Source organism: Pygocentrus nattereri, chromosome 30, assembly GCF_015220715.1.
Source record: "Pygocentrus nattereri isolate fPygNat1 chromosome 30, fPygNat1.pri, whole genome shotgun sequence".
NCBI classification, from domain to species: domain Eukaryota; kingdom Metazoa; phylum Chordata; class Actinopteri; order Characiformes; family Serrasalmidae; genus Pygocentrus; species Pygocentrus nattereri.
The window spans coordinates 8,598,372-8,670,460 of NC_051240.1; the positions used below are offsets into that span (position 1 = coordinate 8,598,372).

Here is a 72,089-nt window from a genome sequence, read left to right on the forward strand (position 1 = left end):
TTAATAATAAAACTCCAATATTGCAATAATTCCCCTGTTCCCTAATGAACAGCATATGGTCTCTGTATGTGTTGTTTTTCAGATAACAGTGCTGATTATGTAAACTGCTATAGTGTGTCGTCAAGGTGACTCAGCAAGGACGTCTCTAATTACCTGGTGTAGGAATGTGCCTTACCGAGCAGCCCAAAAAGAGCTCCGTCACTGAGGTAGACTAGCACAGCACTGAACAGGAACAGTTTTGTCATGGGGTTTAAAGCTTGGAGGACATCAACACAATGGGGTTTTTGTTGGCCGTGTCTGCTTTAAAGCCACAAGTCCAGGCTACCTGTTGCATCCTGTAACAAAATCTTCAGCGGCATTTATCCAGATTCCTCTTGGTTGCAGCCCCTTTTTAACCATTACCTTGTCAAATCCATGTCAGTTTTAAGGTTTTATGGTTGTATTTTTAGTTTTAATACACTAAAATTTGTAATATTTTAGTTTTGAGATTTTTGCATAAAAATGTACATCTGTATAACAACATTAGCTGCAGTTTGTAAGCCTGCATGGGTAATTTGAGGCCTGTCTATGGGATTAGGAATGAAAGGCCTCACAACACTAGAGGGCACCAGCCTAAAAAGCTAGATATTACAGCAGTTGCATCACAAACATAAGTTTCAACATGTTCTGCTAAGCACAGTTTCAGTTCCAGATACTATGGAAAAATAGGTCTGATAGCCGAGTCTCACGTGGGGATGACATTAAAAAATAAAGGGAGTGACCAGAGATTTACGTCACCACATGTATTTCAGTGAAGCCTTCACTTCCTCCTGTGTCATTTTCTGCTACAGTAATTGTTTTGTCATTTACTGTACAAAGTTCAAATTGTATATATATATATGTGATTGTTTTATGTGCATGACCACCGGCAAGCATTTTAAGCTGATATATCCTCAAGGGTTGCATATTAACTACCACTCCCAAGACCTGGGTAGGGACTTAAAGTGATAGAGATTAGGAATTAATCACTGAAGAGCTACAATACAGCACAATATGATCTAACAGCATGTTGCGGTCATACTCCTACAATTGTAAAAGGTTTGGGCAGCTAAATCACACACTTCGTTGATTTTCTGAGTCAGAATAAGAAAACATGTCATCTGCAGAGAACACACTTCTAATTCATTTTAATGCACAATCTCTGTTTATTTGCTGACTTTAACATACTGAGAAACAAATAATACCTATGCAAAAGTTAGGGCACATTTCAGATTATATTTTCCTAATATGTATGCACTAACATTTGCTGACAAATGCCATATTTGTGTTCTTTAAGAAAACATGTTAACTTATTATCACTTTTAACAACCAACAAAATCTGTAATCTGAACAGGGGTGTCCAAACATTTATATACGGCTGTAAACACTGACTGACCACTTCATTAATTATACCTCACTCTTTGTAAATATTATCAACTCCTTTTATCATATAAGAGCACTTTGTAATTCTACTATTACAGATTGTAGTTTATCTGTTTCTCTGCATACTTTGTTACCCTTTTCTTTAATTATCGGGAGCCCCACAGGACCACCACGCAAGTATTATTTGGGGGTGGATCATTCTCAGCACAGCAGTGACACTGACGTGGGGGTGGCCTGTTAGTGTGTGTTGCACTTGTTGTACGAGTGGACCAGACACAAAGTTTTTAAACCCCTCAGTGTGACTGCTGGACTGAGAATAGTCCACCAACCAAAAACATATAGCCAACAGTGTCCTGTGACCATTGATGAAGGACTACAGAGTGACCAAATTTTTGCTCATGTTTTTTTGTCTAAAGACAATGTTGTGATGATATTGTAAACCATTGCAAAAGGTTACATAATCCTGCTATTACACTTTTCTCCCTAATTTTGATTGTGATATTTGTTGAAATATTTTAAAACACAGCGGTGAACCCGATGTGATGTGGTCAACAGTTCTCCTGCATTATTGTAGGTCAGCATGATTTGCGTTAGCTTGATTTACTTTGATGAATTCATCTAAATGTCTGTGACTGGCTAAGATGCTCCCAGCACACAACTAAACATTCCGTGATTGGTTGGAGGCACATGTGCTCTTCTGTAATATCAACAGTAGGTTCAGAATCATTGCATTAGCTATTAACCTACAATATAATGCGCAGCCACACTAACGGAAATTTCCATTACTCGAATCCCTGCCCCCACTGAGCCCGAGCAGGTGAGGTGGGCCTGAGGAGAGATGTGTTGGAACAGGATTGAGTCATGCATTTCTCTCGTTTTTGATGCAATCAAGAATCAAGGCATAACTGCACACAGTGCTGCCAACTATTGCAGATTCCTCCTAACTTTAATCTAATTTGCACTACTGGATCACTTGTGACCATAAGCCTGAGGTTTGTGACAATATGCCAATGAATTTGTGTGAAGATTTCAAGGCACTGAACAGTAACAGATGTGCTAATGTTTAGTTAAATGCTTACTTCAGTAATGAACTCTGTGTAACACGTGGGAAGGTTGGACTATAGGCCTACTGGGCATAGTTATACTACAGTAAAACAAGTAATACCTGTTACTTTTTTGTTCCTCCTTTTTCACAGGCTGCATGCCAAACCACATTCCACTATGGGGTGGATTAATTACAATTACAAGAGGTTGAACTTTGTATCTTTAGCATATTCTTGTGAAGGCACAGATGCTGATCAGTGAAGGGAAATATAAGCTGTGTGTGAACTGCCACATCATTTGGTTCCACAACTGTAATACAAGCATAAATATGCAAATAAAGCAGCAGATCTTTAGTTTCATCTGTGCAGTAATATCTTGCATCATCTGTGAACACCCACATGATCTCTACTGTTCCAGCAAAAATGGGAAAAACTCCTCAAGCCAGCCAGTGACCCAACTAAACAAGTTTGACCACCCACTGCTCAGCAGGAGAAAAGCTAAAGATGTGATTGAAAATGCTTCCAACAATTCAGAGTCATACATTGAAAGGCATATCAGGCATAAAAACACAATGATAATACATCCTTTATTGCAAGAAAGGTAAAAAAGTTTCAAAATCTAAGGCACTTAATGCAATAATTAAAATGAATATCATTTAATACTGATGATTTCTCATCTCAAAGGAGTATCTAAAAGCTTGTGCTCAAGTCAGGGCTGGCTGCAATGAGCAAAAAATGCAATCACAGAGGAAAATAAATAATAATAATGCTAATACTTTTTCCACATTCAATTAAGCCATTTTCACACATAAAATTAACTTTGCAAGTAATTAGCCCAAATCAAGGATAATTGTCCCTCCTCCAATTATGCTTTTGCATTCAATCAACTCAAGGTGAGCTACATTCATCAGGTTGGTGAGTTTCTACTACAACAAATATGAATCAGATCATCTTTCATTCATTCTGCGTTTGATCTCAGAAGGCAACAAATCAAGAAGGCTGTCCTCCACAAGCAGCCCGGACAACTTCAGCAGGCTGCAGTCAGCTATTTCCACGGGTAAAGACTCCAACCTGTTTCCTTTTAGCTCCAAACAAATCAGATGAGCCAAGTTCCCAACTCTCGGGGACAGAAATGCAATACTGTTATTTCCCAGTGCCAAAGTCCTCAGCCTTTTACAGGAGAACAGCTCATCTGGTAGCGCTTCCAGGGAGTTGTAGGCTGCAGAAAAGTGCCAAAGACTCTGTAAGATCCCGATTTCTGGGGGCAGAAACTTTAGCTGATTGTGAGAGAGGTCAAGGTGCTGGAGTTTGGTGCAGTAGCAAAGCCTTGGAGGCAGTTTCCAGATTTTGTTCCAGCTCAGGTTGAGTGTCTCCAGTGAGCGCAGTTTGCTGATATGTTCGGGGATAGAAGTGATAGAGTTGTGCCACAGTTTGAGCGTGTTCAGTCGCCGGCAGTGCTGCAGGCTCAGGATTTCCTCCACCATGGTCAGCCTGTTCTCTCTCAGGTCTAGCTCCTGCAGACTGGCCAGGCTGAAGACAGCACTGGGCAGACGTTCCAGCTCGCATGCTGTCAGTTCCAGGGTGGCTAGGTTTACCAACTTCTTCAGGCTGCTAAAGGCTTGCAGCCGGATGCCCTCATTGTGCACACATAGTCTCAGCAGCTCGCCGGCCACGTCCCCCACTGCAGAAGGGATTTTGGTCAGTTTGCTACGCAAAGTCAACACTCTTAGCTTCTTGAGCTCACGCAAGGTGTCCAAGTTGCTGCTGCGGGACAGCTCGTTGGACAGTGGACCACTTATATGGAGTTCTTCCAAATTTTGTAAGGTGTACATCCACATGGGTACTTGCTCTAGGCTGTCAAAGTTGAGGTGGAGGACTTTCAAGTTTTCCCGCAAGTAAGCGAGGCCCGGTAGGTGAAGTTTGGCAGGACAATGAATGAGGGAGAGTTCCTGCAAGGCTGTAAGTTGGGTTACTGTTCCAGAGATCGTCATATTGCTTATCATTTCCAGTTTCAGAGATTCTACTTCTGGTAGTTCAAACACAGTGTCCGGTAGCCCCGACAGCATGAACAAGTGCAGCTCCAAGCGGTTACTTGCATTGCGGGTAAGTCGTGTGCGAAGTTTCTTGATGGGCCACTCGTGGTTAAGGTTTACCTGACCCAATCTGCTCTCGCTCACCTCAGAAAGAAACACAGCAAAACGTTTAGCATAGAGGGGGTCGTACTGATCGCTAAGGTGAAACAGAAAGGCAAAGTCATTTTTGACGTCTGGGATGTCGTTGATCCCTGTCTCCAGACGCACTTGCTCGAAGGAATATTTTTTTAATGGCCGATGGAACAACCAGTAAAGGGAATAGATGCATAGAAGTCCATACACGCCAACAAAGCAGATGTAACAGTAAGCCAGTTTACAGAAGAGGTGTGCTTTGTTATGATTGCAACAGAACAAGTTAAACCCAGTCAGGTCTGGCGGAACTACACAGGTGACCACAATCTCGATGTTTGGCACCAAGGCAACACTGTACATGGTAATAATGGCAAATTTTAAGACTTTTAGTGACGTTTGCAGAACATACATGAGGTACAGGAGGTCTGCCTCTTCTACATGTGTCCGAAACTTCCTTACCTTCTCAAATAGAGCCTTGGCTTGCTCACCTTCCTTCTTGTCCAGAACAGATGTGGCAGGCTCTGTCTCATCATTCTCTGAGTTGGACACGACTGATGTGGACCGCATAAAAACAGTTGCTTCGCTTTCCCCATCAGGACTTTCCACTGCTGATGGTTTCACAGCATTCTTTTTCCACATAACTGCCCGCTCACCTTCTCTCTCTTCAGACACCTCACTAATTGCTCGTGTAGTCCAGGGTGAGTCAAAACACTTGGCCAGGATTGCCACAAACAGCTCAATCTTGGATGACGTCCCAGGAAACTTGAACCAGAAGTTGCTGGCCACCATGAAGATCATGGTATGTATGACCACCAGATAGGGGAAATACTTGGCATACCAGTGCACAGCCCGTTCGTAGCAGAAGCTGTTGATGTAGATGTACTGGTGGATGTCCAGATCATTCTTGCGGCCAAAAATCTCCATGATGTTGGGGGCTATTTGCTTAGTAATGACATGCTCCCAGAAGCTCTTGTTTTCTCTGGGCTGTTGGAGATGGTTACAGTCCATGTCTACATCTGAGGTCTCGCTAATACGATCAGGGAGACAGGAGATCTTTTCTTGAGTCAGCTATAAGACGTGGAAGGCACAGAACAACTATAAATTTTGGGACACACTACTACTTGTTTTGTTATGTACTTCATTGGTCCTACAAGGGAAATTTGTCAGCTTGCTGCCCAACCATGCCCAATCTGGGAGCAGCACATCAGCACCGCCTCAGGCAGTGGGGGGCCAAGTGCGCTGCCTTAGGTATACCTGGTCAGTCATGGGATTCGAACCAGCAGCCTTCCGGTTGATAGCTTACCTCTATAAATAATCAGTAATATACTGTAATTACCAATTTATAGTAATTCTTATCAAGCCGTAAGATCTGAGCTTCACCAGCTTCTCAGTCATCTAAGTCATCCTTTTTTTAAAAGCATTCTACTTATTATTTGAGCATATGAATTTATACAGTATTGACATCATTTCATACATGTATCAGGGTTGAAATTAGTTCTATATTATTGAAAATGTTCATCTAAAAACTGCTAAATACTAGTGTACAACAATTACAGGTGTTACAACCATTTGTGTAATACCTTATGACTAGTCGACCACTATTTTCTGATCAGTTACCAATGACAAATACCATGTGCTGACTAGCAGAACTATATCCAACACTTGTCACACTAACCAGCGATCTCCACATGGAGGAATGATTGGAAATAATGAGTTTGTCGCACTCAATCATTCATTCTGTGGCAGAGCTCTGGAGTGCTTCAGCAGGAGCAAACTTGTAATGTCTGACATAAGATGATATGAATGTAATACTAAGCCCTGGAGAGTTACTAATCCAATTCTATTTGAATCTGGGTCAGGACAGTGCAAAAACAGGCAGGATTGTGTGCCTTTCTCACACTTGAAGGTCAGCCTCACTGATAAGATCCCATGAATAACGCATTTAAACTGAAGGAGTAGAGCTCAACCCACACAACACAATGTATTGTCTCATTTACTCTACTGAATATTCTGAATGTTGATGACAGCGGTGATCTTAGATTCTTACCAAATATTTAAATCAATTCTTCACAACTGGTTAGTCTGGTTACACCAGTGTTTAGAACACCAGTATGACATGTTCCTGCCAAAAGCAGCAGGAAAGCTCTACTCATTCAATATATGTAATATATGTAAGTTTATGTGCAGTTATATGTCTTGGTACTGTAACACTGTCATTTCCCTTCAGGATCAATGAAATGCTATGTTTGTATTGTATGAAATGCTATGTATGTATGTATGCTATGTATCTATTTGTCTATCTAGATTGCAATTATAAAATTATTTTCCACTCATATAATCGTCATGTATTAATTTCTATCACTCCTAAGGTCTAAAATGACTTGAAAGCTTTTAATCTCAGAATTAGTACTGATGATAAGAAAGTGTACACAACAGAGCAGGAAAAACTATTTCCTGTATACAGTGAAAATAGGCAGACTCTAATCTCTGAATGCTTTTTGGTGAATAAACAAAGTGCTGGTCACGCGCTTCTGTCCTCTATCAGTATTTAAACATGTGACCAGTGTGGGGGAGGATGGCTGACAGTGAAAGGTGGCATACCTGCAAGGTGCACCCGAACACGCCGATCATTAGCATAGCTATGCACAGGTACTCAGAGAAGACGTCCCACCAAGGCTTTAAAATTCGGAACCGGGGGTTGGGTTCTGAGGCAATATTCCGGAACTCGTTAACTGGAATCATCTTGGAACCTGCCAAAGTTAGAGCGGACAATTGACTTAACCATGCTCTGCTTAAAAATATGGTCCTTTATGGAACTGTCGTGAGGTTGGAAAAGTTGTGTGGAATGTGTCAGAATTCTTATTGCGTTTTAATGAAAGACTGAAGTGATTGAAGTTTTTTTATAGTATTCTACAAAATAAGACTATGTTGTCATAGAACAATGAACAAGATGGGAAAGGACTGAATTGCCACCATGCAACAAAGCCAGTCCAACCTAGCAACAATTACTATGAAAGAATGCCTTTGTGGAAAAAGCATGAGCAGGTCAATAAGTCAATTAATTACAGAATTACATGAAAATGTAACAGAAATCTGATATTTTTAATCAATATGATCAAGTACTCACAACTGAAATGTTGTGACTCTGTGTTGAGCTGCTAGTGAGCAACGATGGACTAATGGGAGGGGATGAAATCCACTCATATCTTTCCACGAAGGCTGAGGTGATACGGACAACTGCAGCTTTCTTTAATCAATCATGTACAACTGCCACTTTAAGAAACAACATTTGAACACAATAAAAATGCCCTTCATCACCTTTTTGCTCAAATATATTCAGTTGCTGAGTAGCAAAAATGAATATTTCAATTGAGGGGCCTGCAGAACTGGTGGATCTTGCAAGGTGAAAGTTGGTGTGAAAAGGGTTACACAAATTACCTTATTATATGGGAATTACGGATGATGCTCCTATTCATCACTGAGATATAGACCGAACTGAATGTTTAAATCATTTTGACATGTCCTTGTTTTCATATTTCTTTTTTGAATAGGTCAGAATAAAAAAAAAAACAGACCACAATGCTGCAGCAGGAAGAGTGGATGTCTTACCTAACATAAAAATGGAACTTTTGCTTATTTCTTTTGTTTTGGATGTGTTTAGGCAAGGCCTCTGAAATTATTTGGCTAATGAACCTTTCTTTTCCATGGAACCTTTCTTTTTAATGAAGTTTTCTTTTCCGGATGTGAATATTCTGGATGGAGAGGAGCCTCAACCTCATTGCCCAGGTACTGAGGCAGGAGGACTGTAAGTCTCCTTCTATTGATGTTTCAGACACACTAAAACATAGTGGGGGGTGATGATAAACAGTCAGTACAAACCCAAGACACAATGTGCGATAGTGATGTATATACTTGGCTCCATCTAGGACAACTTTTAAACTATATTTGTGTACATGTGGAGGCTGTTAAAGAAAACATTCACTGATTTTTTTATTACTTGTTTTTAGGGTCGTTCAGAAGATGTAGAATAGGATAGTGAACACTATTATAATGAAAGTGCAGTAGGCAAAGCAGCAGCTTATATTTTGGGCCAGTTTATGTCCTTCATAAGGCAAAAGAAAAGATTCTACAGAAGAAAAGCTTCAAATGTCCTTGATTTACAGCAATCATGTGGATAATGTTCTGATGACCACTACCACACCAGCTTCCAGATTCATCTCAAGAGAGAATACACAAATTTAGCTCCAACTGAATGACAGGTTAAGAAGGCGTTCCTGTAATTTTGAAAAATTATCCAACAGAATAGGGTCTTTGTTGATAACCTCGCCAGCTGCAATGATTTCTAAATGAAAGAGTATACAAATAAACAGATACCACAATTCTGTAACAATACTACACTCTTAAAACGGTGGTTCTTCAAGGGTTCTGTAGTAAAGAAAATGGTTCTACATAGAACCATGAATACTTTGCATGATGAAAGAGTTCTTTGCGCTTTGAAAGACTTGTGAAAATGTGCATGAATGTACTGTAGATTGTGTTTCTGAAAAGGGTTCTCTATAGCACCCAAAAGGGTTGGTCTAATGGCACTGTAACAATGGAAGAACTGTAATAATGGAAGGAGTCTTTTGGATGCTATTTAAGTGATAAGTGATACTTTTTTGATCCCACAACCGGGGAAATTCCACCTCCGCATTTAACCCATCCGTGAAGTGAAACACCACATACACACTAGTGAACACACACACTACCTCAGTCATGGACTGTCAGCCTTGGGGATTGAACCGGCAACCTTCTGGTCACAGGGCCAGATCCCTAACCTCCAGCCCACGACTGCCCCCTAATTCTTTCACCACGCAAAGAACCCTAAAGGGGTCTTTGAGTGTTCATCGTCTTTTAAGAGTGTATAAGAACCCGAATGTACCACATTTGTGGATTTTAAACGGTGGTGTGGTGGACAGCCCTATCCACGGCGCCCGGGGAGCAGTTGGGGGTTAGGTGTCTTGCTCAAAGATACCTCAGTCATGGACTGTCAGCCTTGGGGATTGAACCGGCAACCTTCTGGTCACAGGGCCAGATCCCTAACCTCCAGCCCACGACTGCCCCCTAATTCTTTCACCACGCAAAGAACCCTAAAGGGGTCTTTGAGTGTTCATCGTCTTTTAAGAGTGTATAAGAACCCGAATGTACCACATTTGTGGATTTTAAACGGTTCTTTTAAAGCATCTAGTAAATGAAAGACACTGCAATTAACTGTCTGGTTCCAAATACAATGATTAAAGTCAACAAAATAATAAAAAAAAGAGATGTCTGCTATTTATATATTTATCAAACAAATCAATAAAGTTAAGAGTTGCCTTAAAAGCAACATCATGGTATGTCTGTATCAATCTATTGGTACAAATGATGCATGGTCCAACCCTATGCTGTATAATACATCCATAACAATCTATATTTACACCTTTGTTTAATTTTCCTGTAGTATTTCTGTAAGTGACTAGAATAAATTGGGTACTAGCCTGTTGTAAACTGTAACTGCATGAATTTACTGTAAGTAACACTGTAAAGAAAAAGTTCAGGTATTATTACTATAGTTCTTTTTCAGAAAGAGTTCTTACAGAAATTAGGCACAAAATGTTCTAAATGTCTGCATAAATAAATGATTGAGGTACAAACAAAGCCTTTCAGAGTAGTTTGGTGTCAAATGCTCTGTTCTAGATAAACTTGCCAAGTCATAACTGTTCACAGTGGTGTTGGTAGGAACCAGACGTCCACCTCTAGAAGCTCCCTCACAGAAGGACACTACATGACGTCTGAGACACTGGTTTACAATAGTTCTGTGATAAAGTTTTGGCCTAAATCCCACTTTAATAAATGTATTTTAATCTATTCATGGCGGAGGGATACGTGTAGGTTGTTACGATGCAAAACAGTCCCCAAAGGAAACTTATAGACTATTTCATCATCAGCAGAATTACATATAACAACTCAGGAGGTTCACTGCTGGTTTTGTATAGTAAATAAAATGGCTATGTTTGCGTTGTAGACACCGTGCCCCCTGGTTCCTATCACCACCACTGTAAAGAAATCTGAGTCAGTCAGTTTCCCTACAACAACCCATTTCACATCAAACCGCTCCGAATGATTTTGTTTGCATCTCAACCATCGACTTATACAGAAATGTTGAAAAGCCGGTGGAATTCCCCTTTAAATAAGTGCTGTCTTATTAAGTGATTATAATATCCAGGTCAGGGTCTTTGAGAACTACTTCAGCGCTAGGAAGGGAAGCGGAGGCTGATGTGCGGTAATGGATCTGTGGCGCTAATCCACCGGAGGGCTAATGTTAACGGTTATGCTAGCACTGTTTTTCCCTGTAATTCTGCTGAGTTTGAGGTTTTGGTCTGAGATTCCTGATTGAAAGAAACCTCTCATAAAGTGAAAATACAAACGAAAACCTCACCTCTTCTCTTGCCTCCTTCTCAGAAGTGAACGCGTAACGGCTGCTCCATGCGTTTGCCGGTAGCTCTTCCCACACGAGTGAACCGGATCACTGGTTTCGTTACCTGCCAGGCTGCGAGACGTTCAGTGACGGTTGACTGATTCTTTTTGAACGATTCTTTTAAACGACTCGTGCGAATCGAATCGAAAGATTTTTTTCTTCGCTCATCACGTCAAGGACCACTTTGACGAGCTGCCGTTGAGGCTCTGTGTGCACATATACCCAGACGAAATGCATCAGCTGGACGCTTGACCCAGCAGTGACTCCCCAGACCCGCCTGCGAGCCCTCACGCAACAGGAGCAACGTGCAGCAAGTGGCAAGTGGTGTTGACTGAGGTCTCTGCTCCTCATTTTCATAGGGTTTTATTATCTGATATACAACTTCTCATTCTCTTACAGTGAATAAGCCTTATAACTATCTGTATAGTGATTTCACACCACGCCCCTGCGCTCCAGCCTCTAAGGGTTTGAAGGCGGAATCATACCAGAAAATGGGTCGTAATGCAAATAATAATGCAGATCCAGTTTTAACTTAAACTTGTAAATAAGATTTACCCATGCCATTTTAATATATGGCGAGTTTACAGGGCCTATCCATATTATTTTAAGAAACTACATAAAAGTTGGCATGTATTCATGGAAATGGTTTGGGTGGCTATTGACTTCCATTGATTGTTAGCTGCTAAGCCAAGCGGCTCGAGTTCTCGCTGTCTTGGCTGATCAACTGTCTTTGGAATGAATCAACTGTCTTTGGAATGAATCAACTGTCTTTGGAATGAATCAACTGTCTTTGGGATAAATCATGTAAAAAGCTGTCCACTCATGACGTACCAGTGGTGAAACATTCATAACTGAGAATGCAGAGATTCATTTCAATTTCATTGGTTCCGTTTTGTTCCAGTTTTGTGTCTATTAGGCTCTGTGCTTTATACCACTTACACAAAATAAGCATTGCTCTGAAAGGGGTGATCCAACCTTCTCAATTTAGAATGTTAAAATCAATTCTAATACTGTTCATTAAAGTACAGTGGACAAATCTGAAATTCTGTGATGCAGCAAAGATTTCTTAGTAAAGATGGGTAGTCTTACTGGGAGTTTGAGTGTCTGTTCAAATGTAGATACTTTTTGGCTTTCAAGTGCCTTAGTCTACGCCATGATGCAAGGCCTGTAAGGTGCACAAGCAGATGCTTGTACTGAGCATATTGACATAACAAATGTGGAGACTGGTAAAAGCTGCAGTGGAATGTTGCCATTTTCCATAATAATCACAAAAAAATAGCACGTAAAGTTTACATTTTTTGTCATATTTGTTGGGCAAAACTACGCTACAATGCACTGAATTGACAATCATTGTGGTGCTTGATTTTTTGTATGGTTAATACTCGAGCGACTATTTTACACTGTGATGTTTGAGTGAAGCCCCATTACGGCCTACCACAAGCACCGCCACTGTATAACAAAGCATGGAATATTCACGTAAATTCACGAAAGATTATATTTTGTGACGCACCAGTCGCAGTTTTCTTTATTCATTATATTGTTTATAATGTAGCAGCTTTTTCTATCAAGTCTTCAGATTATATACCACTGCTCCAACAAAGCTAATGTCTAGTAGTGCCTCTATGTTATGTGCTATGTGTTAGAATAAATATAGTCTCACAAGCCAGTTGTCTGCCTATCATAAAGAGGGTCCAGTGCATTGCTTTCACTGTCGAGGGCCATCTGACTGACATGCAAAATAACCAATGAAGATAGTAGTTTTTGAATGATTTTAAAAATGGGGAAAGAAGTGGTAATGCGCCCACAAACACATGAGGATATCTCACTTGCTAGCTTCTAAATACTTGTAAGAAGTTGTACCTTGCTACCTCTGTGGGAGCATGACATGCATACATCATACTTTACTTTGTATGTTGCAGTTTCTAAACTTAAAGCTTGACTCTGAACATTATTGGAGGAGCCTGTTATCCCAGTTAGTCTGTTTGTTGACTTGGTTGTTATAAAAAACTTCTTCTAAAAACATGTACACAGATAGATCCCAGAGGGAGCTTGAGCCCCTGCTGTATTGCCCTCAGGGTGTACAAGTGCATGTATTAATTTCAGCTTTAATGGTTTGAATGAAATGCATCACTGTAGAGCAGTGCTCCCAGCCCTGGTCCTGGAGGATGCCCTGCCCTGCATATTTTGGCATTTTCCCAGCTTCCTGCCACACCCGATCCAACTAATCAGTTGATTAGCAAGTCTCTCGTGAGTTGAAGTGGGTTGAGCAGGAAAACCCAAAGATGTGCAGGGAAAGGGGCCTCCAGGACGAGGGCTGGAAACCACTGCTCAGATTTCAGTGGTGGGGATAGGAACCAGGGGTCACAATGTATACAAAACACATGTAGACACTGTTGTCTGAGGGTTTATATGAAAATTTGATTGTTATAATGTGATAATTAAACCACTCTGGATGACTTTGCTTACATTTTACTGAACTAGAAATGCATACGTTTTGGAGCATTGGTGGAATTCCCCTTTAATTTATGCTGTCAAAGTGTCTTTGGGAAATATTCTTAACCCCACATTTAATTGTTGAGATGTAAACAAGGTTAAAGTGGTTTAATGAGAAAAACTTAACTGCAGAGAAACTTAGTGATTCAGGTTTCTTTACAGTGGTGGTGATGGGAAGCAGTGGTTGTATTATATTTAGCATTGAGTGAACTGACATGCGTATGTTTTCTATGCAATGTCAATAATGGAACAACAGTAGTAAACCTGGAAAAAAATAGGCTCTTATTTTGCCTTTTAACATCCTACTGAGCCCCGTATGTGCCATTGTGAAAAAAAAACATTGCAATGACATTGTGTTCCCTCACAAACTTTTGATTGCCTTGCAAAATCCATTGTATGTGCAAGGAAATGTGTCATTACCTTTTTTTTAAAAAAACAAACAAACAAACAAAAAAAACACAGCTACTTAGAATCTCCATAACCTCTTCATGAACATTTCCACCATTTATGATTTTTTAAATGTTAGGCCTAAGTTTTACGGCACGAACTGATACTATTTTAAAACAATGTCTCAGGCATTACATTCATTTCATGTTACAGCTTTAGGCTTGGAGTCTTTAGACTCATCAGACGTCTGGTTCCTATCACCATCACTGTGAACATTTCTGACATGCTCTTTTTCTTTAGAATTGAGCTCTGAATGACTTTGTTCACATCTTAACCACTTCAACTTTTAAAAACAGGTGGAATTTCCCTTTAGGTATACCACAAATGCACTAAAAAAAAAGACAAAACTGTGCAAGATATATTTAGTGGAACATGTTAATGCCAATCACTAGTTATTTGGTTATAAACTGTAAAGGAGGAAAAGACAAACGAAAATTAATCATACGTTCGATTCACTAAAATGAACAGCAAAAGAATCGGTTCACTAAACGGAACGGATCTATTTTCCCTGCTTAGCGCCGTACGGAATTTGGTAGCACTCTGTGACATATTACATGAAGTAACGAACCAAGCTTTCGGATTACATCAACCACAAGTACGAGAATAACAGTGATTCATTCGCATCTCTCGTGTTTAATGCTTGATGAAGTTCCTGATACTGGACTCGTTTCAAATCAAATACAACTACTGTGACGCGAATTGCGCGCTGACGGCATCGCGTGGCTGAATGAGCGAAGTGCACCACGCATGTCACCCCTGTGTTTGTGCTCACAAGAGTTTTCATTTGTTTACCTTTTCACCGTTTTATCCATTAAAACGGAAAAACGTACGGACTTGAATCGGTCGATTCTAACTGTAACTGTAACTCATATGTTTATATAATTAAATTAAAATAATATGAATGTAAAGTAAAAGGAATTTCTAGGAAAATGACAACTGTAAACTTCCAGAGGGTGAAAGGAAGACTTTACATTTTTAACAATGGATTTAATGTAACGCTGACAGAAGGGGGATGGACTGAGGTCTATGTAAAGTGACAGGTGTGGACACACAAACCATAGATGGATAAAAGCAGCTTAAAACACCACCCAAACAAAGTACCTGAACTGAACTGAAAGCAACTACCACTAAACAAGGAAAAAAAAAAAAGAAAAAAAAAGTAAAAACACCAAAGTACTGAGGTTCTCTACAGAGCTACAGCAGAACGTCCAGAGAAATCCAGCACTTTCAGCACTGGAACTGGATTCTTCTGCAACCATCAGAACAGAATGAACTAAAACCCATAAAGGAGTTAGGAACCAAATGTGAAAAGTAAATGTGTATGTATGCATGTGTTATGTGTGTGTGTGTGTGTGTGTGTATATATATATATATATATATATATATATATATATATATATATATATATATATATATATATATATATATATATATACATACATACATACATACATACATACATACACACACACACATACATACATACATACATACACACACACACACACACACACACACACACACACACACACATATATATATATACACACACAACAAAATTGTACTTGACACTAGTTCACTAGTTATTACACCTCTTCAATTATCTAAGCAAACATGTTTTGGGGCTCTGTTTGCACGTGCACTGTTAGTAAACTAAATCCCTTCAGAAATTAAACCAACAACAAAGGCTTGCCAAAACCTTAGTCTTAGCTTATACCTGAACAGACGAGCATCAGAGACACAGATGTTATTACAATAAACATAGGCATTTAATATACAAGGTGTTGTACAATGCATTCACTGCTGTAAAATTTACAAAGCAATCTTTAAATAATCATTGTTAATAAACTGTTAAAGGAAAACATTTCCCTTTTAAACAGATCTAGAAAAAAAGAGCAGTCATCATTTTTCCATCAAATTTCAAATACGGCGCATGCTCGACAAGCCACACACACAGTCTGGCTTCTCCCAGAGTAGAACTCCGCATCCAAGCACAAAAAAGGGACAAAAGTCAGTCCAAAATAAATAAGAGGAAACACTCAAACTCTGTACAATGTACAAAAATTCCTGGAAAAAATGTAGCTTAAAACGCTGTTACAAATACATTTATTATTCAGGCTTTTTTGTCTGTCTGTCAAAAAAAGGTGTCTGTTTATTGCAGAGAATGATGTTGGCCTTGATTGGCTAAAGCCATTTGGTGAATTCTGCAAACATTCTTCAGGTAATGCTACTTCCAGCATCAACTGACATTCCTGACCTAAATGGGCCCTTCAGAAAAGCCTCCCCGTCTGCTCATATTCCCGGTCATGCAGTTGTGTAAATGTATGTTTCTGGTGCCACTTTGCTCAGGTCCAGATTTGGTCTTAGACTAACATTTTTGAATCAGATATTGCATTGGCAACTCTTGTGTAGTCTAGACCAGTGTTTCTCAGTGCTGGTTCTGCAGTGTCCCGTCTTAACACACTCATGTTAAACTCACAAAGTCCTGGTCATCGCAGCCTAGCCTTCGTAATGAATGTCTGGGGACAACCGTGAGACACTGTGATAAATATTGGCGGGAATGTAGACTTAGCAAATTGAGTTTTAAATTTCTAAATAAATGAATCGTGTGGTGGTGGGGGGGCAGTCAATCACGGAAATAAAAATAAAATAAAAAACTAAATTTTGCAAAAAAAAAAGAAAAAAAAAAGTAAAAACCCTCTTCCATTAGCAATAGCATTTCGCTAGTTTGTTTTACTGGTGTTATCAATGGTACTCCGGACATTAAAGGAGCATAAACTAGCAGAGTCCAGGGGCAGATTTTAGAGGGGTACCCTTGTTGGTGCCACAAGCCAGCACCAAAAGTTTAACATATTGTCCCCAGACATGTGTTCGCACTATTGTTACTGTTTTGCAATTGTAAGTCTAAGCCTAGATTAATAAGTATTTTCAATACTTGGTAATGGAATTTAGTCCAGGACTAAATAAAGGTATAATTTATGATCTGAAACTTTATGAAAAATGGCACAGTTCCAGGTCCAGATTAAGGTTTATCTGCACTGAATTGCACAGGTCAGTGATTCTTAGACTGGTCCTCAGGGACCCCAGATGGTCCATATTTTTGCTCTCTCCCTATGTGGTGGAACAGTCTTTCTAATCATAGGAACTACAACCAATTATCTTAGCAGCTAATTAGTTAACCAATGGTCATGCAATTGGCTACTTGGATCATTATCTTAGCAACCACTGAGTTAGCCAATTAATTCAGTAATTAGACAATAATTTGAAACAGGTGTTTGGAAGCCTCAGAACTATTCATGATACAGGTATCCCCAATACTGGCCCTGTGTATTTTGGTAACTTCCCTGCTCTACCCTACCAGATCCAACTAATCAGCTAATTGAAGTGGGTGTGTTAGACCAAAGCAAACACTAAAATAACAACAGAAGTACTCCAGGACCAGGATTGGGAATAACTTAGTCAGTGATTCTTTAAATCCTAAGTACTTGGACATTTTTGTGTTTAAGTTTCTCCGATACACAAGACACAACAGAAAGTCTTGGTAATCACCTGATGACTGAGGTGGGGAAAGAAACATAAAAACATGCTCCAAGTTTTAGAACCAGCTTCTTTAAGAATACCAGTCCAGACTGTCATTGGTACTTTGACATGTAATTCTTGTGCGTTCAGGCCTTTATGCCCACTACAGCAGCTTAAAGGCTGGGATACTGAAGTGGTGGTGAAGAGGATAATGGCACTTTTGCATTCATAGAGGGAAAAAAAAAATGCCAAAACCTTCATGGTACGAGCTTCAGGAAAGAGGTAGCCATGTACATCTAATATGACCACTGCAGATTTGTATTTCATGTACTGGTCAGTAATACAACAGGAGACACGGACTCATTAGTGAGCCCACTGTCTGCGGTCTGGTCATGAAACACGTAAACCTGCCAATTTAATTTAGCACGTCCTGCCTGGAAGTACTCTGGGACAACCAGGCCTCATCTAAACTTTATCAACCCTGTGGCTCAAATCTATGGTCCTGTGGTGCTAAGCATGTGGTCTCTCTCGCTTAGGGCTGTTACAGAATTGGTCTGTTCTGAACTCAAGCAAAAGGGCTAATGTGCAATGATAAGCCTGGCTGAAAAAAGGAGGGATGGAAAGAATGAAAGAACAGAAAGATGGAAGGAGCCAGGGAAAGGCGGTGAGAGGAGGCACTAGAGCTTCTGACAATCCTTTTGGCACGGCTCCATGGTGACCGCCACACCGACCCCACTCCGCCCAGAGGTCATCTTTGTGACCTCGGCCCAGGTGTCTGTTTCGGGGTCATAGCACTCCACGCTGTCCAAGAAGGTGTTTCCATCATATCCACCTGGAGAAGATAAAGAGCATGACGAGTGGAGAGAAAAGAGCAAAGAAGAGTAAAATCAGTTCAGTCACAAAGTCACCAACTAAATGTTAGATAATCTATAGTAATGCACAAGCAAGCTGTGAACACCTTGGAAACCAAAACAGTCTGACCGCTATACTACATGTAGGCTGTGTACAACACTACACAACCACAAACACATACTATGGCCAACTCTGCACACTACTATTAGCTGAAACCCTATAGTTGCAAATAACCAGTACAACACTCAGGGCTGTCATTTTCCAGCCACCAGAGGGCAGACATGACCAGGTAGAGATGCACCTTTCATCTGCAACAAAGAATTTAGACTACAATTTCTGTCAGGAAAAATTATGCTCCATAAAGCCTACTAGGATCAGTCATCACCTCCACGCTAGGGCTGCCCAGACTTTGCTACTGTAGCCCTTAGTGTTTTTCAGCCATGTACACTCAGCCCATCAAAAACTTCATACTTTTGCTCTAACCTAGTTCCCCATGGACCTGTACCAATTATTCAGTGATCTTAATGGCTTTGTTTTGTTGTGGAGCTGGGTTAGAGCTAAAATGTAGACTACGTTGTGTGCCCTGAGCACTGGGTCGACAAACACCCTATTAGAACCAGGCATGCTAAAGCCGGAGTCACACTGGAAAATTGCAGCTTGTGTCATCTCTTGTATAATAGGCATAAACAAGGCAGGAGTCATTGACAATTCCCACACTTTTGCTGCCCACTGGTCCCAGCTGGTTGCTAGCATGAACAAATCCCCAACCACAAACAGTAAAAACACAAGAGCACACTGCCATCTCTTATGTATTAATTTGTTGCTGGGTGAAGAAGAATTATATTAAATGCCTAGATGCTGCTAAAATTAGTGCTTCTTCATTGTTGCATCTTCTGTGCCAATTAAGGATTTATAGGAATACTGCAATCATATCAGTATAGGCAGATGATTGTCAACATGGGGAAGATTTTAAGATTTGACCAGTATTTCAAACTAATATTTGACGAATTACTCATTGTACTCCAGAAGAGCCAAATATTTAACATTCGCTGGACTGCTGTACTAAAATATCTGTATTTTATTTATTTACAGCAATTGTAACCCTATACAAATACACGTGACATTTCTCAGTCATGCTAACCCAGGCAGATTTAGTCCTAATTTCCACATCACCAGATATGTATAAGAAAAATCTTAGATAATTCCCCAAAATACTCATGTTTGTGACAGAGCTGATAAAGCAGTCATGCTATTGGTCAACAGTGCAAATTGTGTCAAAGTTCATCAAAGCAATGTTTGCACCTATGACATAATTATTACTGGACCTCTGTAACATGAAATCCCATGAACATGCAGATTCACACTGAACGTAATGTAGCTGGCCTAAAAAAGTATGCTTAGAACTAAACTCTGCAAAATAGCAAATCTCCAGCAGCAATATGGGACACCACTGGTTTACACCACAGCAGCAAAGCATGGGATTCCTACCCAGTGCGTAGATGCGGCCATGGTGTGTGGTGACCCCCAGTGCACTTCGTCGGTGTCTCATGGATGAAATGAAAGTCCAACTGTCAGTCTCCACATCGTAGCGCTCCACTGTGTTCAGCTGGTTGGTGCCGTCATAGCCACCCATCACAAAGATATGGTTTCCCAATGCACACACGCCTAGAGAACACATACATCAACGAGTCATCTCTCAGGTTACAGTGAACTAGCACAGGGTTTTATCTGGAATTTTCCTTCAACTGGTAAGGAAATAATGAAAGGGTCAATGAACAGCCTTGTTTGTTCTGTCTTAAAGTGAATTGGTTTATCTAGAACTTATGACATTGTCAGTGGACTTGCAATTGAATCATGACAGTGCAGAAAGAAGTTCTTAATGATTCAACTAGAATGTTTACGGGTCAGTAAAAAAAAAAACAAACGAACTAGGACTACATTAGTGTGCAGGGATTCTAGCACACCATGTCCTTGTGCTTACATACAACAAACATAGGCCGTTTCAAATGTTAAGACAGCTACTAACTCTAGAACTATGACTGAATAGAGCAAAAGCAGATCTAATACTCCTAAACTGGTGGTTGCCTGTTTGGACAGCCCTGATTTCACTCACTATTGAAATCTTAGAGCTTGGCACTTAGCAGATCTGCTGCGAGTTGAATCATGATTTGTTAAATTATCCCAATAATCCAGCCTTCCCTGAGCCCCTCAGTAAAGCTGAGCATGCACCTCACGATTTTCGGAAACTATTTTTGCATGACGTGTTTGATTTTTATGACTAAAAATAAGTCATCAAGAGCCACCGAGTGATTCATGCAACAGCCAGTGAGAAGGCTGGGAGAGAGAAAAGGAAAACTAGGAGACGTGTCAGCACATTTGTTGCAGAGTGCAGAGACAGAGCTGCTTGCTGAATTGCCTTTGTACTGTTGATAATGTATGGAGGAGAACTTTCCAAGTCAGCTTGCCAGTTAGTTGTAAAATGCTTTTCCGGCTCTCGTTGCAGAGTAGAATGATATCCGTGCTTCTCAACCACATTTATAGCTCGCTTTTTCCTACACTTCAATCTGGTCCAGTTTCAGCTTTGTGTGACTTGTGATTACAGTGAGATTTGGGATTTTGGGGGCTTTTTGGTAGACAAAAAGACAAGACATTCTGTAAGACTGTCGTTTATGGTGTGATGCTCTGTTTTGGGAATCTGGTAGAATTCTATAAAGTTAGGTAGTGTACGCCTGGCTTAAAGGGGAATTCCACCAATTTTTCAAAATGTCTGCATATTTCAGGTGTTAAGATGTTAACAGTCATTCAAAATGGTTTGACATGAAATGATTAATTGTAGAGAAATTTACTGACTCAGACGTCTTTACAGTGGTGGTGATGGAAATCAGGGGTTGTGATGTCTAAAACACCATACTAACAATAAACTAATATGGCCATTTTATTTACTAGGCAAAACCACCAATGAACCTACATGTGTCTTGAGTTTTTATGTAAATGCTAATCATGGAAAGATCATGAAATTTTGAAAAACACCTACAGACATTTGAAAATTTGAGCAGGATTAAAATGAAAACTTATGGGTAATCACTTAAATTGCAGCACCTCTTCAGGTACATCTAATCTAAATCAACAAACTGGGCTGAAGTCTCTTAAGTCTTTCTGACCACTAACGTGCATCTAAATCAGTGATTCATGAGTAAACACATTATCTAATTATCAAGCCTTTCATTTGGACTAGGCGTGTGGAAATTTCTTGTATCGGTCAGGACCTGACTTCAGGAACCTCTGTTCTTAACTAAAAATTCTCAATTAATAATCTGAGGTATTTCATCTATTTAGTAACCTCACCGGCTCCACTGCGGACAGTGTTCATGGCTGCGGTGCTTCTCCACTCGTCTTTCTCAGGGTTGTAGCACTCCACTGAGCTCAGCCGGTGTGTGCCATCAAATCCACCCACTGCGTAGAGGAGGCGGTTAATAACTGCCACACCCACCCCAATACGCCGCATCAGCATTGGGGCCACAAGCTGCCACAAGTCCTTTTCTGGGTCATACCTGTATGGGCGACACACATACACACCTTCAGCAGAGTGTCAACTGATGTCTGGACCACAAAAACACGGCAATTGGTCATACCTTCAAAGCGAAACTCCACTTTGATGGGTGGTTTTTAAATAGTTATATGCAACTGAAATCCTATACAAGCTGATTTTGCACTTTAGAAACCATGATCCTCTGGTTCCCATCACCACTGTCAGAAATTTTCTCTAATTCACCATTTCACATTAAATCACTCTGAACTACTCTTTTGTTTCACAATGACGCACTGGTAGAATTCCTTTTTAACTAAAAGGCCCTCTCTGTTCATTTTAGATTTTACCACTAAAACAGAAGTGGTGTGATAGGTAAGCAAGTAGATCTGCAAGCAAAGTTTCTTCATTCAGACTACTGAATTCTTTTAAGCTTCTAGATAGAAAAAAATAGGAAAAATAGTATCCTTGAGTGTCTGTGGAAAGGTGTGGGGGTGGCAGAGGGAAGGTAAATTGCTATTAATAGAAATGCTTTCTGTTCCTCCTTTCCTTGGATTCAGCGTTGCTCTGTTTCTTTATCCGATGCCTGACAGCAGTGATCTAAAAACACTTCCTCTTCTCTTTTCGTCATGGTAAAAAGCCATATTGAGTCTCAAACTAAAGAATGGTAGGGAGTGTGTGAGAGAGGGGATTTTGGAGACTGATTTTGAATACTGTGTGATGCTGAAAAATCCTAAGAATATCCAACAAGCTTTATAAATAATTACCGTGTCAGTACTTCTTTATTACAAAGAAGCTACGTTTTAAAAAGAAAAGGAAAAACACCCAAAAAATACATTTCTCCAGGCTAATATGACCATGTCCTTGATTATAGCCCAATGTGCCTCAACCACAATCAGATTACTCTGTAAAAAACACTGTAACCATCTTCAAACAAGATACACCTCAGAACAGTCAGGGTAGGCGTAAAAATATCTCAACCAGAGCCTAGGCCTCTCACTTCTAAGTCCTCTGATGGCCAACATTTGCCAACAAAATGCCAACATTTACTAACATTAACTAACTAACTAACAACACAGACTAAATTTTTTTCCAACTGCAACATGTAAACAGAGCATCACCCTGCTTACATGTTTCTGCAGGCCTTGGCTGAATGTTGTTATATGGAAGGCTATCTAGCTACCTAGCCAGCTAGTGAACTAGTTAAGCAGTAAAGCTGACCATAGCAGTAGTAGGTGGGCAGCTTTTACACTAAACAGACAGTTAAATGCTTGGCCACTAATCACATGTTTGAAAGTCTCTCTGGTTAAGGAAGTGACAACAAAGTATGTTAGTTGGTGGCTGTCATCCTACAGCGATCTGTCTTTGACACAATGCTTCTAAGCTAGCCCCCCCCCCCACACGTTGTTGACTCAAAACTATTATATATTCACAAATCGTAACATGGTCATCTTAATTCTGTGTTATTACAGATTACAGATAACACTGAATCAATTGCTGAATCCCAAACTCCCAAAAAACACATGCCCTTCAGCCAGTTCAAAATAACCTCCAGGCACTTCACTTCTGCACCCATGAGAACTGAGGAGTTATACAACAACGAGTTGCAAAACCCCAAATGCTTCTAGGCTGGTTCTGGACACTGAACACACCTATTGAATGTCGAAATTAAGATTTCGGCTTGTGAACATTTTCCGAAAAATCTCATTAATTTGATACAGACTAGAATGGAAATGACCATCCCTGATCCTTACCTTTCTACACTGTTGTGGTGGATGCAGCCATGGGACCCCCCCACCGCGTAGATCATTCCGTCGATCACTCCAACCCCGATCCTGTTCCGGGGGACGCTCATGGGAGCGCAGGGGAGCCAGCAGTTGTTCATTGGGTTGTAGCAGTCCAGTGCATTGGAGTCCATGTTGCCGTCTGGGGCGTTGTTGCGGCCGCCCACGGCATAGAAGAGTCCGCTGATGACGCAGGCCGCCAGCCCACTGCGGGGCACCTGCAGGTCGGCCAGGCGCAGCCAGGACCCCGTGCAGGGGTTAAAGGCCTCCAGGTAGCAGAGTGACTGGCGGAAATAGCCTCCGGCCGTGTAGATGAGCTGGGGCACTTTGGGGGTGCGGCAGGAGATGACCTTGGTGGGCTTGTGTAGCGTGAGGTCCTGGAAGATCTGGGACAAGTAGTCCTTGCTCTGTGCATCCCACTCAAAGTGCTCCAGTTGGCGCTGCAGGAAGTGAGGTGTGAGCGAGTGACAGCGCACAGCCTGTAGCAGGGCCTGAACATACGGCCGGCGGTTGTCGCGGTCATACTGCACCCAGGCTACACACGCGTGGAACACCTCAGACTCGCAGCGCACGTTCAGCTCGTCACGGCTGATCAGTGTCACCAGCTGGCAGTGGGACAGGTTGAAGAACTCCTCCTGCGTCGCCACCTTTTGGAACAGACGGAGGACAGGATCGCAGATTTCACTACATATTTTTTTTCTTTTTTTCATTGAACAAAATACATATTGATCGATGTTGGCAATTCTTGTGAAAGGACTGACAGATCAGAAGAACCAGTATAACTTCTCAACAATAGCACAGACATGGCACACTGACACTGATATTTGGGTTTTGCTGGAATTTAGCTAGGCGTGCCCTGGGCAAAACCAACTGCTGATGGATGTTTAACTGGTAGGTAAGCAGAGGAATGTAAGATTACCAGGCACATTACTGTGGATATATGAACACAACTAAGAGAGAACAGAAAGTAAAACCTTCCTCTTTTCTCCAGTCCAGTGAAACTCCTTTCTTTACAGTCCTTTACAAACAACAGTAATGTATGACTTTTGTCATGACTGTGGGTCATGACACTCACTCTCTTGAAGTCAGAGCTTTCATATTCTTGTATGTTTCACAACTTATGGTACTGTGTGTCAGCAGCTTTTCTAGAAGTTACCATGGACAGAGTCATTCAGGGAAACACCTTACCTTCTCAGGTACACACAACCTTTACAAGCACACATGCCATAAAGCAGTCAGACAGGTTTGCCTGTCCTCCCCACACCCACATACATACCTCCCAACCACACTTGTGTTCTCAGTCATTAACTATGCCAATTCATGCAAAGTCAAGTCAGGGAGGATGCAACGTCATTTACAAGGAAACATCAAATTTAAAACAGCCAGTTTCCTTTAGATGAACGCAGTGTTTCCTTATAAAGAAAGATGCCTCCTCCCTGGCATGACTTTGCATGAATTGACAACATACACAATTATCATGATAAATTATGTCACAACACAATATGCTTTTCTGAACATGTTGTAAATAGTGTCAGCACTTGTAGAACAATGACCAACAGCATGTTTTATTATAAAGAGAGCAAAATTATTCCCACTTAACTTGAATGTCAAATATATTATATAGGTGCACTTTACAGTTCTACAATTACAGACTTTAGTATTACTTTGCATACTTTGTTAGCCCCATTTTACCCTGTTCTTCGGTGGTCAGTGTGTGTTGCGCTGGTCTGAGTGGATCAGACACAGCGGTGCTGCTGGAGTTTTAAACACTGTGTCCACTTACTATCCACTCTATCAGACACTTCTTTCTTGTCAGTCCACCTTGTAGATGTGAAATCAGAGACGACAGCTCATCTGTTGCTAAAATCGTAAGAGAATTCAAAATGGTACCACAACCTTGAATGACCACTGTGTCTAACCCTTTATGACCGAACAGATGTTATGAGGGTCTAACCTGGCTGAAGTTCATGTAGATGTACTCGCGGGCCTTCTGGTGCAGCTCGGTGCAGCCGATCTGCTCAGCGAAGTTGGCGATGCCGATGGCATTGCTGGGGTCCAGCTGCTGCACCAGGAAGTCACAGCAGGCCTTCACCACGCTATCAATCTGATACATCACGGCACCATTCATCACATGGATCACACACTTCTCCCCGACGGAAATACTTGCCGTGTACGCAAACTCTATCAGGCGGCCCATGACCTGTTGGACAGCACAGAGCAAACAGACAAGACATTTAGCAGGCTGACCAATAATCCATGAGCAGGCAAGACTTAATTGCTTACCGGCTATTGCGTCTAGAGAGACTAACTGTTGACACTGTGAGATTAAATTATATTGCTGCCTTACAATACATCTTTTGGTTTTATGTGGCAATAAAAATTTTGCACTCTCATTCCAGGTTGGGAAATACTCAGCGTGACATGGCAAATGAGAAAACTGCCAGAATCATAAGGAAATAAACGATAATGTCCTTATTGACACCTTGTAATCATTAGTCAGAGTACAGAGTATATCAGCTTAGGACATGAATCCCTCTGTCTCACCACCTAAGCAGTCCTGACCAAAAATAATCTTCAGAGCAAACACAGCTGGCAAACCGCACTGGCTAAATCAAAGGCCAGCGTGATAAACCCACCACTGTAGGTGTGTATGAATGTCTGAGTGTGTAAAATTGATGAGTGGATTCAGTAGATCCTGATAATGACTGGGTGTGAGAGTGGTGGAGTTTCAGCTCGATATAGAGCATCATCTCTGCTCAAAGAGCCTGTAGGAATAGCTTGTTCAAAAGCTTTTCATTATCTTTAGCGTCTGTAGAGCAATAGAACCGACTAAAATCAGTGTTACAGGGATGGTTTAGTAAAATTTACACCACAAATTAGGCCTTCAAATATTTGTGTGAGCCTGACTGCTAACATCGATTTAGTTGGGTTTGGACATTATTTTCCAAACATAAGCTGGGCTCGAGTTTGGTTCAAATTTCACGTTCGGGTTCTCGCAGCCCTCCTCCCTTTTTAAACAGAGTTAACCTTAATTTATCTTGGCTTTATTTTATTCTTTTTAATTTCACTACAGTGATACTCTAAACTGTCCTTAAGATGGCATGCTAGAAGCACTCACTCAGCACCAACGTCCATAAGATCCATTATTTTTTATTTTACTTATCTGCACTCGCAACGGCTATTATTGTCACTAAATGGTAACCAGCGCTGTCCTGTCACATTAGCACTTTGGTTTGGCTAGTTCGGGACAGTTTAGCACAGAATTTTGTTGTACTTGCATCAGTCTCGGACTTAACATTTGATATGGGTCAGGTCAGATTTAGACAGGACTTTGCCTGGTTCTCAATCAAGTTTGGACTCAAAATGTGATGCTGTTTCTCAGGTTGGGAAGGTCTATATAGTTAAAGTTCATAAATACCCATACTTTCATACTTTTAAGCATGTTTGTTATTGCTTGTATGCCATATGTTGCTATAGAAGCCAACAACGAATACAGCTACTACAAATATGCTAAAGGTGCAATTAAATCTTTTGTTTAACACCATCATGGCTTTAGTTTGTTGTTTTTGTTTACTTTATTAAGTTACTTTATGTAGCTAAAGCCCTATTTTTTTAAATTGAGGAAAGACCAGCTAAAGACAGTTGAAAGAAGGATTTAAGAGCTTTTGGAGTTACAAGCCCACCTAAAACAAGGAGGACTACACTGAAGGCAAGTACTCTGCTTAGCTCATGCAGTCTGTCCTCTTGGACCTGGTACCAAGCTCAGGGGACACATTGCAAATCAGTGAAACTGTGATCACTTAGTCTGCAGAATGTGGCTCTCGGCCAAAAGGGTCGCCAAATAGGGTGAAGTGAAACCCACGTCAGACTCTTGTGCCTAGAAGTGACCACGACCCCGAGGGCATTAATGTTCCCCCCTCATCCACTGCTAGAATACAACAAACAGGTTTAAGGTTCTGTGCTCTCTGGTTTTAGTGGTGCCCTCGTCAGAGACTAGTGGTACTTAAATATCACTATACTTACACATTTGAGATGAGATTTGAGATCTTATCATACATTTTGAGCATTTCTTTTAACATAAAAGGCACCCAGATGTGATTTCTCAGGAATTTTTCCTGTTTTAGTTTCAATGCCTACATGTAAAGTGGTGCACTTTGTGCTCTGAGGTGAAGTGATATGGATTCCTGGCATGAATTTATCATGAAATCAACTAAGCCAGCTACAGCTTGTTTATTTTCTTTTTCCACATATTAACTCTAACTGTTTTGTTTAAAGGCCTTAGCTGATGAAAACTGACAAAGCTTTCAAACAACTTATAAAGTTTCAAATACCAAAGTAACAAACAAATACTCATAATTAAAGTTCAATATTTGCTTCTTTAGTTTTGCACTGGATCAATACAAGAATACAGTACAATACAAGACTAAAGCAGCTAACTAACGGAAGCTTATATTATAGCAAAAGAACTTCTGAGAAGTTCATTGTGTCCTGTGCACAGCTGTGTGGATAGGTTTTAACACCCTTCGTCAAGTGACATTTTCTTGATTATTTCAAGCAAAAATATGTTACACCCTCTACAGAGAACATACTTACATATGATCATTTCTGGAAATTTTAACACAATTTTTTTTGTTGATCTTAACATATTGGAACAAAATAAAACAGAATGTGCCCCCCCATGTTTAATTCTGCAAATAAACAGTAATTGTGCATTAAAGTGTACAGAACTGTGTTCTCTGTAGAGGATGTGTTCACTCATTTTCACTTAGAAAACCAATTAAATGTAGTTTAACCAAAGGGAACCCAAATGTTTGCATATGACTGTAGATCTGGGGTTGGAGCTTAATTCTTGACTGCCCAGTATTTTCACAGAAGAAGCAAACACTGTATCTGGCACACTGACATGCTAGGTTTTCTAGCTGCCTCCCTTATAGACCGAGTTCATTTACCACATTCAAGAATTCATAATGATCATGATCCACTAGTGATGCACTAAAATGAAAATTCACAGGACAAGCCTTACAAAGTTTCTCACAGCTCATTATTTTTTCTAGCAAACACACAAGTCAACGAGGTAACCCCCCTGCCCAGCTCCATGCCCGCTCACTTACCCGAGGGTGGATCCCCTCGATGGGCACTACTTCCATGCCACACTCCTTCAACCCGTTGGTGAACATAGCCCTGAAAACAGGCGAGGAGGACGCCAGCACCACCTTGTGCGCCACAAAGTCCACGGCCTCCAGGTCATTGTATTTGACGCGTAGCGTCACGTCGCACAGCTGCCGCTCGAGCCGCAGCTCGTTCATGATGGCGAAAGCAGCGGCCGTGTGGCTCTCCAGTGTGTAGCTGAAGACTCGGTGGCCATTGCTTGTGGACGGTGTCACCTCCGCCTTGCACTCCGTCATTCCTGACGCTGCGTACATCTTCACCGGCGACTGCCGCCCGGCGCTTGCATCCTTGCTCGCCAGCTCAAAGAGCAGACAGGGAGAACGGTGTACGGATGAACGAGGGATGAAAGTTTGCTCCTTTTTTTGCCCACTGCCCCAAAAGAGCTGAGAGGTGACAAGCGTCCCCTCCTTTAGCCGTTTACGAGCTGCTAAGAGATAAAAGCCAGTGTTTTCCTGGCAAGTGATTGCTCAAATCAAATTTTTATGCCGTGCCATTCGCACAACCTGCAGCAAGCTTGAGTCCATGAGTCGCCTCCATGTCAACCTGTAATTTGCAGTCCATTTCAAGATCTCAAAGAAACAGGAAAATACATCTTTTTAAGAAAGCCTGCTTACATTCTTCTTCGAAATGTAAACATTCCCCTGGTACATGAGGATTAAGCAGGACAAACAGCGAACAGAGTCTTATAGCCTCAGGTGAATGGGCTTCAGGAGGAAGGAATCTGATTTCTGGTGCAGCAAACACATTTGTGGTGGCAACAGCAGAAACTTCGAAAGCAGGAAAGACCAGCAAGCAGAGGCACTAAGCTGAACGCACAAGTGGCACTTGTAACCTCCCAACATAAGTAGCCCTTTCGGCTGGAAAGAGTCTGCCTCAGCATTTAAAGTCTATATCTACCATGTAACAATTAAACATGTGAGAATCAGGTTAGTAAAGATCTCCTAACAAGGCTTTTTTAACACTGGAGAAAACTCATTCAAAAAAAAAAGATCATTTCCTTTTCAGGTAGCAAAAGGGGTTTTTCTACGTTGAAGGCTCCAGTTTCACTGGGTGTAAAACTGAGCCTCGTTGACAGACTGAATGATTACAGATATTCAGGTCAGCAAGTGTGCAAAAGGTGCCAGAGGTTGTTTAGTCTGTGCTGACAACCTCCTCCAGGAAAGCAAGTGCTTTACACAGCTGATCCCTCCAGGACTGAAGGACTTAGAAAGGGCAGTACCCTGGAATCTGTTTTTGTCGACTGGTTGCTCAAAGACCTACAAGAAAAAGAGAGAGAGAGAGAGAGAGAGAGAGAGAGAGAGAGAGACTTAGAACAAGGATCAGCAGGCAGAAATAACGGACATTCTGTCCTGACACAAACAAGTACATTCCTATGCTTGAATGACACCATTAGCACACTGTGTTCACACATTCAGTCAGGTAAAGTAACCTTAGTATCACTGATCAAGCAAATGTGACAAAGCTAGAGACAAATACTTTACAATACATATTAGTAGTTCAGCAAACGGGCCTGGAACCAACAACTTATCAAGATCCACGGATATCTCTGTCACAAGCAAGCCAAACACTCAGCTGGCTCTGGTGTTGTGGTACAGAAACGAAGAGTGAAAGAAACCGAGACGATGCTGTTATTTAAGACCAGTGACGCACACACGGGAGGTGGTTTCAATCAGGTCCGACCTGCACTCGTCACCGTGACCACATTTTTTTCCCCTCAAGTCACATGATCTTGTTGACATCTGCACGGCAAACTTTTAAAGGACTTACAACACGTAAATAAAACATAATAATGTATAATTTCTTTGATAAAAAGAGTTAGATGTAGCATACAAACACTGCTGAAGTTTCACAAAATGGTCCATACATGCCACATAAGCAAATTAAGCTGCAAGTGCTGAATTTATTATTTTTTTGTGATATGACCAAAGCAAACGTAGTTATGTTTCCATAGATATTGGCATATTTAGTCTACAGCCCATTCATGTTAAAGCTATAAAGAGCATTTCAGCCAGGACTGCTTTCTGACTGAGAGACAACACGACGTGGCCAATAAGTGCCAAGGAAATATACATATATCTCAGGACAGGCTGTTTGATTCTAAGTGTGTAGAGGTGAAGGGTTACACTTAATTTTTTCAAATTTCTGCATAATTCAGTCGTTGAAATGTAAAAATAGTCATTCAGAGTTTGATGAGAAATGGTGCATTGTAGAGCCAATTACAATCAGATTTCTTCACAGTGGTGGTGATAGGAACCAGGATTCACGGTGTCTACAACGCAGTAATATACACTCAAAACAACCAGCGAAACTACATATCTTCTGACTTTACAGATATACTGCTGATAATGGCAAAACAACCGTAAACGTTAAAATAAATTATTAAACAAACAATAAAAAAAGTTTTGTATACATGACTTACAATGCCCTGCTTTTGCTTCCCTACCATGAACACATTTAAAAAAATATTTAATGCGTAATGATTTTCTCAAAACAATGTTTCGGTCATCAGGCAGCATATTTATAACCACTGTGTCTAAAATCCTTTTGTGAAATAGCATTAAAATCTTCGGGTGTCTGGTTCCCATCACCAATACTAAACAACTCTGACATGGAAAATCTCTCTAAAACGGAGCATTTCACATCAAAACAATCTGAATGGCTTTTTTTTTACACCTTAGCGATTAAATTATGCAGAAATTCTTAAGAGATGATTTACAAATGAATTAAATGGTCATGTAAATATGAATGATTTTTACATCAAATTTTTGGTCGATTTTTGGCACAAAAAAACACACATAACGGACCTCAAGAGAGAAAAACAAGAAAACGTACACCTTGTTTTACGCAGTATAAGGCGTATTGTCCAGCTGATTAATCATGGGTTGGACTTTTATCGAGGCTACTTTAACCTGGGTCAGAATAATAACAGTGTAAGTAACACACAGCCCGCCAGCTCAGAGACACAGAGCCTAGCTTAGCCTTCAGCGCTAAAACGAGTCTTTCATCCACTCGTCTGCTTTGACACACAACAAGCTAAAACACCACATTTTCAACCTTCAAACTTCACGTGACCAGTAAGGTTCGCATGACCTTTTCCGTTTTCCTGTTTATTTAATCGACACGACAAAAGGAAAAAAAGACAAAAGCATAAGATTAAAAGTCGGACGCCACGTAGGCCTCAAATCCCCGGACTCGAATTAGAGCAGCTGCGGGGAAAAGTAGAGCAGCAGCCGCGCGGAGTTTCTCCTGAAGAGCGGCTGATTGGTAAACAAGCTCTTTCTCCAACCAGTCCTTCGGTTTTGAACATTTCATCGTTTTCGTCCACTGAGCCTTCCAGGAGCGCTTTCCAGAGACTGGCTACCGTTACAGGTCTATTGTGTGAAACTTTCCCACGCGTTAATAATTCAACTAAAGCGACAGGGACTCACAACAACAAAAACATGCACCTTGTTTGTTTTGTCGTCGGCTGGCTGGCTGGCTTGGTCCTCCTGTCAGGTAAACGCTGTTATGACTAAGCGATCGTTTAAAAAATCCTCTTCATATCTCACATCCTAGGTCGTGAATAGAGGTATTAAGGGAGTCAAAAAGCGTGTCATCAGCTGGCTAAGGAAAGGAAACTTTAGACGATCGTGTTTCACTTGTTAACCCTGTGATCCCCGCATAGATTATTCAGTGGGTCGAAAGAAAGTGGGTTGTGTTGATGGAACTAGCAGATGTCACATTTAAACACAAAGAGGGGGTTAAAATGGTTTTGGCAGAGCGCCTTCGGCGGTGACTCATCGTACCGTGTTAACGTTACAGCACTCCGTGTACCAAACGCATGAACAAGAAGTGCCGAGAGACGAAGCTGAAGTTGGCTTCTTATCCGACTTTATCGTTCCACCTTAAATGGTGCAGAGGTTACACGTATCTGCTGCATTTAAGGTGGAACGGAGAGTTTGCGAAGGAAGAAACCCACTTCAGCTTCGTGAATCGCAGCGTAATCCTTATGTAAATCCTGCACAAGAAAAGTCAAGAAAGAAAGTGCACCACCTTAAACTTGGGCACTGCTGGACCACCCATGCAAAAAAGCCAATGCAATCTCATAATCTCGCTGCATTACTCGTTTACTTTACTTTGCATCAAGGCTGCTACCAGTGCATGCAAGTGCTTAATCAATCAATCTGCAATGCAAGCCTACATATTAATAAACAGAGCTGCTCCAGCAAGATCTACATGTGCAGCCGTGGGACGAAAACATTGTGATAAACTGTGCACGCTGCTAAATCGGAGGAGAAAGATGGATCGCATCTCACCGCAACCTCAGTAGAAGGGAAAGTGGATAACAACGAAAGGCTCGTTTTTTCCGCCAATGTAAACGTTTTAATGCAACTGTACTTACGCGTCCTGTGAGGTTGAAGCCTCGCAGTGCTGACTAAAGGCCAGATGAGCGAGCGAGCGAGCGAGAGACGGAGAGGGGAGGGGGGAGAGAGCGCGAAAGCAGTAAGTCACCATGACTAAGCACTGCGACCGACTGACTAGTGGTGGTCGATTCGCGAACGAATTGTTCTTTTGAACGACTCTTTCAAGTGATTCGAGCGAATCGATTCTTAAGCACGAATGGATCGACTTTCGTTCTACGCGCAGATGCTGTTATGGAAGTGCAGAGAAGCCATGTCGTTATGATTTGTGGACTGTTATCTTGGGATCTCAGCTTATTTGTCTTGTGATCTCGAGAAAGCAACTTTCATCTTGACATCACAAGACAAGTAAGTCACTGTCTTTACATTACAAAACAAATAGGATCTGAACTTCATTTCTTAAAGGGGGAATTCCATCATTTTTTCTGCATGTTACTCAGCCTGCAACTGTTTTATTTGATTATAGTTAGCTGTTAATACGATTTTGAAATGTAAACAAAGTCGTTCAGAGTGTTTTGTGTAAAATGCTCAATTTTTAGAGCGAATTACAGAATGGATCACAGTGGTGGTGACAGGAACCAGACATCTGAAAAGAAATCTATCCATGGTTGAGAGGCACATGCAGGGCATTCTAAGGCAAAAAAAACAAAACAAAAACTTTTTTTTTTGTTGGTGGAATAATGGTGTGTTTTACCATTTAACCTCTGTATTACCATTATCAACATTACATATAAAAACCCAGAAGACGCATGTAGACTCACTGGTTATTTTGAATAGTAAATAAAATGACTATTGACATTTTGACCCCTGGTTCCTATCAACACCATTGTAAAGAAATCTGAGTTGGTAAGTTTCTCTACAACAAATAATTTCACATCAAACCACTCTGAATGACTTTGATTACATCTCAATGATGAAATTACACAGAAAAAAAAAATTCTGTTTTTTTAATCTTCTCAGTGAAGTTAAGATGAAGTTAAGAATAACACATTTTAGAAGATTTTCCTTTAATGTTCTGCTCAACCGTTTGGTAGAGCACATTTTGAGCCACTAAATTCATTTAGGAAAACAGACACTAGGGTTTTGGATCTATGATGGTTCTTACTTCTCAGATAAGAGACATGATCTTTAAACTCTGTTACTCAATCTTAGTGACTGAATTACACAGAAATATTTCAAATTCAACAACATTCAACTTTAAATTGAAATCCCCTTTAACAGACGTCACGACTCCAGGGACTGAATTAGTTTTAAGAAACAATTAGTCAAAAAAAAAAAAACAAGCTTAAGAGAATACTTAAGGCATTTATTTCTAAGAATAACTTCTTAATAAAGATTAATTTCCTAAATCTCTTTTATGATTCAGGCCTCTGGTCCCTATCAGCACCGCTGTAAATAAATCTCAGTCTGTAAGTTTCTCTACAATTAACCTTTTTACATCAAACCACTCTGAACGACTCTGTTTTACATTTGAACGATTAAATGCAAAAATTTGAAAATCGGTGAAATTTCCCTTAAAACAGAACAGTTAGCTTTTTTTGAAATGACACTTTGAGTCGGAGATTCCATTCAATACAACGAACAGTTCGAAAGAATCGATTCGGCGGACTGAATCGAAATTCCCATCAGGACAGCTGACCTCACGGCCACACAGAGCTGTGTCTTTTATAACTGGCAGTCTTCCAGTCTTAGGCTGTCAATCACTCCAGCACAACGGCTTTCACAGCACAAGAGCGTGCAAAATGACCAGGCTGACATGACAGATAAACAGCCCATTTATGTCAGTGTCAGAATTCAAAGTAACTAAAAGCTTAGTAAATCATTGTCAGGACATTTTGTTAAAGTGTTGTCAAGGAGAGTGACGGTTCTGTAGACTGCACACAGACCTCCTCTGCATTGGCTACATCTGTACAGTTATATAACCAAAGGAAAAAAGTTTAATTTGCAAATGCATTACGTCATCGTCAAACTCGTAAACGCATTACGTCATTTTAAAAGTAGGCTGTACATCCTCTTCATCCTTGGTTGCAGTAAATTACACTAACGCGGCACTGGGCACGCAGTCGTAGCTTGGATGCACACGTTACCAGAAAACAGAGCCGAAGACGCTGCTGCTTTCCTTCTAAACGTGCTGCACAAAATGTCAGCCGTGGTGCAATGTAGTGAGGATGACCGCGTATTTCATACGGCACATGATAACTGTGTGTAACGCAGTTTCTCCACTAGATGTCACTGTAGACCGGGTCTTTAAGCGCGTGATCATGAATTACAGTCAGTGGCTGTTTTGGAAGGCGCACCTGTGTCCCCTCTAAACTCGTCCAAATGTCAAGTTTTCCACCACTCAGAAGTGAGTATGTCACCTCTTGGCCTCTTGGTTCATGATTGACTTCACTGTGATCAAACCTCAGCTGTTGGCTGGATGTTTTTATTACGAATTACTAAATGCATTGTGGGCAAACCTTTGCATTATAGCTTGTATAACGATAACATTAACCCTTCACCTTTTTAGGCCCTGTATGTGACTCACAGTTCAGTTCCTCACCATGGTTAGCAAATTATAGTATCAAACAAAAAACTTTGTTTGTAACAAAGAATAAGCCAAAATAACAAGGTTCAGAGAGTTCAGGTAGACTCTTTCCATAAATAAATAAATATATGTGTGTGTGTGTGTGTGTGTGTGTGTATGCATATATATATATATATATATATATATATATATATATATATATATATATATATATATATATATATACATATATATATATATATATATATTTTTTTTTTTTCTTTTTTCTGGGGGCACCCTTTTTGCATACATCTGTGTGTATGCAATCATATATAAATCCTTTCTACGTGTATTTTGAACCAGTATTAGTATTAGGCATTATATAAATATTATATTCTATGCATTGCCTCATGTGCTTTCAGTTCATGAATACCTTGTAAATGTTACTTATATATGTTTTCATATATCTATATATGTATTACAGATGCATACACAAAATAAACAGCATCTGAGCTTTATGAGCAGGCCATTCAGACAATAGGCTTCTATATGTTACAGTTATGCACAATTACTATCAGCCAGTGGTACCAAAACATTTGTAGGTTACAGCTTAAATGGACTGTATGTTAGTTACACATTACTGTTGCAGGATGTATTGAAAATTCAGTACAATTTAACATTTCATCGGTTCTTTATTCTGCGCTGCATTCTGTTATGTGAATCAAATCGCACGTGCTAGTTTGAATCAGGGCAGATATGTCCACTAGCATATCTCTAACATACAGGAGTTTATTCAGTAATGTTTGATTTTGTGCTCTGAGCAACAGTGTAAGCTATAACCCATTTTAAAAATGTGTGATATAGTTTTTTTAATGTTCTAGTTAGAGATTAGAGATGTTAATTAAACTGAAACACACTGAATATCCAGTTGCAAAACTCATAATATTAGTTGTTTGAGTGATAAGAGATGATTTTAATTTGCTACTGTCTTGCACTGGTATTGGGCATTGTGATAACAGACTTGTTATTGATGTTAGGGGAAAATTCTGGTGTCATAAAAAAAAACCCTAATCAGCACATTTATCATTCTAAGATCAGCTTTCTGTTTAAACAACAACATTGTGAAATAAAGTTGATGATAGATCATTGTTCTTGCATATGTCTGGTGCATGTAACCTCAGCACGTGCTTTTTTTTATCGGAGTTCTGACTCAACAAGCATATGATTAAATCACTTCTGAAACTGTTGTGCAGCTGTTATCTCTTTGTGCTTCATGTCAGATTGAGCTTTGATGCTGGGTGTCCTCCAGGCCAGCACCTGTGTCTTCGTTTGCTCTCTGCACGGTAAATTCTTACAGTAATTACAAATGACTAAATACAAATTCAACAAGCAGGCACATGCATGTTGGGCACAGCATGAGTAAAGCTAAAAAAGTGAAGTCATTTCAATCTTCATGGTGTGTTTTATGTGTTGCTAAAGTTAATACATTATACTGTCAATGTACTGTCAATACATGACAGCTAACTAGAGCTTAGCTAGAATGAGCATTTGACATAAACTGTCATGACACCAAGCATTATGGCATCTGTTATAACAATGAAGCTAATGTAGCTAGTCATGTTAGCCACTAGTGTAGCATTGCCTAAATCACACATTTGCCTCAAAACTTGTTGATTTTATGGTGACACTGTATTATTTCTGACAACTCATCCGCAATGACTTGTCTATTCAAATGTTCAAATTCGTGTTAACTGCATGCTCAAGTCATTGAATATTTGCCTCATTGTTGCCGAGTCGTAAAGTTATTGGAACATTGTCCTGAACGAAATCTGCGATGACGGGTATTCAAATACAGTGTTGCCCAAGTCTGTATAAGGTATCAAAGGGGGAAAACCTACAAAAGACATCAAGTTTTGCTTCCTCAATCAACATATACTAAAACACATCTGTCACTACAGCGGTGTAATAAGGCTTAAAATGTGTGAAATCGATCCTTCTGAAGGCTGATGGCGCCAGGTTTTGAGACTGGCTTGTTTCTGTAGTTTCTGCTGCTGTACTAATTTCAGTGCAAATGTTCAAAGTATGTAGCATCAGTTAAAAAGACGCAGCCATCCTGAAGCCTGAATGTTTGTACATCTGCCCATTTTCGTAGATAACGGTATCATCAAACTTGACAAAGTTTGAGGTAAAATGATTGCATGCACAGTCAACACAGTGTGAAACAGCTTGTAGAGGCTTCAAGTTAACATTCATTCTAGCTATATTATCTCCAGCACTAGACTACAGAAGTCAGTTTTGGATGTATGGAGCAGAAGTGAAGTTTCCTAAAGTTTGCACTGGAGCTGCAAAGCTATTGTTGCTAGTCATGTTAACCATCGTGTTAACTGCATGCTCAAGTCATTGAACATTTGCCTCATTGTTGCCAAGTCGTAAAGTTATGGGAACATTGTCCTGAACGAAATCTGCGATGACGGGTATTCAAATACAGTGTTGCCCAAGTCTGTATAAGGTATCAAAGGGGAAAAACCTACAAAAGACATCGAGGTTTTGTTTCCTCAGTCTACACGTATTAAAGTCCATCTTCATGTGTAAAACCGATATAAGGCTGCTGTCACTAGCTTTTGAAACGGACTTGTTTATGTAGTTTCTGCTACTGTACTATTTTCTATAGAAACGTACAAAAGTATGTAACATTAGTTAAGCAGCTGCTATCTTTAAGCCTGAGTTTGAGGTAAGATGGTTGCGTGCACAGTTACCACAGTGCTTATAGCTAGTATGTGGCTATAAGTTAACAGTATTATTAGCTACATTAGCCTCGTAGCTCCAGCACAAGACTATAGAAGTAAACTGTGTATGTCCGAAGCAAAACTACTTTTTTTTGTTTACTACAGTTTGCACTTGAGCTGCAAGGCTAATATGGCAAGTCAAGTTAGCCGCTAGTTTAGCATTGTGTTAACTGCCCCTCCAAATCGTCACACATTTGTCCCAAACCTGTTGTAAAATAATCTCATACAGACTTGTTTCTGACACTGTGGCGTACAATCTTTTACAATGGACCGAAGGACAGACAAAAGCCCACTATTTTGAGCTAATTCTGGTCCATTTTTTACTGTGAACAGTATGTAATACAGTGTCAGAACCCTGCTAGAAATGCCAGCATAGACCAGCCTAGGTTGTGTTTTGAATGCTGGTATGATCAACCAGCATGATTATGTTGGGTGTCCAGCTAAACCAGCACCAGACCAGCATAAACTAGGATAAACCAGCATGGAATGCATGCTGGACTGTGCTGAAAAGCATTTGGCTCCACGTATTACTTAACAGTTTGATTCGAGTGGAGGATAATTTAGGCGCACAATGTTGAGCTCTTTGCTGTAAGTTAACATTATTGTTAGCTATCTTAGCTCTTGCACCAGTGCCTCCATGATTCATACTTACCCTTAATAACCCTTTGGAAGATGTGGTTTTGATTATCATGTACATATTGAGACAATGGGAGAGTGAGGGAGTGCTGTAAAAGGACTTTCAGTGCTGCGAAATCTAAACTAACTTTCAACCACTTGTGCTACTGTTTTGATTGTGCGTTTCGTATAGGGTGGCAGCGCGTATGATGTGTGTGTGTGTGTAGGCTGGTGAACACGTGTTTCCCACGCTTCGGTCTCATGCCTGTGGTTGTTTCAGTGCAGGGGCTTTGGTTTGGTATGTGCCTACTTCTGAGAAGCGTACGTGGTCACTGTGTCTGTGTTTTTGGGTGTGTGTTTGCATATGCATTTACGGGTAAACAGGGGAAAAACTGAGCTGAAATGAGGTTTGCAATAAGGGGAAGCTTGTCTTAACCCTCTGATTCTTAGCTATTCTTTTAATCGTCGTGGAGAAGCACAACCTACATGTAGACGTGCTTGGTATTAAGTGTGGTTATGCTGAAAAAAAGCCACTTGACCTGAACTGAGTAATATTTCATTGAATAAATGGGCTAAATGGCGTTTTTTATGTTGTTGTTGGTAGCCTTAAAACCTCTGAGATAATTCAGTGAAATACTGACACAAGTAGAAATTAGTAGCTTAGCAAAACAACTTGTACTGAGTACTGAGCCCAGGGGAACATCTTGCATTCAGCATCTGTCAGCAACTGTATTCTTCTCTTAGAAACTCAAAACGAACGGAGAAAATGGAACAGATGACAAAGTAAACCTACAATTATACTTGAGTAGAAGGATTAAAAGTGCAGCTCCTGTTCTGTGTGCTTTACTTTCATAAAACAACGCGTCAGGCAGCTGTGACAGAAACCATTTATATGCAGTAAATGCTTAGGATGTCTGGTTCCTGTCACCACCACTGTGCAAATTCTGACTCAGCAAGTTTATCTACAGCAGAGCATTTTAAATCAAACCACTTGGGATGACTTTGTTGACAATCCAACCATTACATTTTGCAGAGATTTCAAAAAATCAAAAGAATTACATTTGACATTTTTTACATTTACAGCATTTAGCAGATGCTCTTATCCAGAGTGACTTACAAGAAGTGCTTTGTCTGTCTAGAGAAAGTATCTTTGCTAGTTACCAATAGGTTAGTCACTGTAGATACCCAGAAAAAAGGAACACAGTTGAACACAGAACTCAATTCAATGCAATGCAATACAATACATTGCAATACATACAATTACCTTTTAAACCTGCCCATACAAAAATGCACCGTATTATAAATATATATTGACAGCATTTAGCATAATAGTGGTGCTTGTTTAGTGAGATTGCAGGTTGATTGAGCCTCTGTTGAAGCATTTTTGTTTTGTCTACTTTCAGAGTAGACATGTACACTATGATTCACAGCCAAATATTGTAGGTGACGCCCTTGAGCCACTTTAATCCAGTTTAATCTTTTTTAATCTTTCATCTTTGAGGACAAAATCAAGCTGCTTCAGATTCTGTCCATCCTTCCCCTGTGAGAAGATGACTCAGTTCTATGAGTCTGAAAGGATGTGTAGCTGTTCAAGAAGCACTCACTGAGAAAAGACTCTAAGACTGAACTTTGGAGGTATGGAAAAATATCCCCGCAGGTTTCTTTGAGAAACTTAAAGTGCGCCTCTTAAAAAGAATGAAAAACTTATACTTAATGCCCAGTTTACTAGAAATGAAATAAATGAAGCGGGGTCTCTAACGTTTGCACAATCCTGAATGCGAGAAGGTAACCATGCAGTCTTCCAAAACAGCAGAAATAACGAAAAACATTGTTTTGACCCTTAATTTGACTTGTTGTGTGAAATACAGATGTGTTGACAACCTTTGTTGTGTCATCTACAGGTCGCACATCTCTGCAGCATAGCAGACAGTTGCACTGTTTTTCAGTCTCTGCAGCTTGCAGACGCTGCGGTATGTAGGGCAATGCCATTACCAGATGTACAGATGAGGGGGCCACGGTTCAGCTATAACACTTTTCACACACAAATGTAAACACAAACAGATGTATGTGAGGAAACAAATGGCTGACATTTTGCTATATGTCAGAGTAGATATGCAAATGTACATTTTCAAAGTAGCAAACGCATAACTGGCCTTTAATAATAATAATAATAATAATAATAATAATAATAATAATAATAATAATAGTAATAAAAAAATTTCATGTTTTACACACACACAAACGCATATATATATAATATATAATGTGTGTGTGTAAAACATGAAATTATTTATTAATTAATTTATTTATTATTATAAATGTTTTATTTCTTTATTATTTATTCATTTATTTGTGTTTTTGTATGCACTCTGTGTTTAACCATGACATGTTTTTGAGTCTTATAATTATATAGTTAGAATATACTTATATAATATATACATATATAATATAGTTATGTAATAATATAAACTATAATATAGTTATATATATATATATATATATATATATATATATATATATATATAGCTATATTATATAGTATATATTTATATTTTTGTATTTATATTTTAACTATATTATATAGTTATAATTGTGTATGCAAGACTGACTGAGATTTTGTAACTAAAATGAATAGAGCAATAGAAATAAAAGTATTAATAATAATAATAATAGTAATATCATTATTATTATTATTCCTTATAAAATCACAATAAATCAGATGCAAAAGCTTCATTAAAAATTAATTGTTAAAAATGATAAAAAACATAAAATGCTAAAAATATATTAAAAACATAAAATACTAAATAAGCAATAACTTTTGCATAGACCACATTTCTCCAATATGTTAAATTTAGCAAATACCCAGTAAATGTGCATTAAAATGTGCAGAAGTGTGTTCTCTTAGAAAAGATAGAAACTTAATCATCATTACATGTTCTATTCCCTGGTTTACCCAAACCTTTAGTTGCATATGACAGAAACAAATTAAAAATTAGTTTTAAAAAATTTATTTGAGGTGGTCAAATGGTTTGAGGTGCACATAATTTCTCAGGGATTAGCGTGTCTGGTCATTTTGCATTTATTTGCTCAAAAAGCACCAATATTATAATAAATACAAATAACATTAATAATAAGTAGTGATTTTATGTATGCAAATATATTTATTTACCCATTTCTAAAGTTCTCCTTGAGGAAGTCTAGTATTATTTGTAGTTAGCATCCAAAACCTGGTTTGGTTAATCTGCATTTCATTAAATTACACTTGAAGTGCTAGTTGTGGATTTGAATAGTTTCAATGCTAAGAGTGTGGAGGGGTCCAGATTAAAGTATTTGTTCTTCTAACAAGCTCTCAAGATACTGTTTTAAAAACAAGAAATTCTTTTTTTACTTTTTACTGTAGTCTGTATTGTTATGTTTTATTACTATATAATTATGAAATATTAATATAATAACAAATATAATGTTTTCTAACAAACATAATCAGACTTCTTGCCCAGATATTTTGCCTGGGTGCCTAAAACATTTGCATAGTATTGTATGTGTAATAATATAATACTACATAAAAGCATTGAAGTAAGAAAACAAGCAGTTCTGGTCACATCAGAATGTTTATTAATATAATAATAATTATTCATTTTAAGGTACTAGGAGTAATGCAAAAAGGCACATAATTTAAGTTCAGTTCAACATTAAAAAAATATGTTTACAAAATATTTGAAAATATTTTACACATATAAAAACAAAGAATGTAATGCAGAGTTGTGGTAACAGATGCAAACTGGATAAAGAAACTGGCAAACAACTGTACACAGTGCTACATACATCCAGATATGATGTACATTCAGCAAAACAAAGTTGTATGTTTGATGGTTGTCAGTGGTAAGAGGAGTATTTACAGTGCAATGAATCATCCTTGGAAGTACACTTTGAGAACACTTCTGGTTCTGTTTAAATGTTGAAATGCCTGGGTGGTCATCTCATTGTGAAGGCTCTTTTAGCACATTCTGGCTTGCAAGACATAAACATCTACAGCTACTGAAATGAGGACCTTGCACAAAAACTTAGGACATTGCAAGCTATGTAAGTTAATTTCAAAGTGCTTGCAAAATAAGGCTTCCCTTCAGAAACTGCCAAGGGATTATTCAATTAAGGCTTCATTTACCACTGGCATTGTGTTCTGTTAACTGCTTTAGTATTTTACACAATCTATTCAGTCCACTACATGCTGTAAGCATTCAGTCTCAAAGTACCTGGATTTTCGAACCAGCGAAGCCCAGGTTTACAGAAACGGTCTTTTTCCTCATTTTGGAGTGTCTATAACAGTTTTGTTATGCTCGCAGAGGAGGTCTTCCTTGAAGACTTCTGTTGAGGTGACACCAAAATCTGGCCATGCTTGACAGTTCTGGCCCCATAGTTGCAGCACAATGTGATGTCAGATTGGCCTTGTCTTTGGTGTGGGAAAGCTTCTCATGCTACTGTCTGTCTGAGACCTTATCACTGTTATCAGGCTGAATAACCAATTACTCAATGAACTCGCACCAGGGTAACTGCTCTGCCTGTGCTTGTGCACTCATGAGGGCAACCTGTTCTCAGAATGTTCAAGCATTTAGATCGCTCTGAAAGGCTGCACCCACAAGCTTGAGGCGTTTTGTGGTGCAGTGAACAATTTGACAGCACATGATGACACCTGGCAAGAGGCCAAGTGATCATGAGTTGATGAGGCTCTTTCTCACAATTTTCAGACATCTTCATCACTGTCTAAGGGTGCACCACAAGCTTGATGTGTTCTATGGTGCATGAAACAATTTGACACCTGGTGGATGGAAGCCTCACAACTTGACAGACTTGAGTTTTGGGTAGATGATTCTGATGGGGGAAGATGTGCCATTCCCAGACGAGATGGTGGTCTCCAGGCCCCGGTGAACTGCCACTTCGGTCTTGCTGAAGCTACACTCCAGGAAGGGTATCCCAATCTTCTTCACCTGCCCATCTTCGGTGATGAGGCAGCGGCGACACAGCAACTTGATAATGGCCTTGCGCATGTCCTTGCTGGTCAGCGTGTAGATGATGGGGTTGATCAGTGAGTTGATCATAGCCAAGCCCAGGAAGTAGTCAGCCTTGAAGAGGATTCGGCAATCCCCGGCCTTGCACAAGAAGTCCAGGAGCAGGAGCACAAAGAGTGGCAGCCAACAGGCGATGAAGACTCCCAGGACGATTGTCACAGTCTTCAGCAAGGCCATGTACTTCTGGGATCGACGGGCAAGCCCCTTGCGCTGCAGGCTGCCCAGCTTCTTTGTGTTAGCCTTGACCGTGTGGAAGATGCGTCCATACAACACTACTATGGCCAGCAACACGGCGGTGAAGACGGACACACAGAAAATCACATAGTTCTTGGAGTAGAGTGGCAACACCGTGGAGCAAAGCTTCAGGTTTCCCATGCAGTTCCAGCCCATGATGGGCAGCACTCCTAGCAAGAGAGACAATGCCCAGCTAGCGCCAATCAGCGCAAACATGCGGTTGCGCTTGGTGCCATGGTAGGGCTTCATCCTCACCATGGTAACATGCCGTTCGATGGCGATGGCCAAGAGGCTGATGACTGAGGCGGCTAATGTAATGAACACCCCGCCCTCCCTCAGGAACCACAGCAATGGCGTTAACTTGAGAGTGTTGGGCCCTGACATCACAATATTGACCATGTAGGTGAACCCAGCCAGCAGGTCCGACAGAGTCAGGTTGCCCAGTAAGTAGTACATGGGCAGGTGGAATTTCTTATTCTTCCAGATAGCCAAGAGCACTATGGCATTCTCCAGCACAATGATCATACAGATCAGGAGGAAGGCAATGGCCTCTGGTTTGAGCCCATCCTTGTATTTGTCCTCCTTTAGCTTCCCTGTGTAATTGTAGTGGAGCTGGATGATGTCACAGCTTTGGTAATCTTTGTAAACATGCAGAAAGGACATGGAAGAGGAAGCAGAAATGGTCACTGTTGTCAGAGAGGCCTCTGCAGTCACAGAGCGAGATTCTGCCATTATTCTGCTGGGGTGATAAACTAGCAGCCTGAGATTTTTCAGTGCTATCTAATAGTCCTTTGACTGGACATGGTCCACAAATTTGTCAAGGCCAAAGAGAATAAAGAGAAGGGCAAGATGTTGCTGTTCCAGTTTTTTCCTCCCTCAGACTGTGCAATGACAAATTTGGAGTAAGTCAGTTGTATTCCATTGGTGTAAAGAGGGTCACCACTAGAGTGAGCCAGCGAGCAACACAGCGAGCAACAAACTTCAGGTTCCAGGTAATGAGTCCAAAATCCTGAGATGGAAACAAAAACAGAAAACTGGAATTAGTACAGAGGAAAATGCAAATGAGTGAGGTGATCTGTATCTGTAGCTTTACAAAATAACAGAGAGATGATTACAGTAGCAGGGCAAATGTAGAATATATGTTCAAGCGTGTTAGAAAACGGATGGATGGATGGATGGATGGATGGATGGATGGATGGATGGATGGATAGATCATATTAAAATTTCTTCAAGAAATAGATACATTATTTACTTAGTTTAATTATTTAATTGAAGCATTTGCCTGATGTTGGCAGACCATTAGCATGTGCCTACTCAAAGATCAGCTAAATATTAATTGTACCCAATTCAGTTTTACCTATTCCATCACCACTTTCCAACACAAAATGGTACATTTTAGGATCCCATTTTTCCCAGACAGTGCATTTTCTATGTACAATGCACTCTGCCAGATAATGGTAAGCCAAGTAGGGTCCAGGAATGTTTTTCTCCTCTGACTTTCTCCCACACATGGTAGCATTTTCCAGTTTCTTGTTACAGTGGATAAAGTTCAGTGCATGGGATGAGAATAAATGCATGTAGGGCAAACAGAGTTATTTTATGCAGGCCAACCTCATACTATATATTCAGATGTGCTGTAGTCTTCACATGTGCAAACTGCCTTGGGAAAAGCTCACATTACAGACAAACTCTGAGGTGCACAAAAAAATAAACTGCGCTGCGCTCGACTCTAGCTATAGAGAACTGGGGGGATTTAGAAGCCAAAGACATCTGTCATTCATCAGCTCACTAATCCTGCTATTAATTACTCAACAGTATAAGTGACAATAAAAATAGCTACCAGAGAGTCAACTTGAGCAAACATATCAGGTCCAAAATATCCTTCTATATGTAGCTACAGCTTCTAAATATATCTAGCTGCTACCAGCATAGGAACAAAAGTTATGCTGTTCTCTTTGTCCATAAACTGTTGATCTAAAATCTCCTGCTACAAAGCTGCAGTGGAGTGACTTAGTACATTGATCATCTATCAGCATAGGAACCAAAGTTGTGTTATTCTTCTACTTTTGGCCTAAAATTAAATGCTAAAGTTCTAAACTGAGAGGTGTGAGCAACTGTAAAGCAGGTACAATGCTGATCGTACAGAAAATAATGAAATAAAATACAAAAACTACATCAAATCATAAAAAAGAAGGACCAAAATAGCAAGCTGATTACTTTCCTTATAAATATACTGCAGTAGAAGTAAAAATATCACTTAAATTCATAAAAATCATATAAATTGAATTAAAGTACACAGAACTGAGTAAACAGAACCAGTTACTACCCACTCTTGCCATTTGCCATCTGGTAGAGAGCAGTTAACTGGGCAGACATAAAGGCTCTAAACTGTAATGCTGCATAATACAACTCGAGCAACACACTGACAACGATACTGTTCACTTCTTGAATCTGATGATGAAGAATGGAGAACTAAACTAGACATCTTGAAACTTACCACCACTGTGGAAGAGAACATCCAGCAGCTGGTCCAGTAAGAGAGAGTCTATGATCGGTGGAGTCTGTAGACTGTCTGAGGCGTTCAATTGACTCAGATGGATACAGGATACAGGTTACAAGCTGTGAGAAGGAGTGGGCAGGGCTTTCTCTCTCTCTCTCTCTCTCTCTCTTGCTCTCTTGCTCACATACTTTCTTTCTCTCTCTTGTCATTTCTCCTCCCATTTTGTGGTGTCTTGAATTCCAGAGGAAATTCATTTAAAACAAGGATGTAATTCAACTTGTCCTGCATCAAACGATCCCTAATTAGCACTGTCGCTCACACATGCTTATTTTCTATGATGCAGTTGTGGTCAGTTTAATTGCAGAATGTAAAATAAATGGTAAAGATTTCCTGCTGTTCTTCATTAGGTGCATTGTTCCTTTATTCTGTCCTCTGCACTGATGTAAATGGAAATAATGTAGATTTTTAAAACATGAAGTTCATGTCAGAGATTGTAAACACATCATGACTTGATAAGTTTCTCTAAAATAGAGCACAGAATCTAAATTTGGATGAACTTTGTTTACATCTTAATGCTTTACTCCTAACTGAAATTCCTCTGTATTCCACATTTGGGTGAAATGAACATGCACAGTGCTTTCTAAAGTGGTCATGCATTCTGTTGGCAGATAAGGAGGGCATATTTTTATGGTTATAATGGCAACATCAATGTTTCCTTGCATTACCTAGGAAATAAAGATGTTATCATTTCGTTAGAGCTTTCTGTTGAACAGAGCAGAAAGAAATCTATATTTTAACTAAGAAGTCTTTCAGTTGTTTTTGTGGCAGTAAATCAAGATTTAGGCTTGATTAGCCTCTCCAGCTTTTGTGTATTGTGTGGTTCGGTTACGGTAATCTTTCCTGCAGGCTCAGGTTCAGACTTGTTGTTACACTTTCTCTCTCTTGGCCAGGGATTACAGCACCTCCATAACGTTGCAACATTTTTTCTTTAAGAAACCAAACCTGTGTGAGAACCATTCAGCAAACTGCAAGTCAATGAGAATGACCTGTTTGCACATGTGCATGTGTGTATAGTGCTGTGCAAAAGTCAGAGAGCCCTCCTTCACTTATTTCATTTCCACTGAGTGCGGTTACTAAGAACGTGCTTTTCATTCTTCATCATCAGGAAAAAAGCATTACATAGAAGCTTGACAGAGAAGAAACTACTAATGTAAAGTATGTTCTTTTCTACCCACCCAACGCCTATAAACGTCATTACATAGAAGCCTGGACTACTAAAGAGAAGATCCAGTTTTTCAGTATTTAGTGTGTCCATTCTTTACCTTTATTATAGTTGACGTTCTTTTCAGGAGCCTCACTTTCAGTTTTTCAAAGAAATCTGCAGGCATATTTTCCCACACCTCCAATGTTTAGTTTTAGTTTAGTTTGTTTGCATTTTCTATTTCTCATGATCTAAGTAATCAACACATTCAGTGATGTTGAGGTCTGGACTCTGGAGTGGTCAGTGCATAGTTCTGAGAACACCAGCAGCTTTTTTGTATGATCTGCAAATGTTTTTTTTTCTTTTTTGTCTGTTTTCGTTTTTCTTAGTAAAGGTTTCTTGATGGCTTCACATCCTTTCAGACCTGTAGAGTTGTCTTCTTATTGAAGCATGCCAGGATTTCACAATATTTAATACTCATTTCTCACAATAAAATACTGTATCATCAGTTTCTTGTGAACATATCTTCACAAATTTTCTGTAGTAACACAACAAATACCCATGAAGTTGACATAACATTATAGGAGATGGACAAAAAATAAAAATAAGAATAAAAATCTGAATAAAAAAGTTCTGTGATTTTGGTCATGTCTGTGCAAATTATTATTCTTTGTCCATACGTGAAACATGGTTAATAAATATGTAAATTGATTGTTTTTTAAGATTTAGTTTATCCATTTCATTGAATGAAAATTGATAAAGATCAACATATTTACAGGTCTGGTGAATGTAAAAGTCTGTTTTCTTCATGTGTAAATTGAAAGGAAATTACTGGCTACGTGGTTGCATACGTTTTACAGTTGTTATCTAAAAATACAGGAGATATACAGTATTTTAATTGCAGTTTATTACTGTATGTGTACAGCAGAAAACAGCTGCATTAATCTTGTGGTCCAGAGTTGCAGAGCAAGTGTGAGGGTGATCTCTCAAAGATTAAAGATTTAAGTGCTGTTTATCTGATGGGGACAGTTTTGGTGGTCTACCAGGTCTTGCAGATAGTTGTTAGGAGCAGGGTCAATTTAATGCGTGGGCTTGCCTTTGCTGAAACTCAGGGGTCCTGGGTAGTTCAGGGCCTTTCATTGGCTTTTTTTTTAAAATTATATTTATTTATCCCTTGATTTGGGCCTACCAAATGATCGCTGGGTTGCTCAGTCAAATGGGAAAACAATATTTTAATAAGCCAATTTTTTTTTAGAATTTTAAGAAATTTGATTAGTTTTCTGTGAGTGCTGTCATTATATGGCTAATCATATCATACATTCTCTGCCTTCTATTCTCTGTTCTGCCTCAAGCCTTCAGTTCATTATCAGTGCGCTCATGTTTGAATTTTAAGCTCTAGTAGTGTTTAAAAGAAACTGCTAATGTAAAGTATGTTCTTTTCTACCCACCCAAAGCCTAAAAATATCATTGTTCTCTGTAAATTTGCCAATTACAGAAAGCTGAAATGTGCTTTTGTAAAAGCGTCAAAGCAAACATTCAACATTACTTTAGTGCATTAAAGGTACGACTGAATGGGCCATGAACAATTTTTATGCTGGCCATAGCAGAAGGGGACGTTCTTGGCTTTGATGATTAGGTTTAGGTTTGCTGTGTCCCTTGCTTTTGTACATCTTAGCTGTCTGTTTTTAACTTAGCAAGGTTAGTTCTGTTGTCTGGGCAAACGTGTTTGTGTTGAGTGGATACGTGCTGTATAATGAGCAGCGCTTTAGTGTTGGTTTTTCGAGCTTTTAGTATCAGCTAACAAACTCAGTTTTTAACCTTCTTATTTAAACTTTGTTCTGTTGGTGTGGAACTCTCACTCAGCAGAATATGAAAAATCAAAAAAAAGATCCTGGTGAAGTAAACTTCAGCTTCATTTGGGAATGTTCTGCCTTCTCAGTACAAATTCCCAACCATAACCAACTACGGCTTTCAGTGGTCTGGCTCTGGGTTGAAGTTCATGCAGTAGTGAAGGGCAGTGCTGGAGTCACTGACTGGGGGTGCCAGTGTGTGCACTTTTATTAAAAACAAAGGTTTTAAAGTTTTGGGTGTTATGTGTAAATAACATAGACCCAAAGGGCCCATCACCACCTGGAGACTCAGGGCCCACAAGCAGGTTAAAGAGCCCCTGTTTAGGACACACATTTTCTATATAACTTTCAATGAACTCTAGCTTTGGAAACTCCTGTTTTGTTTCCGTTATTTTCCTTTGACTTTCTCCTTCCTTTCACAAGTAGATTATGTTACATCTAACCTTAGAATGAAATGAAAACGAATAACTTACACATATTGGCTGTTTTTAAGCAGTTTTTGACTTTTATCCAGTTCTGGAATGAGTAGTAGTGTTTCACCATCTTCTCATGTTGACATTTGTATCCAAATTCAAATGAGTCTGTGCAGGTGGCTGCTGATACATGTTTTTAAAAGGTGAGGAATAAAGCCAACCGCAGTCTGACAGTTTGACCCGGTGAACGTTTAAATGTCAACAGCCCAGCCTGTTTAATCAGTATATTTGCTCCGAGTATCTATATATTTCAAATGCCTTAGGGTGAAGCCATAATCCGTTCTGTATCATAACAAGAAGCTCTGCATTTTCTTTTGTCTTCTGATGGCAGATGTATGGTTATAAATTAGCTGTAGTATACGCGTCAGCAAAAACACAAAGAGGTTAAGATAAACAGCAGTGCCATTTGCCCCTTCACTTAATGATAAGTTAGATAATGGACAAAGTTTTCAGTGCAGGAACAACTTTAAAGGGTCCATTTAATGAAATTCTAATATTGGGCCGCATTCACCAAGACATTTCTTTTTAAAACCAACTTATGCAGTTTTCTCCAAGATTCTGATGTTCACCAATGTTTTCTTATTAGTTCAGCAAGAGTAGAGTCTACACACACTCAAGATTGCAAAAGTGCAAACAGTTCTGTGGTTTAAGAACACATCATGAATCTGGCGTAGATTTTTCTTAAGAAAACAAAAAATGGAGGAAGATATTGGTGAATGAGGCTCAATGTCTTGCTTTTTGCAAATATGAGCTCAGTGAACTAGGCTAACCAGGGGTGCTCAAACTTTTTGTCTAGTGGCAATGTTTGTGATGGGCAGAGCGTCAAAAAAGACAAAACAGTACACACAAATAAAATAGGTAGGTTTTTATATTTTGTTTACATTGGAAAAATGTATTTTATAACATTACACGCACATTTTGTTATTAAAATACTTTAACAATCAATTTACAAAGATAATAAGTAAAATAATAACTTAAAATCAAAATATATAAAACTCAAATTCTTGTTGTCTTTTCAAAATTTGCCATCCATTTATGAAAGCTAAGCTGCAAAAAATCATCTTAGGTTTGATGTCGCAATGGAGAAAAAGTTTATTTATTTGTTTGTTTGTTTGTTTATTATAAATTATGAAATGAACATTTCAGTACAGCCTTGACAGTTTATACATTTCAGTCCCAGCATCTTTTTTTGAATGGGGCAACATATAATATATCTCATACACATAGACATATAACTTAAAGCCACAATAACAAAAAAAATGGTTTAATTCTAATAGATAATTCACAAGCCAAAAAACAGCCACAAGGTCTCCAGATATCATCCATCACCAGGCTTGGCTTATCTTTGAGAGAGAATTGTGGGGTTCATTTCCCTGGTAAAGCAAAATGTTGTAAAAATAATACCTAAGACATACGATGCAGATAAGCTAAGCCCTGTGGTGGGTGACATTTGGAGACCTTTTGGCTGGTTCTTTGGCTTCTGAAGGCTCCCAAGTCAAAACTAAAACTACTGGAGCCGCAAGACTTCGTCCAGGTTCTCCATCCAGCTCCATCTAAGTGGATTAACTGATAGTGAGACACACTGATAGTGTGTAATCTTCTGATGGAGAGATAGCAGTGGTCAGGTCTGGTTCCTCTCCCCCCATTAGTACCACTGTGTAGAGAGGGTTTAAGTCCAGGCCTCTGTCTGCTGTAGTGTGTACAGAGCATCTTAAAGAGGCTCTGTTGACATACTGACATGCTCAAACTCACCCACAACATAAACATCTATTATACTCTCCTTCACCATCAACAAAGAGCTGCCTTGAATGCAAGAGGCCTGAAGAGTTCATCCTGAAGAGGGGTGTAGATCTCACAACTGTTAGTAGAATCTTTAGAATTTGGTACATCATGAAATCTCAAATTTCACCTTAACTCAAATTATAATAGTATTATATATTAAATTGTAATATTATTTCATCATTAGTGGGAGTTGCTTTGAGGTTTTCAAAGAAACCTGCTGGGATGTTTTTCCACACCTCCAAAGTTCAGTCTTAGAAGTTAGTTGTATTTTCTGCTCCAACTAATCCCGAACACATTCAGCGATGTTGAGGTCAGGGGCGGTCAGTCCACTGTTCTGAAAACACCAGCAACTTCTTTGTTTGATGTGCCGTTTGATGTCTCCTTTTCTCAGTGAGGGCTTCTCGACAGTTACACATCCTTTCCGACCCATAGCACTGAGTTGTCTTCTCAGAGTGGAAGGATGAACAGAAACACCTGTGGATGTTTTCAGATGTGAAGCAACTTGATTTTCTCCTCTCTCTTTCTCTCTCAAAGATGAAAGATTTAAATGCTGTTTATCTGATGGGGACAGTTTTGATGGTCTGACAGGTCTATTATGGTTGTTAGAAGTCCCATTTTCTCTGTATCTTTCTCTTCAATCCAGTTTGGAAACTCCTGCATTTTTTTCCTTTAGCTTTATGCAAGTACAATGTCATATATTTGATCTGGTCAGAAATATCTCCTGAAAAATATATATCTTGAACTTCATGCCCATTTTGACTTTAAATAAAACAAATGAAAGGTGGTCTCTGACTTTTGCACAGTACTACATATCAACATACATTTATAGCTATTTGATCACTTTTTTTCTCATTTTCTTTACATGTATTCTTTGAAAATGTTTGACAAAAGGTCAATGCAATGTCTGGTGGCCTCGTACGGGCATCCTTAAAGAGTGGTATCCTGCGAGAGGGAGAGCAGTACTGCTAGACATCAAACGAAAAGTGTGCGTGTCTCTGGGGATAAGCGATTTTGCAGACACTCCAACCCTGAATGAACACGTACCATCATATTCTGTGCGGTCACCCACTCACAGTCGCCTCTTCCTCTCCTCTACCCTTCAGCTTTCATCTTTCTTTACGTTCCGGTCTGTGTCCCAGCCTTTAAACAAATCCATCAGAACTCATGAGAATGGCTTTTCCAACTGTATATCATTTCATTTCTCCCATGGGAGATGAACATGCCTTTATAATGAAGCATTTACTAAAGGTTTCTCTGGGCTTCAGTGACCAAAAATTAGCTGTTTTTTTATAGAAATGCAGTCTATTATTAGTATTGCCCTAATAACCTAATAAACCATCAGACTCACGTTGTAGGTCCAGTAAAACCAGAAGAACTTGATTCATAGACCACCTTCTACAAACAACCCCAAAACTCCAGCAGCTGCAGTCACATAAAGGTGCACTGATGTTTTATTTTTCACTGGGTTTAATGTAATATTCAACAAACCCTCAGGGACTTCTAGGCCTTTACATACTGCCTTAGGTTTTCTAGAAACTCAACAATACAGGTCTCTCATTTAGTTTCTTCTTCATTTATAAGAATCAACGTGGTAGTTGTTTTTAAACTCTGCAAGTGCTGTAGTGCTACTTATGCATTTCATTGTTAAGTTTTGTTTTGAAACAAAGGGTTTAAAGTCTTTGAACAGAAAATTGTCCAATTAGAAGGAATTTCTCTGTGGTATAGGTAGATGCAGCCAAAGTACCTTTCCTTTGCTGGACTGAAGGCTTACACGTTAGATTAACAAACAACATAATTAGCCACTGACAGTGGAATCAGCCAGTCACGTTTTGATTGACATTGTGTAGGACTGATTAGATTACCCTGAAGAAAAATTACAGTTTAACCGTGCACCTCTCCGTTTCCCTTTGGGGCAATCCCCGATTTTATCAGGTGAACATGTGTTGATTTCATCACTAAAACCTGCCCAGCAACCTTTGTGACTGGCTATGTTCTCTTTTCATACTTGCTGATACACCTTCATCATGTTACTTTGCTAGCTTGCTAATGAGCAACCTAAAGATTACACGGCTAACAGCAACAAAAACAAAGCTGATGTACCTCGGTGTGTAGCAAAGCAAAGGTTATTCACAAATTTGATATAATACAAAAATATTTTGTATTACAAACTTACTTTGTATATGTTAGCAGGGCTAGCTGATGAGCCTAAGCAGAAATGTTATAAAGGAGAAGACTGGCCATTGGTTGAATTATGAATGGGAAAGCTTGTAACGCTGAACATGGCATCTATTTGTGGGGAAAATTCCTGCTCTGTAGTTAAAAGAGCCAGTCAGTTTGCTGGAAAAGCCCCCTCTCGTTGCAGAAATCTGTGCAAGTGAAGTAGCCAGGACAATCCAAGAAAACACACTTTTTGTGCATTACTGAAATGCTACATGTAACTGTTTATCGGTTTTTGTCAGATTTTACCACTGATTTCCAATATGTTTCTAAAAAGGTCATTTGACCTTCAGTTTTGAGAAGTTTGCTCTCTCCTCAATCAAAGGGAGAGGAGCCTGGACTTATATGGCAGGAAATAACTGCCCAGCGGCATTAAAAAATGGTCACCAAGTGACCAGATTTCCTTCCAAGGACTACATTAGCTGAGGACGAGTACGTTCTGAGTGGTAGCACTATGCCAATGTTCTTTAGTGTCTGTGTTTAATCTAGAACTAGAAAGATAGCTCAGGGTGCACCACTGTTAGTGCTTACATACTACTAGAAATCCCACAGAGGTGCTAAAAGATATTGGTGCAGAGGTGTTAGCAGGCTAGTACTCTTATTTACTGATCCAGTGAAATCCATTTTGATTGGCTGTTTCATGAGACTTGTTACTACCGCTATGGTTGCTACTGCTGCAGCCAAGTTTCCAACAAGTTGCAAATTAGTTGTAGGACAAATTTTGTTACACACCTTAAGTGAAATTTATTTTAATGTACAGCTGTATGTGGAAGTTTGGGTGCCTGTAGTCAAATGACATATTTTGTTGATTTTCTTAGTGAAAAGAAGTGAACACACTATAAGAGTGCATTTAAAATGCACAATTAGATTTATTTGTTGAATTTAACACACTGGGGAAAAAATAAAGCATGAAATGTGTCCTGTGCACAAGTTATAGTCCATTTTATGTACATACATCTAAAATAGGCTTTTTATATATTTTTTGAAAAGTATATTTTAAAGTAACACATTTGAAATCATACTTTATTTTACCTTTGGGACATACCTTGGAATAAATATGTGTCTTAATACACTGAAGCATTCTTAAACAAAAATATATTTGACTTAAGTTTATCATTTAGACGTGACCAGGGTCCTTTCTGTGTGGAGTTAGCATATTCTCCTGCGTGGGTTTCCTCCAGGTCCTCTGATTACCTCCCACAGTCCAAAGACATGCAGTCAGGCTGATTGCACACGCTAAATTGCCCCTAGGTGTGAGTTTGTGTCAATCTATATGTCTGTCTGTCTGTCTGGCGTGTATCCTGCCTTCCACCCAATGTCTGCTGGGATAGGCTCCAGCACCCTCCCACGACCTGGAAGGACAAGTGACTTAGAAGATGTGCATGTGTGTATTATTTAGATGTATATTTTAAAAGGCTTTTAAAATATGCTTTAGTAGGTTTTAGTTGCATTTGAGTTGCAATGTAACTCAAACCATCTAGCAATCAAATATAGTTATGGTTACACCTGAGTCATTTCAACTTAGAACAGGAAAACACTCATATTTCAACATCATCATCATCTTCATTATCATCGTCTTCATCATCATCATCACTTTTATTTATATCGAGCGTTTCCCATGCTCACGGATGCTTTATAATCAAACTAATCAAATAATCAATCAGAACATCAACACATTAAACACAAAGACATCACTTAAGTGTAACTGTATAAATTGTTCTTTAATAGTGTGTATATTTCATGATAAATGGACAAACAGAAATGGCCCAAAATTACTTGGAAAAAAGTCTGGTTCTGTTGACTTACAGTAACAGTAAAGTATGTTTTTTCCTTTTCCTGTAAAGTTATCATTTTGGAGGTACAAGGTTTTGCTCTGACAGCGATGATATAGAAGCATAACTGACTGTAGGCAAATGATGTATGAGTGAGCCTGTGGCTAATGGCTGTTAATAAACTGTCTCGTATGAGTAATGAGGTTTGTACCTCTAACCTTGAATATTCTTATGTAGACACGTAGCGCTGTCCCACTGAGCGCCAAGACGCTGACCTGATCAGCCACAGTCCATCTGACTTCACTCACAGTCATTCACACAGTTCCTCACTCCTGATAAGCATTCATACTGGGACGGGGGCAGAGATAAAGGCTGCATTCCTCAGCCAACTGTTACCACTTCAGATGCTGTGCGTCACTCCTGGCCTTCCTCTACACTGGCCCTGTTTGAAGTGGCCGTCCTCACTTTCTCGTGCGCTGCACGCTGTAATCTGTTGGCCCACCGACCGCTAAGCAGCATCGTGTTTCATGACCTAAGACGGTCCACGCATAACGGCCTCTGCCTGGGTTTCTTTCCAGCATGAGCCGAATTGTATTGGTCTCTGAAGCCACACAAGATTCGTTTATGAGGGTTCATTTCGTTTGAGGACATTTAAGCAGTGGTTTGGGATGACTTCATGTTCCACTCAGAGTTTGGGTTTGTGTTTCTGAAGAACATTCTGGCTTACAGTTCAATGACTTGCAGTAATCACAGCTGCATGCAAAAGATGACTTTATATGTTTTGTTGAATTTCTAAGTGAAAATAAGTGAATAAGTCATCCACAGGAAACTATTTCTGTTCATTTGCTGAGCTGGACATCAGAGAGAGAGAGAGAGGGAGAGGGAGAGAGAGAGGGAGAGAGAGAGGGAGAGAGAGAGGGAGAGAGAGGGAGAGAGAGGGAGAGAGAGAGAGAGAGAGAGAGAGAGAGAGAGAGGGGAGAGAATCAAGCTGCTTCAGATCTGAAAACATCCACAGGTGTTTCTGTTCATCCTTCCTCTGTGAGAAGATGACTCAGCACTATGGGTCTCAAAGGATGTGTAGCTGACAAGAAGCCTCATTGACAAAAAGAGACAAACACATCAAACAAAGACACTGCGGGTATTCTCAGAACAATGGACTGACCACCCCAGAGTCCAGACTGAAACGTCACTGAGTGTGTTTGAGTACTTGGATGGGGAGACAAAGACAATGCAACTTCTAAGACTGAACTTGAACTGAACTGAAGGTGTGTCAAAATATCCCTGCAGACTTTTTTGAAAATCTGAAAATGAATCTCCTGAAAAGAGTGGAAGCTGTAATAAAGAGACAGAGTGGACACACTAAACACTGAAAAATATTTCTAATGAAATAAATGAAAGGCGGTCTCTCACTTTCATACAGTACTGTAGATAGATAGAGGGATGGATGGATAGATAGATTGCAGAAATGAGTATTATAACAACAGTGGAACCCTTTTTGGTGCTGCATAGAACAAAAGGTTCTTTGATGAAACATGTACACACTTAAAAAAGATGGTTCTTTCTTTAACTTTAAACACTTACAGAACACTTAAAGAACCCTTTGCAAAGGGTTCTTTACATCATGAAACAGTTCTTCTGATTCAGTGGTTCACGGATTCTGATTCGTATTCTATACTTTCAATCCACCCCACTTGATGGTTTTTTATATAGAACCTTTTTGAAAATGGTTCTGTATAGCACCCATAAGGGTTTTTTAGTGTTATGATGTCAAGCTTGTAGCAATAAAAGAACCCTTTTCAAAAAGGTTCTATATGGAACCATCTGTTGCACATTCATGTACATTCTCCATCAATCCAAGGAACATTTCCATGATGCGAAGAGCCTAAAAAGTGTCTTTTTAGTGTTCAGGGTTTCATAAAGAACCCTTTGAAGAACCATCTTTTTTGGTGAAATTGTTCTTCAGACTAATGGGGAATGAGTCCTACATGGTTCCATATAGATAGGTTTTGAAAATGGTTCTATATAGCACCAAAAGGGTTCTTCTATTGTTATGATGTCAAGCGTGTAACAATGCAAAAACCTTTTTTGGAGCAATTAAAACATTTGAATAATTCTTTGAGTTGTCATGATTCTATGTGCAATGTCTTTATCAATGAACTCTCAATGAACTCTTTTTTTAATGAGATGTAGAACGAACATAATGAATCATATAACAACCTCCTACGTGCTCATACATAAACAAACATACACACAAGCAGTACATACAAGCATTCCTACAGTGTAGGAGTTCTGAGGAGTTCTCCCATAAACATCTTTGCCTTGATCCCCTGCTCATAATGTGAGTAAAGGGGGTGAAGCCTGTCCCCTACAGTCCCTTACAAAAGCCTCATGCTGCACGGGACAGTGGAGCTTCTTGGTCGATTTGTTTTTGTATGTAGCAAGAGGCGTCGAGAGCAGGAAGGATGAGAGAAAGTAGAGAGAGAGAAGCTACTGTCCTTACAGACTTTCTGAGTGAGAGTGTGAGAGAGAAAAGACAGGAAAACATTCTTGTTTGTGGCTATGAGAATCATTTGTGAGTGCTGACTCATGAAAACAGTTCCCATTCATTAGGAAACGAGTGCTTCATTAACCGAACAACACAGATAATCTCCCTGCAGAGAGACAGCGAGGGGAGCGTGTGGGCGTGTGCTTTACGTTAAAGGTTGACCGCCTTAAAGTTCAGTTAAAATTTAAAGTTCAGCTAAAAGTCAAGTTCACCCAGTTTTTCCCTCCACTTTATGTCAGAAATAGTCTGTCTCCTTTTCTCTGTCATGGCGTCTTGAACAGCTACACATCCTTTCAGACCCACAGCGCTGAGTTGCCTTCTCACAATGGAAGGATTGACAGAAACAATTGTGGATGTTTTCAGATCTGAAGCAGCTTGATTTTCTCCTCTCTCTCAAAGATGAACACTTAAAGTGCTTTTTACCTGATGGGGGCAGTACTGGGGGTCTACTAGGTTTTGTATGGTTGTATGGTACATGTGATAACTGCATGGTGCTAAATGGTGGCAATAAAAACCATCAAACATTCAGAAACTACATCCTACTTTCTTTGGACAGCCCCCCCTTAGATTGCCTATGCTCAAATTTTCTGGTGATTCTCAACAGTGTTAGGATCAGTACCACCATTAGGTTTAAGACCAGGATGAAGGTTGGGTTTAGGTTTAGATATTTTGTTGAATCTAAGGTAAAAAGATGAGAATCTACAAAGCACCCATCCAAACGAAGTGTTACAGCTGATCGACTATGTTTGACATAAAGTGGAGGGAAAACTGGGTGAACTTGATTCTTAGCTGAACTTTAAAGTTTAACTGAACTTTAAGGTGGTCAACCTTTAATGTAAAACACACGCCCACATGCTCCATTTTCTCTGTAGCTGCAGGAATGTTTTTCCACACCATACTTCTACAGTTCAGTCTTAGCAGTTGGTTGCACTTTCTTGTAATCAAACCATGAGGTCTAGATTTGGGGATGGACAGACCATTGTTCTGAGAAAACTAGTAATTTTAATCTAACGGGAACAGCTTTGGTGGTCTACCAGGTCTTTGCCCAAATCTATGATCATTTTCTGCACTGCAGTTTCTTCTAAGAAAGATCACCTGAAAAATGAATAACATGGTCCTAACTCTTAAATAAAGAGTGACCTCTGACTGTTGCACAGCACTGTAGGGGTTTCTGATGAAGAGGCCGGTGACCGGTAGCTTGATCAAGCAACAGCTCTGCACTATTGAAGTCATTATGGCTGGACTATGCTGGTGAAAGCAGACTGGTGATCAGTTGGCTGCAGATAAACACTGCACAAACTTTTCAGTCTTGCATTGCCCGGCATTACTCCTGCTCTCTCGTCCAGCTGAAAGCCTTCAGTTATTTCTTCGGTTACACTGTGACTGAAGCGCACTGATAAGCTCCGTCATTCTGTTGTGCATTAGGGAGTGTACAGACACCAATAAATGCGTCAGAGAACACACTCTTCCAATCAAGTGTAGCAGTGTGTCTGTGTGTAATGTGGTTGATATGTGTGTGTTTGAGCTGAGTCAGTGTATTGCAGATAATGCTCTCTGTGCTCTTGTTGTTGGGGTGCTACAGAGAAGAGAGCAAGAGAGAAAGAGCTGTGCTGCCTGCTGCAGTTTGTGTCCCTGCCTTGGCCTCTGGCGTGCCACTCGCCAGGAGATTAAACGAAACCAAAAGCCAGAAACAAGCTAAATGAGAGCAAACCGCAGACAGCATGTTTGAGACTCTCTGTATAAACTCTGAGAAAGAGAGAAAGATGCTTTTCCTTTGTTCTTTCCCCCTTTTTTGGGCCGAGGGAGAGCTCAACTGTGGTGTGTCAAGTAGAAAGGTTTTTCAGTTTGCTAGTAAGGACAAAATATAACATGAAATATTATTAAAATGAAAATAAAATTGATTTTGTGATATTTAGGATCATATTCAGAAGTTTAAAGTACTCTTTTTCAAGTTGCTGGAAAACAGTTCTGAAAACTCTCTTCGAGAAAGGAAGGTAGAAGGAAGATTTCTTAGGCTGACTTTAGACGGTGAAGCTTATGTGCAACTTTAGTTGCTTGAAACCTACATTAAATTGCACTTGAATTGCACTTGCACTTAAAACTCAGCCGCAACAGTTGCAAGCATATCAGTTTCGTTAAACAATGCTATAGGAATCACATGATTACTAAATGTAATAAACATTTTTTTCATCATTTTTATTTTATTGCAACTTCCATTCTTTTCAGGGGATTCCAGTTTTTCAAAGAAAGCTGCAGAAATATTTTTCCACACATCCAAAGTTCAGTTAGAAGTTAGTTGAGGTCTGGACTCTGGGGTGGCCAACCCATTGCTTCAGAACACCAACAGGTTCTTTTCTGATTTTCAAATGTTCTTGTTTGTGTCCTGCCTTTTATTTGTAACTCTTTAAAGGGCCAGGGCCCTCCAGTGGGCCCACAGTTTTATCACACACCTTTTAAACTAAGAATAGCTCTGCCAGTTTGCTCTGAAGTCCCTGTAGGTAATGAAAAATTAGACTTAAAGCCTGAGATTTTAAGGGTTTGTTAAATACTGTTTGTCTAATGTGGATGGTGTTGATGGTCTACCTGTCCTTCTACAGTTGTTAGTGTTCACATTTTCTCTGTAGCTTTTAATCACCTTTTGGACCGTTTCTGTTGCTTTCTCAGAAACATCTCCCGAAAATGAGTAACTTGTGCTTAATGGCCATTTTGAATGCAGACTAAATAAATGAATATTTTTTTTATATTTTTAAGGTGTCCTGCCAGTTAGCCAGTTGTAACAGTTACAAGCATCTCAAAACAAGTCAGTCTGAAGAACCATTTAATGATGCAAAGAACCCTTTAATCATGGAAAGATTCTTTGAGTGTTTTCTTTACTGAAGCATCCTTAAAGAACAATAATTTTAAGAGTGTACAAATGTACACTGCCAGGATGTTCCCGGCTCCTCAGCCTTTCTGAGGCCTCATGCTCAGTTGTGTGTGGTGGTCACTGTCTGAAGGCCTTATCTGCAGTGGAGCAAGCACTCATCTGAAACAGTGTGAATCAAACCTCACTGACCTGACCAAGTGATGAGGGTCACAGGTCAATACACATGTGAAAGTAAGCTGAGTGTTAATCTGTTCAGATTCATCATTTTACAGGAACCGATGGGCCATTCGGTAATCCTCTCCAAATCCAAAAGAACAAGCTAAGAATGCAGACTTTGGACTATCTCATCCATTTTTCCCTAAATATTCCCAGAGTCCCCTCATCTGTCTCTTCTCACGGCTTTATCCTCTTTAGCTGTGCTCTTTTTCTGTCTACAGCTGGAGTATGAGCAAACTGAGCAGCTTAAAATCTATAATACTGTGCAGAAGCGCAAGAGACCACTTGTGTTTTATTTCACATCCAGCCATTAAGTAGCTTTTCAGCATCAGGGAAAAAGCAGAAAACGTATGTTGAACAATTTTTTTTTCTTTCAGTTTCTCAAAAACTTCTGCAGGGATGTTTTTCCACACCTCCAAAGTTCAGTCTTACAAATTGGTTGCAGTTTCTGCTTCTCACAATCCAAATGTTCAACACATTCAGTAATGTTGAGGTCTGGACTCTGGGATGGTCAGTCCATTGTTCTAAGAACACCAGCAGCTTCTTTCTCTGATGTGTCCATTTCTTTTCTCTGTGAGGGCTTCTTGAACAGCTACACATCCTTTCAGACCCATAGCGCTGAGCTGAATGTTGATCTTTTTCAGATCGGAAGCAGCTTGATTTTCTCTGCTTATCTGATGGGGTCGGTTTTGGTAGTCAACTTGGTCCTACACAGTTGTTAGTGGTCCCATTTTCTGTGTAGCTTTTAATTATTTTTTGGACCGTTTATGTTTTTTCACTTGTCTTCCTCAGAAATATTTGCTGAGAAAATGAATAACTTTTTTGACTGGGAATAAAATAAATGAAGGGTGGTCTCTGACTTTTGCCCATCACGTTTCATGTTTTAAAACTGTCCTGCAGCTGCACTAACTGCAATTGTCTCATGTCAAGTTTGGGAAGGAAGTTTCATGAAACAAAACACTGTCAACTCATCACGTGATCATGTTGACTGACATCATTAAAAACAATTGATCTCATTATATTAGTGGACAGGAAAACAAGATAAAAACAGATGCGTTGTTGGGCTGTTGTAAAGGACCACCCCCTTCACTGCTCACTTCAGGCTGGTAGTATGTGAAGAGTTATGATGGCAAACATGGCTTTCTATGACTAGCTGCATTAACCAGCCAGCTGATGCTAAATCTCTCTTTCTTTTCTTAACTAAATGTTTACTTGTAAACCCTTTAAAAAAGAGGGTTCTTCAAGGGTTATTTAGTAAAGAAAATGGTTCTGTATAGATCTGTGAACACTGAAAGAACCCTTTGCATGTTGAAAAGGTTCTTCAGACTAATAATGGAGAATGTTCTGTAGATGGTTGTATACAGATACTTTTTGAAAAGGGTTCTATTCAGCAAAAGAAGGGTTTTTTCTGTTGTTATGATGTCATGCCTGTAAAAGGCTCTATATGGAACCATATAAAACACACTCTCCATCAATCTGATGAACACTTTAACGATGCAAAGAACCATTATCTTTACTAAATAACCTTGAAGAAACACATTTTTAAGGGTGTAGAGACTTTTAAGACCAAAGGTGCTCCATAAAATATGTCAACAAAGGCATAAAAAACATAACATATACACAAATAATCACAGACATTCACAGAGATGACTGGTTACAACAGGTTTTAATTCGTTTTAAAAGTGGAGACAGAGGGACAGACCTAATGTCCAGGAGTCAGCTGTTCCATATCCTCAGTGTTCCAACTGCAAAGGCTCAGATGCCTTTGAGCTTAAAAAAACAAGGAAAGGAATCTTAAACTGGATCCTGTAGTGAAGCACGAGTCAGTGGACGGAAGCTAAAGCCGGGTGATGGGATCCAGGCTTTCTGTGTGCCTGTAAGCAATTCTGCAGCTGCCCACTGTACTAACTCTAACAGACAGCATCTGGACATACATGCTACATTTGAAAATCTACTATGTTCACTGTTGGGATAAAAAAGTCAAACCAAGTGACGTTCCTAGACTGCAGTTTTCTTTTGGGCAGATTTCACTTTCAGAAGGCAGCCGGTGTATTTCTGATGATTATCTTGTGGGCAGTTTCTTTGCAGACCTCTGCAGATTTCCTTTGTATTCTTCTGATCGCTCAAGTCCCTTCAGTGAACACAAGCTCAAAGCTCATCAACACTGTTATAAGAAAAACAGCTCCAGACGTTTCCTCCTCGGTGCTTTACAGAACTCAGTCTTTTTAGAGTTCTACTCTAGGCTTTTTCCACACAGAGCATCTACCATCAGTTTGATTTTGTGCTACAAGTGTTTTTCTTTAAAACAAAGTTCATTTTGCTAGACATTTTATGAAGTAACCAATGGAAACCCATTCAGGCAGAGGTGAAAAAAGACTCTAAATAATCTCAAAATAATATGTATGTTCTCAAAATATTGACTTATCTTAAAACAATGACTTGTTAAATAATTTTATTAGTATTTATTATAAGATAAAATTTGAATATATCATGTACAATTAGTTATTAAATGTCAAGAAAGCAATTGTTTCATTAATGACTTTAATATTTATATTTCGACAGAGTAAGTCATTCTTTTTTGAAAAAAAATCACCTATGTTGAACCTATTATACCTATTTATATTTCAAGAATATTGACACACTAATAATAACTTATTTTCTCAAAATATTTACTTAGTATCTTAAAACAATGGCTTATTTTATTGAATTATTGTATTTTATTTTGAATTATTAAGATACAATTTGAATATACAATGTAAAATGAGTTATTAAGAATCAATAAAGTAATTATTTCTTAAATTTCTTAATTAATCATAATGCTAAGTCATTATTTTGATATTGTAAGTCAATAGTTTGAGAAATTAAATCATTGTTTCAACATAGTAAGTCATTATTTTAAGACATTATTTCAAGTCAATATTTTGAGATAATACATTATTATTTTGACATAATGCATCAATATTTTGAGGAAATAAATAGTTAAACAAAGGTAAATTTTCTTATTATTTGCATTGTGGGAATGGGCTTCCACTGGCGACCTGTCCAGGGTGTATACTGCCTTCTGCTCGATGACCGCTGGGATAGGCTCCAGCACGGTTGGATGGAAGGATGGAATGGGTTTCCATAGTGAACTATGAGTAAAACAGTTAAAATTCAAATACTTTTTTGAGGCCACTGTACTGACCATACTGTGCTGACTACAGTAACATAAGAGATGAAATGGGTGAATGTAAAACCTCAGGGTCCTCAAGAGCAAGAAATAGAACTAAGAAGTCAAAGATGAACAACTATAATAGAGCTTTTAATAAACCATGTGAGAAATGAGGTAAGTGTATGCTGATTTATGCATACGGTTTACATCATTCTAACTGGTGGCAATGGGCTTGTATTAATTGTTACCCTCACAGTTTCAGTTTTGCAGACGTTGGTTTGAGAGGAAAATGTTGTATTTTCTTTCCAAACCATTGTTTTCAGTGCCTTCCCTTATATAAAGAGGCCAGTGTCGGTTTACGTGTCAGTAATATAGACCCATCATTTCAAAATCTGGAATAAAAAAATTCCAAGATGTCTTCGCTTCACTGCAGCGTCTATTCTACCACATGAGAAATGAGAAGAATGTCATGACCACAGCAACTTGGCAACTTCAGCAGCCAAAAATGGAATATGTTTCCAAAATGTTCTGTTGGGGATTTTAAGATATGACTGTTTTCAGCAGATAGTTTGGCCTCGTCCTCACAATGGATGAACTTCAAAGAGAAAACTCTGACAGGCCAGAACTCTCCTATGATACTGCTGCACCAACTAAATCCATGCTATAACAGCTTTAGTCTTGCCATCACTTTCAACAGAATCATTTTATTTACTAGAAAAAACAAGGCCATTATACAGCAAACAAAAGCCAGATGCTGGTTTGTTTGAGGTGAGATTGAGCATGATGTTTTACCAAGTGTGAAGAGGCAGGATGGACTGCTTTTGCACATTCAGGTTTATCTGCATGGCCAAATATAAACTGTGAAAAGCATTACACACAAAACAGGAAACAATACAACAAGATGCAGCAAGCCCACGCAGGCATATGTGAGCTCACACTCTGGCGAACGCACACACACACACACACACACACACACACACACACACACACACACACACACACACACACACAGTCCTTCACTGTAGCGACTCAAAGAAAAGCTGCTTCTTCTCTCTGCAGATTGAGTTTCTCACTTATCTGATGGTTTTAGGCATCATTTAATGTCAATTCATCTTCTTAATACACACCAATGGTCTGAAATAGTTTATCTCTTTAAAGTTAAAAAAATCTTCCTGTTCCACGTAAACAGGCACACAGATCACGATTTCTATTCTTAAACAGGTTTAAGCAAAGGCTTAAAGAATAAGAACATTACCCTTCCACTGAGTGAGCAATGTCAGTCTGCAGTTTCAGGTTGGGTTTGAATTTCTCACGTAGGCTGCTCAGAGCACTTTAACCAAGTTTGTCCTGCATTTACTGCTGTTTAGTGTTACATTGTTCTTCCTCCATGTTGTCATCAGCTTATATGGCAAGTTTAAGGCCCACAAGGCGAACACGTGTGACAGTGCTTTAGACAGAATTTTGTGTGGATACAGTTGGCTTTAGATAGAATTTTGTTGGGCTGCTGTCAGGTTCAGACAGAATTTTACTGTTATTTGACAGTCAGATTCACACAGATTCAAGAAGAATTGAGTTGAATTACAGACCAGTTCAGACAGAATTTGTTGACTTCAGAAATAATTTTATTGACTACAGTTGTAATCAGACAGAATTGTGTTGACTGCAGTCAATTTCAGGTGCAATTGTATTGGCTACAGTCAGGTTCAGATGTAATTATGTGTCTACTGCCAAGTTCAGAAAGAATTTTGCTGGGCAACAGTTACGTTTAGAAAGAATTGTATTGCCTACAGTTCATTTAGGACACAATTTTACCAACTACAGTTGGTTTCAGACAGAATTTTACTGAATACAGTTGATTTTAGACGGAATTTTACTGACTACAATAAAGTTCAGACAGAATTTTATTGACCACATTTAATTTCAGACAGAATTTTATTGGCTACAGTTAATTTCAGACAGAATTTTATGGACTGCAGTCAAGTTAAGACATAATTTTATTGACTACAATAAAGTTCAGACAGAATTATATTGACTACAGTTGATTTCAGACAGAATTTTATTGGCTACAGTTGAATTCAGACAGAATTTTATGGACTACAATAAAGTTCAGACAGAATTATATTGACTACAGTTGATTTCAGACAGAATTTTATTGGCTACAGCTGAATTCAGACAGAATTTTATGGACTGCAGTCAAGTTAAGACAATTTTATTGACTACAGTTGATTTCACATAGAATTTTATTGGCTACAGTTGAATTCAGACAGAATTTTATGGACTGCAGTCAAGTTAAGACATAATTTTATTGACTACAGTTGATTTCAGACAGAATTTTACTGACTACACTCAAGGTCAGCCTTGTTTATAGCTACAGTTGAGTTCAGACAGCATTTTTTTGGCTGAAGTCGTGTTCAGATGAAATTGGTTCACTACAGTCGAATTCAGCCAGAATTGTGTTGACTACACTCCTATTCAGGCACAATTTTGTAGGCTACAGTCAGATTCAGATAGAACTGAACTGATCTCAGTCAAGTTTTGCCCAGTTACAGTCAGGTTCAGGCAGAATTGTGTCTGGCTCCAGTTACATTAAGACAAATTTTGTTCATCCATGGTCAGGTTAGGATTCAAAACTTGATGTTGTGGATCAGATTCAACTCTATTTTTGGATGTGGCTTAAAAATTCAACACAACTGTAGCTCTAAACAGACTCTGACACCAACTCTTGATTAGCATTCAGGCTTATGTTGTCACATGTTAGAAGTAATAGTACTCTTTGCTGTTCTGAAGGCAATGTGTTGAATCCTGGACTACATGTTTGTTCCATTTACAGAACTACAGTATCTGAATATCCTCAAAAGCTTCAGGGTCGCCAAAGCACTGTTGCTTCCAATAACATTGTCATCACTACTCCAGCTTCTGGAGCTCCTTCCCCAGGGTCGAGCTGCCCCAGCTGGGTTCTGTTTCCATCTCCTCCCCCAATCGTTACCTCTCCACCTGGAATTGGAACCAGCCCCTGCTACAAATGCAGTATAATACCTTCATCTGTGCCTGTTTGATTCAGTCAGATGGTAAAAATGTGAAACAGCTGTTGACCTGCAATTTGTCTGAGTATGTGAATGTGAAAGACACTGCGTCAAGCGGGGTTTGAACTCGTTTCAGTGACTGAAAGCCAGACATTCTGACCACAAATCTTGAGGTTCAAGCTGCCAGTCACGTGTCAAACTTTTGCGGCCTCCTGGAGGAGAGTTTTACCGCTGTAACCTATGAATATGGACAAGGAAATTAACCTTGGTCACATAAACTTTGCACGTAAGATCAGCCAGTATGACAGAGAGAAAGAGAGAGAGACAGAGAGCATTCAGAGAGAGAGTAGATTCAAAACGGAAGGTCTCAGTTCCGTGCTGTGTGGAAAAATCTCATTTCAGTACCATGAAAAATATTCCCACAGCTGGAAAACTCTGCATTCCAAAACCAGGGCCTTTATTCAGCACCTTTCAGTTCTGAAACATCCCTCCATTCTCTGAAAGAAGCTTAACTTGGTGTAATGTAATAAAACACTGGCCTAGCAACATCTAGATTTCTCTCATATCTTAATAGTTCAAAAAACTACACAGGCAAAAAATTGTAATCTGATGACAAAATAACATTTTTAATGTTAATAAGGAAATATATTAATGTGGCTTAACACAGTTTTTTCCCCATACATAATAGCAGTAGTGAGGTGTGGGGAAAAAATGATGGTCATTAAGATATTCTCTTGAAATTGCTTACACCAAAAAAAAAAAAAAAAAAAAAAAAAAAAAAAAAATATATATATATATATATATATATATATTTTTTTTTTACTGTAATATTATGAGTTCTTTATGGCAGTAGACTATGACCAGTACATTGTGACCAGTACATTATGTTATATATTATAGTTTTAATACATGGTGTGTTACATTTTGTGCTTGTTTAAGCTGAAATTAAATAATGTTTCTCTTAATGTCTTTGGTCATATTAAGTGTGAATCATAATATCATGTAATCTAAGGCTAAAACTCTTGTTTCACAGGGAAAGACTGGCTTGCAATCGACGTTCCAATTCCCCCAAAGTTGTTCAGTGGATTAAGTCAGGGTTGTTGTGGTTAGGGTTGCTGGAACAGGATAGGGCCCCAAGCTGCTGCCACAAAATTGGAAGCATCAAACTGTCTAAAATATATTTTTTGTGTGGTGTAACATTAACATTACCCTTAACTAGAATTAAGGGTCCCAAACCCTGAAATAGACCCAGACCCATTATTCCTCCTCCACCAAAACTTACTGTTGGCACTGTGCATTCTGGTAGGTAGTGTTTTTCTGGCATCCACCAAACACAGCCTCATCCAGTATGCTGCCAGATAGCGAAGCATGATTCATCACTCCAGAGAACACGTTTACACTGCTCCAGAGTCCAGTGATGGCATGCTTTTCACCACTCTAGTTGACACTTGGCATCGCACATTGTGATATTAGGTATCAGCCATGCAAACCCATTTCATGAATAATCATTCAGTTCTTTTGCTTCCAGAGGCAGTTTGGAGCCCTGCAATGAGTGATGCAAAAGAGGATATGTGGTTCTCACAATATGTGCTTTAGCAATAGGTGCTCTGCTTTGTGAGTTTGTGTGGTCTACTGCTTTGTGGCTGAGCTGTTGCTGCTTCTAGACCAGTGGTTCCCAAACTGTGGTATGTGTACCCCAAGGGGTACACCAAATGAAGCTGGGGGCATGTAAAGGATTCTTTATTTCATTTCGTTACCCAATCAAGCAATTACACAGGCACTTTCCTTGATACAGACATCATAAACTTCTCTGCTGCTCTGCACTCCACTCATCAACTGCTGAATAAGACCTCACTGAAACTGAGCAGATTTTAATCTAAAGCTAATTCCAGATTTCTGAATAGCAGCTCTGGCATATATGCATGAGTGAGTGGGATATTTAATATGATAAACCTGTGCTCTGATGGGTATATTGCTCTTTATTTATTGTCATTTGAATAAAAGGCCATGCTGGAGAAAAAGGTGCTTCTCTCTTATCCCTAGTACATGTAGCACGTTCTGGAGAAACTTACTACAATTCATAGGTTAGTTTATTGTGCACCATTGTTGGTGTGACTGAAGTGAGTATCAGGTACTAACTGTTGTTAAAACCTGTGTCATTTGTATTTGATTAGACCAGAAATGATTAGATCTCATTTTCTCACTCTTGAGAAAGCAGAAAACAACCCCCAACAAAATATGTTTCAAAAGTATCCTTTGGTCAATTTTGCTGGACATACAAGTTCTACAAAGGCATTACATTAAAAAGTGCAATTGTACAACTGTGTAGATATTAAAATCTTGAAAAGCCCAAAATGTTATTACACATTTCTATAAATAAAGAATTGCTCAACCTGTTTGCAACGGAGTCCCTGTAGTTACTGGGTTATAAAGCTTAGTAGAAGGGGCTAAAAATATAGAGGCTGTGGTGGTTATTTTAGGTCATTTTGCATGTTAAACATTTTGTTCATTTTACAACTGCAGAATGCCTCACACGTGCGTATGTGTCCTCATATAGACCACTGTGCACTTGTGAATAACATCATTTATTCAGGATATCTAGTGTGAAGTGTCATCACATTATAAATATAATGGGGACTAAATGTCTTACATATACATCATGTGTACGATGTGACAGGACTACATTTAAAGTCACTGAGCCCTTTAGTACGACCCATTCTACTGGCAAAAAAAATAAAATAAAATGTGTGGTTGGTGCATATTCATAGTTATATTACGCAAAGAAACAGTCCATGAAATGATTGGGTATCCCATTGTATTTTATGTTTATGTTTATTATATGCTATTGCATTATCAATGTGATTGATGGCATCCAGTGGGCAACAGTTGGTTTGGTGTGTCAGGGTCTAAAAACATCTGATTATTGATCAACGTGCAGAGAAGGGAGAATAATATTAGTCAAATATTGTTAGCAAGGGAATTGTAGTTCTTTTCATTAAAAAACAATTGCAAGTTAAATCAACACAAGATTCATGCAAAATGTTGGCTTAAAATTTGAGTAGGCTTAACATTTCATATTTTATTACAGTGCACCACTCCCAGCAGAGAGAGAGGAAGAAAGAGAGAGAGAGAGAGAGAGGGGTAGACGGGCTCTCTGTTGCTCTGTTTTGATATGAATTCTTTCTTGTTATTCCAGTATATTAGCTCATATATGCACATATTTCACTTAACGGCTATCTCTTTTTCCAGTCATTACTGGCTTGGATTGCATTCACGTCTTAAGGAAAAATGTAGACTGCATTATTTCACCAAACCCCCGTACCCAAGCTCACCCCCCCAAAAAACAACAGTGGGGTTCGTATGTATTTAGATTTATTGTATGTTATTCTGTCCTTTCACAGACGTTGGGCTCTGGGTCAGCAGCAGGCCTCACTCGGTTTTCTCTAGTAGAACTGACAGAAAGAGTTGTTTTTCCCTCATTGTTTTCCTTTATAAGCGCTTCTCTGATTTCTTCAGGGTCTTTTCTTGGCCATACTTGCACCGAAGTCTCATTAGCACTTTTCTTTTCTCAACCATAGAGAACGGATGACGCATGTCAGTGGTTTCAAGCACGTCTGAATGTCTCTTGTGTAGACAGAGGCTAATTAATTGTCTGTTTAGGAACGTAACGGTGCTGACCTTTGACCCAGCACACACCGGGGCCTTCACTGCATTTTCACAGCTGTGTGAGTCAGACAGAGCTGGAGAAATGTCTGGAAGTGAGCGTGTGGCAGCCGGCCTGGAGACTATTTTGTTGTTTTGAGGGGAGGGGATGGTCCGGAGGTTAGCATTTCTGCTATTTAGTGACTTATGATCCTCGTTGTTTATGCAAGTCATTAACTTTGACAAAATATCAGTATCCAGTTCCGCACTGTTTGTTTCTGTGGTGTGGGGGTCAGGTCGGGTCTCTGCAAAGTAACTGAAGCTGTTTTTTGTTGTTGTCGTCCCTCATTGT

The 72,089-nt window shown here is 39.4% G+C and overlaps 3 protein-coding genes across 5 annotated transcripts; all 3 read right to left on the bottom strand.

Moving 5' to 3' along the window:
• Window positions 1–3,006: 3,006 nt before the first annotated feature.
• On the bottom strand, window positions 3,007–11,279 carry si:zfos-323e3.4 (volume-regulated anion channel subunit LRRC8C). Of its 2 annotated transcripts, XM_017692957.2 has the most exons (4): window positions 11,067–11,279; window positions 7,211–7,359; window positions 5,069–5,677; window positions 3,007–4,621 (listed from the first exon to the last, which is right to left on the bottom strand). In XM_017692957.2, exons 2-4 carry the CDS (start codon window positions 7,349–7,351, stop codon window positions 3,392–3,394), a joined length of 1,980 nt encoding a protein of 659 aa, XP_017548446.2. In that variant the 5' UTR covers window positions 7,352–7,359; window positions 11,067–11,279; the 3' UTR covers window positions 3,007–3,391. The 2 variants fall into 2 exon arrangements, with proteins under 2 accessions (XP_017548446.2, XP_017548445.2); XM_017692956.2 differs by having other exon boundaries at window positions 3,007–5,677.
• Window positions 11,280–15,790: 4,511 nt separating this feature from the next.
• On the bottom strand, window positions 15,791–33,475 carry keap1b (kelch-like ECH-associated protein 1b). Of its 2 annotated transcripts, none has more exons than XM_017692953.2 (7): window positions 33,277–33,475; window positions 28,838–30,151; window positions 25,681–25,926; window positions 23,697–24,373; window positions 21,762–21,967; window positions 19,905–20,081; window positions 15,791–18,396 (listed from the first exon to the last, which is right to left on the bottom strand). In XM_017692953.2, the coding sequence occupies exons 2-7, from the start codon at window positions 29,147–29,149 to the stop codon at window positions 18,242–18,244; spliced, it is 1,773 nt and encodes a 590-aa protein (XP_017548442.2). In that variant the 5' UTR covers window positions 29,150–30,151; window positions 33,277–33,475; the 3' UTR covers window positions 15,791–18,241. The 2 variants fall into 2 exon arrangements, with proteins under 2 accessions (XP_017548442.2, XP_017548444.2); XM_017692955.2 differs by lacking the exon at window positions 33,277–33,475 and adding an exon at window positions 32,342–32,558.
• Window positions 33,476–42,791: 9,316 nt separating this feature from the next.
• Window positions 42,792–47,083, bottom strand: s1pr5b (sphingosine-1-phosphate receptor 5b). The gene is made up of 2 exons (XM_017692952.2): window positions 46,997–47,083; window positions 42,792–45,508 (listed from the first exon to the last, which is right to left on the bottom strand). Exon 2 carries the CDS (start codon window positions 45,229–45,231, stop codon window positions 44,032–44,034), a length of 1,200 nt encoding a protein of 399 aa, XP_017548441.1. The 5' UTR covers window positions 45,232–45,508; window positions 46,997–47,083; the 3' UTR covers window positions 42,792–44,031.
• Between the last annotated feature and the right edge of the window lie 25,006 nt (window positions 47,084–72,089).

Excerpts from the sequence above, each read along its gene's own strand:
- keap1b (XM_017692953.2), bottom strand. The coding sequence starts at position 29,149 with ATGTACGCAGCGTCAGGAATGACGGAGTGCAAGGCGGAGGTGACACCG. Across the intron at positions 25,927-28,837 it reads TCGAGGGGATCCACCCTCGG|GTCATGGGCCGCCTGATAGA; the intron begins GTAAGTGAGCGG and ends GCTGTCCAACAG. Across the intron at positions 24,374-25,680 it reads TCTACATGAACTTCAGCCAG|GTGGCGACGCAGGAGGAGTT; the intron begins GTTAGACCCTCA and ends CTGTTCCAAAAG.
- s1pr5b (XM_017692952.2), bottom strand. The coding sequence starts at position 45,231 with ATGGCAGAATCTCGCTCTGTGACTGCAGAGGCCTCTCTGACAACAGTG.
- si:zfos-323e3.4 (XM_017692956.2), bottom strand. The coding sequence starts at position 7,351 with ATGATTCCAGTTAACGAGTTCCGGAATATTGCCTCAGAACCCAACCCC. Across the intron at positions 5,678-7,210 it reads TGTTCGGGTGCACCTTGCAG|CTGACTCAAGAAAAGATCTC; the intron begins GTATGCCACCTT and ends CACGTCTTATAG.